Genomic DNA, 72089 nt, shown 5'->3' with positions numbered 1-72089 from the left:
GTAGCAAGATTTTTGCCTGGATCCTCCCCGTCTGCCACACTTTATTTATATGTGCTAAGGTGAATATACTATGGTAAATATGTTAAGGTTCCCTTCCTGAAGCAGGTGTTTTGATCTGAATCTCTTTAAGAAGGTAAGGGGGAGGTAAAAAATAAACCAACAGACAAAAACCAAAACCAAAACCCTCTTCCTAAGTTTGTTGAGTTTTAATTGTTTTTAGACTCGAAATACTCTGCATGCCAGGGTGTCACATTCCAGGGAGACTCACACCCGACACCCATAATTGCTTGTCTATAGTGCTCTGCCACACCCAGCAACAAGTGCTGCGCCTGTGCCCAGGAGGCCTCTGGTTGGACTCCCAGCCTCTGCAGTCACCCATCACCTCCCTTACCAGAACTCATCCTGTCATTTAGAGTGGCACTAACTGAGGCCACACCCCCCACACCCTCTCAGGCACTCCTCCAGGACACACATGCCAGAGACACGCAGGATGGAGGAGGTTTAGCCTCAGGCCCCCTGCGGAGGAAATGCTTACAGGAAAACAGAGGTTCTGTGTCTCAGCTGAGTTTGGGTCAGGCTCATCCTTTCCTTAACATCAAGTGTGCTCCTTGTTTGAGAAAATGGATTAATGCGGGCTCAGGAGGCCTACCTATATTCCTGTGAACTCAAAGGCTTCCTGCTCATGGCATGGGTTGGCTTCAGACAGGTCTCTGCAGGCAATTTGGCTGCGCCCGGGTAGGTTCTTGTATTACCTCACCCAGCTGAACATTTGCTGGCGTCCTCCCCAGGAGCACTGGAGATCTTGGACACTCTGCCAGCTTCCGTCTCCCGGAGAAGAAGGCCTGTAATTCCAGCCTCCCCTCTATACTTTGCCTCCAAACATTTAGAGTAGGGTTAGCCTGAATGTTCTAGGTGTTCGGCAGGTAAGGAATCTCATGATGGTCACAAACCTTTGGGAAAGCTAAGGAGTTTAATTTCCTGTGGGCCTTCTCAAGTTCTAATTTGCTAATAGATATAGTGAATCTCCCGGGGAGGGGGGCGGGGTGGGGAGAATAAGAACAGTCGATTTCCCACACTTGGTTGACTACAGTGCATCCTCATCCTCGCTCTTTGCCACTGTAGAAGTTTTCACCAGGGTGAAGATGCTCAACTGGGGCCCCAGCCTTATCTGGAGCAGATTCTCAGGGCAGCTAAATGTAATCTCCTAGACTTTGGGGGGGTTTATAGGGCCAGCCATTCCCTGTTTGCCTAGGGTAGTCCTGACTTCCATGGTTGTCCTATTAGCATTCTAATAGCCTCGATTTGAGGTATAAATTATGCGTCCACTGCAGAGCAGAGCCTTTGGGCATTTGGGAGCACACAGGGCAGCTCACTGTTAGGCTCGCTTCTGCCCAGAGCAGTCTGATGTCATCCTTTGACTCACCACTTGCTCTCTGACAACCTCTGATATTTGCCAGTGGGTCCCGAATTCTTTTCCCTTTATTCAGCCACTAGAGTCAGCCTGATGAAATGTCTCCCCTTCTCTAAAGTGACGCTGCCAGAGAGTTGACAGAAAATCAGTGTCCCTATGACATGCAGACCTTGTGTGTTAGGTGTCCCTTCACAATGTGTGCCTTCGGTGGTGGCCTTTTTGGACCTCCTCAGCTCCTGGGCTTTGTGGGCTCTGCTGGGCTCTGCTGGACTCCGCTCCGGCGGGGCCGTTGCTGCATTGTTTGTCTGTATCATTCTTTCTCCTCCTCGTTTCCTCTCCTTTTATTTCTGCTACCAAAACAAGTACCTTCCTGAAGTCAGATACCTTGGAAGAATTTGTGTTAAAAAATGTTAAGAACTCGTTCTCATTTAGGGGGCTGAGAGAATTCAAAGGAGAAAAGGCCAAGTGGGCAAGGCAGCAACCAAGTAGCTATGATTAACTAGGGACATCACAGAATTTATTGAAAAAAATAAAAGAATTCAAAATTTTCTCGATTCTTTTGAAGGGGCAATAAATGGCCTAGAGGTTTTGATTTTAACATTTGCTCCCCCCCCCCTTTTTTTTTTGGTTACTTTGGTTGGCAAATCAGTTTTCGAAATGTCAGGTGTTTGGCTTTCCTAAGTTCTTTAGCTGGAGACTCATAATGGAAAGATGAGGATTCATGGAAGAGATGATTTCCTTTTTAATTTGACAACGTAAGCAGAGACAAGCATCTTTAATATTTTCAAAAGCCTTCAAAAATATCAGTAGTTAGAAACACAAAAGGAAACTAGTGATCAAGTGTTTGGGGTCTCTTTTTGATTAGGGGGCGCTTTCAGATTTAAATTCTACATACATGAGTTTCACCTGGTTGTAAGTGCCCTAAATAATAGGGTTCCCTCAGTTTCTTCATGGATATTTTGCCTACTGTTCCTAAAGGTGTGTGGGACAAGAAAAAAAATAACTATTTTGTTTTTAAATTTAATTCTTTAAAAGTTGCTCAAGTTAATAGATCTTAAAAATTAACTGATCTTTTTCTTGCTAGCCATGATGGCATTTTTCTCTCTGCCCTCCCTCAACCGCATTGCTTTGCTTTGCCTTCTTTTGAGCATGTGAAGTCTTTTTCCTCAAATGCTTCAACCCCATTATGTAAATCCTGACTGAAAAATTTAAAAGAAATATCTGTACCTATACAGTAAAAGCAAATCTTGATTCTACAAGCTCCACCATATTTTGTTGACTTTGGTTTTAAGAGAGAAAGCCATTTAATTTTTTACAAATTCACCTTTTCTTTTTTCCTTCCCTGCTCCCCTTTCCCACCCCTGGAGTGTCTCCTAGGACCAGGAAGTTTATATGTAAACAGAACCTGTAAACAGAAGCCATAAACAGAAGCTGTAATCAGACCCCTGACCTCCTCTGGGCTTTCAACTCAGTGTTTCCACAGAGGGATTAACCCCAAATACAAACTTGCTTTCAGAGGCAAAATTGTTCCCATGGCGGGCATCAGCAAAGGGTTTTCTTCTCTTTAGGCTTTCACATTCACCCTGCAAATAAGGTCTTCTCAAAGGGAGGCTTAAAGGCAGCCACTGGAAAGAAAATTGCCAGGCAGGCTGGAGCCAGGAAGGATCCTAAGAATTCTCTGGGCTCTCAAGCGCCTTAGTCTGTCCTCTGCCCTCTGAGTGGTCACAACCCCCCAGATCCACCAGCGCCATGGGAAAGGGCCAGGTTGCTTGGTCTAATAATAATACATTGCTCTGCGTGTGTGTGTTTGCACACGTGCCCCGCCTTTGGATTTACGCACAGGGAAACCTGTGGCCACAGAGTTGGGGCATGTCAGGGACACTGGCAGGGAGGGGGCTGTGGGGGTAGGTGGGCAGTAGGATTTTTTCTTAGGGGACAAGAGCAATAGCACTATCATGTTGTACAGAAGCACAGCTGTGTGCTTACATGGGGAATGTTTGCAAGTTGTTTCATTTTATTCTTCACTGCAGGTCTTAGAACGTCCACTCAGGAGGCAATGCTTTGAACCAGACATCAAGCTCTGGGCCAAATTCCAAGGCAGCTCTAAAAACAGTCAGAGCTACTCCTGTCCCCTTCTTGCTGGGCAGAAGGGATGTAAAAGCGGGTTCTCACTTCTGCGTGGCCTCGCCCCCAAGTCGGTTCCCCATGTGGTCCAAGTAGCCCTGTTCTAGCCAAGACACAGACAAGACAGGCGTGTTTCCTATGTCAGAAAAACTCTCCACCCAGACCCTCAGCAATGCCTCACCAGAGGGACAAAGTATCTTTATTTTAAAGGCTCCATGTAGCATGTCCAGAAATTTCTCATGTTATTAAGAAGGGGGTGGGGGTGGGGAAAGGGCCCAGTGAGGCTACTTACTCAATAGCTCCTAACAGCTGTGGAAAGTTTGATGCAGCAGGAGCACCCAGACAGAAAATTAAAAAACTAATAAAGTCCTCAGTGTGGGGGCGCTGGCATCAGGACAGCTTTACTTCTCCAGACACCTAATAAAGAGACATTCCCGGACACTCACTCATAAGGGGAGCCTGCAGGGGTCATGGAGAACAGTGGAAAACGGGCCATGGAAACATGGCAGTCGCTCACATCACTGCAGGGAAGGTTCGTGTGCTTCTCTTCTTTTTCCCCTTTTTCTTCATTTTAGAAAAAAAAGGCAGGGTGCTCTGAACCAAAGGAAAAGAAGGCAAAAAAAAATAGTGGGCTGATCTTCAGAACCCTCAATGCAAAAACCTCACTTTTGTAGACAGAACCAAGATGAGGCTGATGTTTCACAATTTAGGCATTGGGGGGACAGGCGAGGACAGTCACTACACCGAGAAACATTGAGATTGGGAGATGCTTTGACTTCTGAAGGTTGCAGAGAAAGGGGGTTTTGAGAATTGAGATTTATTCAGGTGGATTTTATGAAGCACCCTGCTCACCACAGGATTTCTGATGTGGGTTTTTCCACTGTCATTGCTTGGTCATTTGGATGTGAGTTCCTTAGAGTCTGATGAGTTATGGGGTTGCTGGTTGAGACTTTCGGTTTTAAGGGATATATATGTTATTCTGTCTTGGTTCTTAAGTTGGGCTGCGTGTATCTGAGGGGAAAAGATGGTGACTTTGGACAACTAAACCACCAGTCAGTTGTGGAGACATCCCATTGAGCTGGTGGGACCAATCATCTCACACAAATAATGCTCAGATGCCAAAGACAGAATGAAGAAGCCTGGGAAAAGAGTGGAAACTAAGGCAGACAGGAATGCCAAATACTGTATGACCCCATTGACATGGGGAATCTGAAAAAACTGCACTCATAGTAACAGAGAACAAATTGGTGGCTGCCAGAAGCAGGTGGGGAGTATGGGTGGGGGTGTCTGAGGGTGTGTGTGGAGGGTAGTTAGTGGGTGAAAGAAAAAAAAGAAAAGAGTAAAAAGAAAGTGGACTTCATTTCCTAATCCGATGTCAAATTCTGCTCAGGTTTTCGAGAATGGCTTGGGTTCGTTCTCACTTTCTGTGTAATCCTGGCTGATCTGTAATCTGGAGACCAGCTACCAAGGTGGTTTCTGGGGATTACCTCTCCACAGCAGCAGTTACCATTTGCTGTAGGAGAATACAGTTGTGCAAATTCACGAAATGGCTTTTGCACACTGGCCTCAAAGTAGTCGTTGTACAAGTTTCTTTGAGAGCTTTTGGTGCAAGGGAAAGAGAACTGGAGACTCAGGACCTGGGCGCAATCTCAGCCACTCATGAGCATGAGTTTCTTGAACAAATCACGTGTCCCCTGTGGGCCTCAGTTTCTTGTTCTATAGGATGAAGGGGTAGGAAGTGACTTACAAGGCCCCTTCTTGCTCCCACACGCGGTGATTCTGTGAGGAGTTGGGCTCTGTGTTGGCGTGCTTGGCCCTCCTGTACCAGAAAGAGTGTTTTTCTTCTGGCTTTTCATTTAGTTGTGGCTTGGCAGAGGTGGAGCTGCAGCCCCTGGGTGTGATGCAGGACAGATCTGCGGTTATGTGAATAAAATATGGGCTTTTGAACTTCTTGAGTCCAGAAACCCTTTCTCGGTCTTTTCTGTTTCTTTCTTTTTGTTTTCTTAATTTTTTGAAAAGGTTTTTGTCTCATGAGAACATTTAAGAGAGGAGAAATGCTGCCACTGGCCAAGCATGGACCAGATTCCAGTAGGTAGATCTCTCTGAGGGAGGCCTGGGAGATGCTGATTTATACTGGAAGGAGCTAGTGCTTCTCAAGTTCCAGTGTGTAAGGACCATGTGAGGGTCTTGTTAAATCCAGATTCTGATTCAGTAGGTTTGGCGGGAGGCCTGGGATTCCAATGAGCTCCCAGGAGATGCTGCTGATGCTGACCCTTGGCTACACTTACAGTGAGAAGGCTAGATGATCCCAACTCAGGCCTCCTCTAGGCTCCTCCGGAGAGTAGCAGGACTCATGGGATGGGGACATGACAGCTAGGACCTCGGTGCTTGGGCTCTGTAGGCCTCTAGGTTCAGCTTAATCCCAGATAGAACCTGCAAGGGCAGCTCTTACCATAGGGAGTTCTATCCCTCTGGAAGGTTGATCTGTCACAACCTGGCTAGGAATCATTCTTTATGTACCTTCCTCCTTCCGCCAGCTGACTCTTGGGTAGTTCCCTCCCCCTCCCCCTCTTTCTCTCTCTTTCCAGCATTGGGAGAGAGAAAAATTGGACAGTGGGGGTAGAAAGAACAATGTATCAATTAGTTAGAAAGCTGCAGTAGAGAATTAAATGAGTGCCTTACTTTGGCCCCTTAACAACATTATATTACTTAGCAAGTCTAGAACTCCTTTTTCAGCTAAATAAAGACATGTAAATCATTTAATACACCTTTCTTAATTGAGCTACACACCAGGGGCACCTTTCTAATGGTATTATGGCACCAATTACCTCATTAGGAGAGAAGAACAGCTTTTATGATGGTTTTTGGAAATTAAAATGACAGAGGGATGCCCTTCAGGAGGACTAAGTTTGGGCTGGGCTGAGTTGAGCAATGAGCAAGGGGCCAGAAGGGCATCTGCCTGGGGACTGAAGGCAGGATGATGACCCCTCTTTGGTCTGACCCCTGACTTGGGTACAAGATCAGGATTCCCTCTTCATCTGTTGTTTGGTCAGATATACAAATCCCATTGGATCTTGTACTTGAGTTTGTGTAAGAGCCATGAGGGATGCTAGTTAGGAATTCAGATTCCATAGCCCTACCCTGAGATTCTGCCCCGGGAAGTTTGGTGGGGGCTCCAACCAAAGCATACTTGTAACACGATCCCTGGGCAGCAACCCTGCAAGAAGCATACAGATGCTATGTCTTCTGTAGGAGTGATAGAGAGGGCCCCAGTGACTTCACTCAAACCCAGCTGAGTGTGTACAGGTTCCTCCATCACCAGGGGTTTTCATCTTTCCAAAGAACAGACCAGATGAAACATGTGGACCTGATCCTTTAGACACCAAACAGCTAATTTTACCTGCTTCTCTCCATCCAGCATGCTTTGGTTGGTTTGGGTAGCTGAGTAGCAGGACAGACAGAGTTTGACCATTAGCTGGGATGCTTACTTGCTGCATGACATTGGGCAGGTCATTGTGCCCCTGGGGCTATGATTTCCTCAACGCAGAATGGGCACAGTCATGTGGGAATGGTAAAGTACATTGGACATGTTATTGGTCAAGACACTTAATCTTTTGGCAACTCAGATTACTTCTCGGTAAAATGAGAATGTAAAATGAGTATGCATTTGGTGAGTCTAGGTAGCAAGTGGGCTTCTCTTTCTGGCAGCTTTTCCTGTTTTCCTTCCCTGTAGTAACAAGAACTTCAACCTCCAGATTTTGTGTAAATATTGAATTTCTAGCAATGGTTTTGTAGAGTGTTCCAGTTTCCCGGGTTGATGATTAATGTGGTTTTCTCAGAGTGCACTGTGCCTTCTCAAAAGACTTTTTCTGCTAGTCCTGCGCACTGCCTGATGGCTAAATGTTGTTTCTGCTTTTCTCTGTATTGTCAAGTGGAAGAGGGAGCAGATGCATTCTGTGTTACCCCAGAGGGCAGAAGAAGCATCAGCTAACAGACGCAGAGGGAGGTGAAATTACACTTAAAAGCTGGAATTTCCTAATCATTAGAAGGTCTTCCCTGATTCAAAACCTTTGCTGGCAGTACATTGCCTACTGGGTTATGAACAGATTTGTCTGGCTTTCATCTCCTCATCACCTGGTTTTTGCAGGCTTTGCTAATCCTATATCCTCTCCCTAAGTAACTTGAATCATGTGGCTTTAACCCACTTTTGTGATGATCACACTTGAATCCACATTTCCAACCCAGATTCTCATGTACATTTCTGACAGCCTGCAAGCCATGTCCAGTGGGCTGTCTTGTCATTATGGACACCCGTGAGCTTTCCCTTAACCTCAAGGCTCTTCTCATCTCTCTCATTTCTATTTGTGAAAGTGTGATTGATAAAGCCTCAGGGGATAAATGCTAGATGGGAAGGTCTCAAACTTTTTCATTCTATCATCTGACTTTTTTGCTGGGACCCAGTGCTTTAAAATATCTTACAGTTGAATAGCTATAAGAAGTCTTTTCCAGTTCTTAGAGCCCATACTATTTCTTCTTCCTTCAAATCAACAATGGAACCTCTCCATATTTTATAGTTCGTGGGTCTGGTTAGATCTGCAGAGGAGAAGCTTTATTAGTAGCACATGTGCAAATGGTGTTGGTAGAAAGCATAAGCCAAGTGTAAAGCTATGGTACATGGATGCCAAAGAAGCTCACCTACAGTATATTTTATTAAGAAGAATACAGCCTCAAGAATGAGCAAAGGTAATGTCTTGCTCACTTTTGCACTGATTGAAACACTCTTGGAGAATTACTTTTCTGAGCTATCAGGGACATTGTCTCATTACTATTATATTTCTATCAATCTCCCCTCAATTCCCCTAGGATCTCTTGCTTCCTTTCTTTTTATTTTATGTTACATGGCATCTAAAGGTTCCTGGCAGTTATGCTTTCTTTATGAGTTATTCACTTTTTCAATATTTATTTATCTAAGTTTCACTTAAGCTTTTTGCTTAAAATTCTACTTGGATAAAAAATATCGTGATCCCCATTTCTTTACAGAGTGTGTGTTTGTGTGTGTGTTATATTTGCTAGTTATCTTTCCTTATTCTTATACTTCTCTTTTCTTTATTTTAGGTGCATATTTTGGGATAGTGTGAATTTAGTTTTTAAAATATCGGAGTTTAACCCATTTACATTTATTATCATAGTTAATATGTTAGTTTTTACTTCTGTCAAGTTGCTTGTGCTTTCTGTGTTTTTTAATACTGTTTTTGCTTTTTACTTAGATTTTTTTGCTCTGTTGTTTGTATTTACTATTTTTCACTAGTGAATTAGAATGTATAGGTTCTATTTTTAAAGTCTATTTAGATTGCCTTGAGAATTTAGAAATATATGAATCTATATTTTCCTAATTATTTATTGAAATAGTACTTATTGACTACTATGTAAGGTTAAGAAATAAAAATACTTTATCCCCCTCTTCTTCCCTTTTTCTCCTAATTTCTCATTTTATTTATTTAATCTTGGATTTTAGACTCAGGTATTACTTTTTTTCTTCCAATATTTTGTTCTATGAACATTTTCAGACCTACAGAAAAGTTGGAAGAGTTTACAGTGAACAGCCATACACTCATTATTTGATTTTCACTATAGCCACTTTACCTGGCTTGCATTATCCATCCTTCTAGTCATCCTTTTTAAAAATGCATTTCAAAGTAAATTGAAGATATCAGTATACTTCCCCCAAATACTTTAGCACAAATATAATTATCATAGCTAGAGTTTAATAATTCCTTGCAGTTATTTTTCCTTTGAGATAAAATTTACAATGAAATGCACAAATCTTAAGTAAGTATTCACTGAATTTTGACAGATGTACAGCAGATGTAATTTTTGACATTATTTTCTCTTTCAATAATTATTGTTTTGTATTAAAAACTATTTTGCAATTACACTTTTAAAATTATTTAGATGATATATCTAATTGATTTTAGTAATTACTATGAGTTTTATTTCATCAAAAAATATCTCATTCTTTATTTTGATTCAACTCTCAGTTGGCTGGGGTATAATTTAAGTACTGTTTTTCCTAAGAATGCAAGTGATATGTTTTAGGCATCTCTAACTAGCTGGAAATTTTCTTCTGTTTCCTTCAGACATGAATAACAACTTGGATGAGCTTAGAATTCTTTTCTGGCAAAACTTGTCACTTAAAACTATAGATGAATCTCTATGTCATCTGATGTTTAATGTTATAGGACTATCTGAATGTGTTTTCTGCCTAGATAATTATAAAATTCTGTATTGTTCTTGAACTTGAATATGTACAATAGTCTTTCATGTAATTTTGCTGGGTATTTTCTGGGATATTTTAAATTTGCTAATACACATTTTTATTCATTTGTGGTAGAAGTTAGTAGTGGTGCCAACAAATCCACACTTTCCCTCTTAGTAACATAATTCTTAATTTTCATGTGGGCCCATAGCTGCTTAGAATAAGAACTATATTTCAAAGACTCTTTTGAAGTCTAATATTACAATTCTGTCTCAGGCAGCTGACTCTAATCCTTATAGATAGATCAGCTCAGAAGAGTTTTCTTCTTTCATATTTTTGGTTATTTTGTTATTTTTAATCTGTTCTCTTTCCCCTTCCACTCTTCCAGTGCTCCCCATTCAACATCTCTTATCTATTCTCTAAATTATCTCTTCTTCAAATCCAACAATTTTTCTCTCATTACTTTGTCTTTTCCTCCTCGTTTTTGACAGTTTTTCAAGTTTCTTGACTGTACTATTGATCTTGAATTTTTGCTAGTACCTATTCTTCTCTTTGTTGCTTTTAATAAAATTTTTAAATTAGCTATTGCTTTTTAAGTTTTTTGACTCACTGGGAAGTTTTTGTCTCCCCTTTTCATTGCTGCCTCTGACCCTAAAAACTTCATTACTGAAAGGGGGCCAATTGTGTTTGGTGGACTCTTACAGTCTTCCTGTCACTTCCTGTAGCCACTGCTGCTTCTCAGGAGGTGCAGTTGTGAGATGGCCTTCAATGTCCTGCTTCAGCTGGTCCCACCTGCACCATATTAGTCAGGGTTACACCAAGCTTTCAAACATGTGTAAGGCACACTTTCTTGTATTTTTCCTCCTTCCCTTCCAAAGATTTTTCTTTTTTCTTCTTCTCTGGGTCATTTCAGAGGGGGAACTGGTGTAGAAGTTAAACACTTAAATTCTTCTAGGAGTCTATAGAAGATATCCTTTGAGGTTTTTCATATTGTGAGAGTGTATATTGTATGTTATAAGTCTACTAAAAGCAATGCAAGTCTTTGTAGGCAGGGAAGTAGAGGTGTAAAAGTACAGTACTCAGAGACCTAAGCTTGAGCCCCAACTCATTCACTTATTAACCATGTGATTCTGGTCATATGCCCTTGAGTTTACTCATCTGTACAATAAAGTATTTGGATTGAATGAGAGTGAGTATTTGAAGGCATTTTTAAGTCCTTCAAAGCTAAAAAATATATACAAAATGGTCGTCATTCTTTGCATTCTCTCTTTTTGCCCTTCATAGGCTGGCCCATGGTGTGGAAGGTATTCAATAAATCTTTGTTGCTTAGTTATTTGGAATGAATGTCCAAAAAATGCTGAAGAATATCTAAGGAGACAATAAGTGTAATTGAAAAGACGATTACTGCTTTCTTTTGATTTTTTTGTTGTTATTTTATTTTTAAAACATTATTGTGAGAGAGAAGTATCATTGGTTGCTTCGCATCTAGGGATCATACATGCTCTGACCAGGGGTCAACCATGCAGCCTAGGCATGTGTTCTAACTGGGATTTGAACCTAGAACCTTTTGGTTAGGGGAAAACTCTCCAACCAACTGTGTCATACTGACCAAGGCTGCCTTCTTTGATACTTATGCTTATAATCTTTCTTTAAACCTGTGGCATTATCTGCTTAGAAAGTTCCAAATTTTGACTTCCGGTCAAGATGGAGGCATAGGTAAACACGCCTTGCTTCCATGTGCAACTATAGCAAAAAATACAGCTAGACTGCAAAACAAATATCATCCAGAATTGTCAGAAAGATCAAACCATGTGGAAGTCCAAAAACCAAGGATTTAAAGAAGCCACACTCACCCAGACAGGCAGGAGAGGTAGAGATGCAGAGAGGCATGGAGACGTGGAGTGGTGTGAAATATGGACATGGGAATGGGTGGTCCCACACCCACATGTGGTGGATAAAAAATGGAAAGGATACCTCAGGGGTGAGGAATCACAGCCTCAGCCCAGACCACCCATCCCAGGGTTCCAGCACCAGGAAGATAAGTCCCTATAACTTCTGGCTGTAAAAACAAGCGGGGGTTGGGGTAGCCAAAAAAAAATTGTGGGATTCTCAAGAGACTCCTCTTAAAGGGCCCACAACAGATTTAGGACTCATGCAGACCATCACCACCCCCCTTGGGATTTAGCACCAGGGCAACAGCTGGAAGGGTACAAGTGGCATATGGGGAGAAAGTGAAGTGTGAGTGCCAGGAGACAGCTTCCTCCCAGGCAAAACTCTAGAGGCCAGGCAGTGGCATTGTCCTCTCTGTGAGCCCTCTGCCACACAGAGCAAAGGAGTGCTGACATGGGTTGCCGCACTCTGGCTATTACCTAAGGTTCTGCCCCATATAACTCAACAGGTGTGCTTTTCTACAACAGTCCACACTACTAAGACAGGGAGTCAAAGCAGTTCTACCTAATATGCAGAAACAAACACAGGGAGGCTGCCAAAATGAGGAGACAAAGAAATATGGCCCAAATGAAAGAATAAAACAAAACTCCAGAAAAAGAAATAAATAATTGAGACAAGCAACCTATCAGATGCACAGTTCAAAACACTGGTTATCAGGATGCCCCAGAAACTCATTGGGTACTTCAATCACATAAAAAAGACATAGGCAGAAATAAAGGCTGATTAAGTGAAATAAATAAAAATCTGGAGGAAACCAACAGTGGAGGGGATAAAGCTGAGAATCAAATCAATGATTTGGAACACAAGGAAGGGAAAAGCATTCATTCAGAACGGTAGGAGAAAAAAGAATTAAAAACAAAACAAAACAAAACAAAAAAAACCCATAAGGATAGGATTAGGAATCTCTGGGATAGCTTTAAACGTACCAACATCCAATCATGGGGTGCCATTAGGAGAAGAGGAAGAGCAAGAACTTCAAAACTTATTTGAAAAAATAATGAAAGGAAACTTCCCTAATTTGGTGAAGGAAATAGACATACAAGTCCAGGAAGCACATAGAGTCCCAAACAAGATGGACCCAAAGAGGACCATACCAAGACACATCATAATTAAAATGTGCAGGGCTAAAGATAAAGAGAGAATCTTAAAAGTAGCAAGAGAAAAGCAGAGTTACCTTCAAAGGAGTTCCCATAGACTGTCAGCTGATTTCTCAAAAGAAACTTGGCAGTCTAGAATGGACTAGCAATAAATATTCAAAGTGATAAAAAGCAAGGACCTACAGCCTAGATTACTCTATTCAGCAAAGCTATCACTTAGAATCGAGGGGCAGATAAAGTATTTCCCAGACAAGGTAAAGGTAAAGGAGTTCATAATCACCAAACCATTATTATTATATGAAATGCTAAAGGGAATTGTATAAGAAAAAGATCAAAACAATAAACATTAAAATGGCAATAAATTAACAATTATCAATAATTGAATCCAAATATCAAACTAAGCAAACAAGCATAACAGGAACAGAATCATAGATATGGAGATCATTTGGAGGGTTATCAGTTGGGAGGGGGAAGGAGAAAATGGGGGGAAAGTTACAGGGATTAAGGAGTACAAAACAGACAGGGGGGTGTTAAGAACGGTATAAGTAATGGAGTAGCAAAAGAACCTAAATGTATGACCCATGGACATGAACTAAGTGGGGGATTGCTGGAGGGAATGGGGGTACTAGGTAGAGGGAGGCAAAGGTGGAAAAATTGGGACAACTGAAATAGTATAATCAATAAAATATATTAAAAAGAAAAAAAGAGAAAGTTCCATATTTTGTTAACCATTTTCACTTTCTCTGTGATTCTTTTTTCTACCCTTCACTATCCATTCCCCCAACACTCTAAATTTATTATAAAAAGGTGTTTTAAAAAGAACTTCAAAAATAAATGCAATTATCTACAGCTCAGTGTCACTTTTAAAGTTGTCTCTTGACACTTCCTGGAGGCTGCAAAATATATTTAATTTCCAAGCATTCTTGGAAGCCACCCAGTAAATTCAGGCAGGGAGGGAGTGGTCAGGGTACAGGGTATGTGAGGGGACTGCACTGTGAGTTGGCAGGTATCATTTATTATAGGCAATCCAGCAGGTGTGTAAATAACTCCTACTGGGAGGTTTTCCGCTCAGCTTCCCAAATGGCTCTATTTCAACATCCAGCAGTGATGCTGTATTCTCAGAATTGGATTAGCTAAGCATTGGGCAAGGTAAAATCCACTAGAATGATCCAAAGGAAAGGTTTGCTCCCACATCAACAGCATTAGTATGAAATAGGCTTTTGTTTATTAAAAGTGGAGGATTCCTCAGCTACTTGAAAAATCCATTTTTTGAAATATAGATGTACATACATTTCATCGTTCAATTTTACATATGTTCTGTAAACACTTAATAAGTGTAAAACCCTATGCTGGGTGCTGTGGAGGGTAAAGATATGAGCAGGACCTGGCTTTGGCTTTGGGAGTTTGTTGAGAGACAGAGCCATGTGCATTGTTTCATCACAGGACAGATTGAGAAATTAGAAGTGGAAGCAAAATGCTGCTGGGTTAGAAAAGAAAAACTTGGAGGTGTCTCTTGGTAGAGGAAGGGTTTAAAGTAGGCATTGTTGCATTCATATATTACACAAAAAAGTTTTAAATGCCGAATTGGTTTCATGCAGGATATCATGAACAGTCAAAGAAGGGTCAATTTCAATTCTTAATTATTTACAGAAGAATAAAATTCAACAGACAGAAAAGAGAAGGGAGGGCATTCAAGGGAATGGGCATTTCGTTGAAGCCTCAAAGCTGCATGGCATGCCAAAGAAATTAGGAGGAGACAGGTGTGGTTCTGACCCAGGATGTTTGTGAGGCTGTAAGGAAGGTAGGGATGGAAGATAGAACAAAACTGAAGAGGGATCTGATTGCCCAGTAGAAGAGTATCACTGAGTCCTCAAGCTTGGTTGCTAAGTCTTTCTCAACTTCATCCCAGTGGTTCTCAAACCTGAGCAGGCATGAGAATACCCTGGAGGGTGTATTTACACAGATTGCTGAGCCCCACCCCCGGAGTTTCTAATTCAGTAGGTCTGGAGAGGGGCTTTTGCCTCTTGCCCCTTCTTCCTAAATGTATGTGTATCACTGGAGCCATTTTGTGACCAAGAGATGACAAACATAAAAAGAACAAACATAGCAAGGATGTTAGGACAGAAATACAGAAACAACCTGGACCCCCAAAGGCATCACTGAGCTGGATGCCCTGGATTGCCTACCTAGACTTGATCTTATGTGAGAAAAATATATTTCCATTTGTTGAAACCACCATAATCCATTTTTTTTGTTACTTGCAGCCAAACACACTCCTGATACAGCCTGTTATATTTCTGTGATGTTGGTAGCATAGGCACTATAGATCCCGTTTCATAGATGAAGATATGGAGGCTCAGAAAAATGAAGGGGCACAGTTTATAGTGATAGAGCTTAGGTTCCAACTCAAGTTTTCTGATTATAAGTCCTTGGCATTTTCCACTGACCTGCCTCAGCCATTCTGATTATTTCTTTACATATATATCACACACACATATATATACATATATATATATATGTGTGTGTGTGTGTGTATATATATATGTATATATATATATATATATATAATTTGATATATATATAGAAATTCTGTTTTCCCTTCTATTAAGACTAAGACCTGGGACTTCTGGCCAAGATGGAGGCGTAGACAGACACTCTGCATCTCCCTCCACAACTAAGAAGGAATACAACTACCTCAAAACTAGAAACAACCAGAAGTTTCAGAAAAGCAAACTGCATGGAAGTCCAGCAAACAAAGATATAGAGAAGAAATATTCATCCAGACAGGTAGTAGGGGCAGAGTTGGGGTGGAGAGGACATGGTGTGGTGGTGGCAGCGGCGGAGGCGGCGGCAGGCTGGCAGAAAGTGCAGTCACACGTTTTAAAAAGTCAGGAGGGACACCTGGGGAGCATTCCCAGCTCCTCACAGGTCCCAGCACCGGGGAAAATCAAGCCTCATTGCTTCTGACTGTGCAGACCAGTGGGGGTTGGGGTGGAGGCAGAAACTGCCGATCTCTCAGCAGAGTCCACTTGTTTAAAGGGCCCCCACAGTCCTAGAACATCCGAAGACCCACCCACTCTGGGAACGACGGCCAGGGCAGCAGCTAGAGGAGTGTCAGTCTGGTGCGGAAGTGGGAGAGGTGCCTGGAAAAGGGGTGAGTGCTGGGAAGGTGGCATTGTTCCCTCTCGGACCCCTCCCCCACATACAGCGCCACAACATGGTGAAACAGGTCACCCTGCACTGGTGAATCCCTAAGGCTCTGCCCCTTACAATGTAACAGGAGCGACAGCTCTACCTGGAACGTGGAGGCAAACGAACAAAGGAGCCTGTCAGAATGAGGAGACAGAGAAGTATGGCCCAAAAGGGGAAACGGATCAAGGTTCCAGTGGGAGAACTAAGCAATGAGGAGATAGCCAACCTAACAGATGAGGAGGTAGACAACATAACAGATGTGGAATTCAAAACACTGGTGATAAAGATGCTCACAGGCTTGACAGATAGGCTTGAGTATGACAGATGCATAAGAGAAGAAGTGAAGGCTATGCTAAGTGAAACGAAGGAAAATCCACACAAAACCAATGGTGAAGGGAAGGAAACTGGGGTTCAAATCAATGATTTGGAACATAAGGAAGAAAAAAAACAGTCAACCAGTGCAGAATGAGGAAGCAAGAATTGAAGAAAATGAGGAAAACTTCCCAAATTTTGTGAGGGAGATGGACATACAGGTCCAGGAAGCATGGAGGGTCCCAGGTGAGCTGGACCCAGAGGGGACCACACCGGGATGCATCATGATCGAGACGCCAAAAGTGAAAGATAAAGAGAGAGTCCTGGGGGCAGCAAGAGAGAGGCGGAGCGTTGCCTACAGGGGGTGCCTATAGAACTATCAGCTGATTTCTCAGAGGACACTTTGCAGGCAGGAAGGGACTGGCAAGCAGTATTCCATCTGATGAAAAGCAATCTGCAACCAGGATTACTCTACCCAACAAAGCTATCATTTGGAATGGAAGGGCAGATGAAGTGCTTTCCAGACAAGGTGAAGCTAAAGCAGTTCATCATCACCAAGCCATTATTATATGAAATGTCAAAGGGACTTACTTAAGAAAAAGAAGATCAAAACTGTGTACACTAAAATGACAACAAACTCACAACTATCAACAACTGAATCTAAAAAATAAAAACAAAATCCAACTAAGCAAACCAGAATAGGAACAGAATCATAGGCATGGGGATCATTTGGAGGGTTATCAGCTGGGAGTGGGGAGGGGGAGAAATGGGGAAATGGTGCAGGGACTAAGAAGCGTAAACTGGTTGGTACAAAATAGACAGGGGGAAGTTAAGAATAATATAGGAAAGGGTGAAGCCAAAGAACTTATATGCATGACCCATGGACACAAACTAAGAGGGGTGGGATTGCTGGAGGGAAGAGGGTTACTGGGCAGAGGGGAGCAAAGGGGAAAAAAATTGGAACTACTGTAACAACATAATCAATAAGATATACTTAAAAAAAAAAAGAATAAGACCTTTCTATTCTGAGCTTTTCTGATAGCTCTGCTGTCAGCCATCTGACTTCTGACTTCTGATTGCCATTCCACTCACATTTACATATATCATTACATAAAACCTTTGGGAACTTTCACATGCATATATATATATATATATCAGACAAACTTCCATTTGTTCAGATTTTGTTCCTTACAAAAAGAATTAGTTCAAATTAGCTTTATATTCTAACTTATAGACATGGGCTTCAGTTTATAGTTCTAAATTTTTGAAGACCTTGAAGTTCTAATTAAACAAAAATTGTGAAGCAATTCTAGAAATATTCCAGAAAGTGCAACTGGATCCAGACTTCTCTATAAATCAATCCCAGTCTCTGACTTTGATATATCTTCTTAGCCCACCCACTCATTCATCATACTTGGGCCCTCTCAGCTCTGCTACCTCAAGCTGTCAGACTTAGTACAAATTTATTGAAGACACCAATCTCCCAATCACACTAACACATCTATCTATTCCTCCATTGCCTGGTTAGGACAATGGGCCCATAGCCCTCTGAACCCCTAGGGAAGACTGAAATCCCATTTATTACTGGCTTTTAGAGCAGGGATGGGCATTTATGATGAAACCTAAATTAATTGCCATCACTAACAATATTCAGTATTTAGCATATGAAGAAGTGTTATTATTTACCTCAGTTAAATTACTTTGATTAGTTCATTCATTTGTTCATCCGTTTGGCAAATTTTTATTAAATGTTTCACGGTAGTACACACATGATGTCACTGTTATCATGTTTGTGATCACTGTGCTAACAGTGATATCGTTGCCATACGTTTATACAGTTACTTTTTCATAGTTTATAAAAGCACTTTCATAGCATTAGGGGCTGTGAACTGGGTTGGGTTATTACGGAGAGCAAAACCAGTGCATGTTGATAAAATACACTTACCTCATTGTTTATAGAGGCTAATATAGTTATATGTACATGTATATATATGATTTTACTCATTTTTATTACTATTATATGTTGACATAATTATGTGCATGTGTATATTTATGCTATTGCTTCTCCCTTATTACTGTTTTCTGGTTGGAGATCTTGACCACCCTATCTTCTCACTTTCTATTAGTAATGGGGTAAGGAATCACTGTGACATGCTGTCTTCCTCATTATTAAGGAAGAAGGGACTGAGAAGTCCCTATTTGTTCTGAGTTTTGCTTGTACCGCTGCTGTGAGCTGCCTGGCTTCTGATTGCCATTATTAATTATTTAAGGCATAATTCCACCCACCTTTACTGAGCAGAGTCCACCTAAGTTTGGAGTTTAGAGTAAGTGGACATTACTAAACTCAGAACTATGTCAGAAAGGGCTCATCATACAGTAAATGAGATAAAACATGCATGAATAACTGAAATGCACAAACACTGCAAATAAATGATAAACATTATAGAAAAAGATCTGACAGGAGACCAAAGGTGAGAGAGAGGACTTCTGGCAGGAGAATCAAAGAAGGCTTCATGGTAGAGGTAGTCTATGCACTGGATCATTAAAGGATCCTGCAGGATTTGGAAATGTCGACTGAATACCAGCCTACAGAATAAAACACAGAGAAAGCTCTCTTCCCTCTGTCTGAGAGGCCAACCAACCCTTTCCTGAGATGGGGATAATCCTTACGTACCATGTCAAGTCCTGTTACAATGTGGAAGGACTGCCCCCAAATATTGGGGTTTGTCTGGACTATCTCGTATACCAAAGAGCTAGTAGCAGAGGCTTGACAACCTTTTGTGCAGAGTTGAGGGCAAAATGGTTTGAGCATTTACTGGACGTGGGTTGCCCCCTGTACTTCTCAGGAATGGAGAAGAGCTGAATTAGCGCGCCCTTGGAGAGCACCATGAGATCCTCCGCTCAGGAAGCGTGCGGCGCTCTTATGAAAAGCTGTTTCTTCTGCAGCAGCACAAAGGCATGACCGGCTAAGGAGGAGGGTGGTCAGATAGCCAAGTGGTGCTCAACACTTTAAACCAGCCCCTCTGAGTTATCCAAGTGCACAGCGAGCGTCTCCGCCCCAAGTTAGGAGCAGCTGAATCGAATTAAAAAACAGGCTCTCCTTTGCTGCGACCTGGCCTGCCAAATTCTCAGCTGGCGTGAGTTTTTATAGCTCCGTTATAAACCCCCGAAAAGTGAGGCATATAATGGAAACACTGACATAACTTGAACTCCTAGGAGCGGCTTGTGCCACTGTAATTATCCTTACATTTCATTGGCCTGCTTCTCTCACTGCGCTGGCAGCACCGGCTGCAGCGGCTCTGCCTCACCATCCGCGGGCTGGAGGGTTGAAGCTGGGGGGTGCCGGGAATAATGAGATAGTGTCTGCTGGTGGGAAGCCCCTTGTTCCATACATACGGGCCCCTCCCTTTCCCCTTCCTTCCCTTGTTCTCCCCCTGCACTACCTCCCCCCACCCCAAAAGGCAGAACAGTTCAGTTGGTTGTAAAAATTAATGAGTTCAGATACAGACTTGCCTTATTCCGGTCCAGCTGCGTAACCAGGGCGATTCCGACCAGCATTCTAGACGCTGACATCAGCTCCACACCCCGGCACAATGCTGCTCTGTTTGATCTCAGAAACAGATCAGGCTCCTGGGCTTTATACATCCTGCTTCCTCCCTACGTAGACTCATTTTATTACCCACCAGGAGAGCTCATCTCGACTGCTTTCCCCCTGGGCAGCCAATATCAGAGGATCAGGCCCTACAGCTGACTTTTTTTTTTTTAACCAGCTGGACACTTTGATCCAGTTTTCTTGGTCTTCTTGGAGGATCCCCCAGACTCCCACCCCCAACACTGACAAGTGGTGGGGAATGAGAGTGATAATGATTTTACCACTTTCCATTTGTACAGCACTTTACGTTTTCATGTGCTTCTTGTCATTGTGGCCACCAGCACCCTGGAAAGTGGAGGTGGGACACCCATTCTACAGATGAAAAAAGTCAGGGAGAGTTGGTGAGTGGCAAAATCCAGAAGGGATCACATGGTCCTTGATTCTGAGTCAAGGGCTCATTCCATGGATTCAGGTGTTTGTCTCTTGGTGAACTGATCTAGAAGGAAACTGTGGACCCACATTATGTCAAGGTCAAGGACATGGGCAGTGGCAAATTCACTGGAGGCCCTTCAAAAGTATATCATAGTATCCTTAATTTGTCACAGCCAATCCCTCATGCAGAATCCTGCTTCCTCTTCAGCTGCTCCAAGAATAGTTATTTCCCAGGAGGACCAGACGGACCTCTTGCCTACGATGCCAGAAGTACCAACCCCCAAAGATGTATTATAAGCAGTTCCCTAAAGAGGTTTCAGGAGAAGCTGCTGAAACAGTGACAAAACTTTAGAAATAAAACATAGAAGCATGAACCTCATTACCGGTAAAGCTTCCTTCTGGAGTTTGGAGAGGTCTTAAGTGTTTTAGTGAGGGTAAGTTGAGCAGGGGAGAGGAGCAGAGAGGTCTGTATTAGTTTCCTGGGCATATCACAAAAGTACTGCAGACTGGGTGACTTCAACAACAAAAATTTATTCTCACAGTTCTAGAGGCTAGAATTCTTTGTTTTAAATCCTCACCCAAAGACATTTTTTTTTTTTCATTGCTTTTGAAGGAGAAGGGAGAGAGGAAAGAAGAGAGAGAAACATCTCTGTGAGAGAGAAACATCGATTGGTTGCCTCCCATATGTGCCCAGACCAGGGGTCGAACCCACAACCTAGGTATGTGCCCTGACCAGAAATTGAACCCACAACCTTTCGGTTATAGGATGATGCTCTAGCCAACTGAGCCATACTGGCCAGGACTTGAAATCAAGGTGTCATTAGGACCATATTCCCTCTGAGACTCTGGGTAGACTCCTTCCTCACCTCTTCCTAGTTTCTGCTGGTGGCTGACATTCCTTGACTTGCCCCTGAATCCCTCCAATCTCTGTCTCTGTCATCACTTGGCATTCTCTCTGTGTCTGTCTTCACATGGAGTTATTTTATAAGGACACCAGTCAAATTGGATTAAGGTCTATCTAGGTTAATATGAGGTTGTACTAGATTGGAGGTGGGGTGTTCTAGTCCAATGACTATAGTCTTTATAAGAAGACATCCTATTATATCTGCAAAGATCCTATTTCCAAATAAGATCATATTCACAGGTATCAGGAGTTAGGACTTTAGCATATCTTTTGAGGGTACACAAACCAACTTATTAAGGTCTTATGTTTCTCTTCATGGTTGTCTGTTTGTCTCTCTACTCAGAAGCTAGATAATTGGATTGGTTACCAAATACCCATTTACAGTGGTATTAAGAATTGCTCATACTTACTTGGAATTTTAGACAAGTGTTTTCATATATATCCTCGTTCAGTCCACAAATGGCAAAGGGTTACAATTCCCACTTTACAGGTGAAGACATGAAAACGAGGAGCAGGGATACTATTCTTTATGGCTGCCAGCATTGTAGGTGTAGCTCTGGGACCACCACCTGGAGCTGCCTGTCTCTTGGCTTTTCACACTTGAAGAATGAGTCTCAGAGAGATTATTTAACCTGCCAAGGAGCCCAGTTAGGAAAATGAGCTGACTTTCAGGCTCCAAAGCTCACACTCACTCTATTCTGTCTTGTCTGTGTGGAATTTGAACATGACTCAGGACTCACCTTGACCCCTTGTGAAGGTGCTGGGAACCAAGGGTAGCACAGCCACTTTTTTGAAGCCTCCTGGAACTCAGCAGCTGAATCAGAAGCACAACCTTGAGGCCTCACTCTGGGTCTGGGGCTCTGACCTCTGGCCGCCAGCCTCAGCGTTGTCAGACAGCCTGGCACCCTTTCGAGTGGCTTCAAGCTGTGCTTATCATCATCTTCCATCATTTTGTGATCCCCTCCCTTTTTTTGTAGAGTATATAAACTCAGCATGTTTAGCTTTTGAAATAGATTTGCTGTGCAGTCTCATGGCTCTTTAGTGCCTTTAAAATGTGTTGTTTTGTGAGTCTCTCTGTGCCAGTCAAATGTTCACTGTGGGAAGCAGCAGGGCACCAGGAAGGCTGATGTTTATGCAGTTTGGGGGGTGGTTTAAGGCATTTCTGGGACTCTACAGATTATAAATGTCCCATTGTCCCTGAAGCTACTAAAATATTCCAGAAATGACCATATATCAGCCTCTAAGCTACATATTTTAGATTGGCTCTTGTGCCTGGAAGTGACTTCCATAAACAGCCATAAGGCACTGTAACGCTTCTGAAATAGAAACAATGTGGTCACTCAATCACTGAAGCCCCATCTGAGGCTGGACACCCATTGCTGTTTCTGCCAGGGCTCTGATTTAGGAGTTGCTATATTAGTTCTGTGTTTAATGCATGTGACTGGCTGCCCTCAATGCACATAACTTGATGGTGTTGTCCTTTTTTTTTTCTTTAAGATGATTAGATAGGTTACATTTATATTATATATTTATTGTTTAAGTTTACAGGCCATCCTTGCTTTGCATAGTACCTGTTAACTAAAATGCGTGCAGATAGGAACTGTGTCCTCACTTTGCACAGTTCCTTGGTGACTCCAAAGTGAGAACACAGGTCTGTTATGTATGAGTTTCTGTGAAGGACTGACAAAGCAAGGACCACCTGTAGCTGCTTAACATTTTTGGGGGGATAGAGAATGTAACTGTAGCAGTTCTCATTCGTTGAACAAACAGTGAGTACCTACTGGATGCAAAGCTTGTCTCTGTACTGAAATTCAACTGACACAGCCACCATGATCCAGGAAATTAACAGAGAAGGTCATGACTGGAAGTAGATAAAGACAGCTAGAAGTTCTAAGCACTTCAGGACCTCAGCGGGATGTGATTCTGTTTTCATGGGGCAGGCCAATCCAAGAAGGGTTATGGAGAAGTTAACACTTGAATTGAGCCTTGAGGGAGGGGTGGATTTGGGAAATACAGAAGAGGAAAATGAGATGTGGACAGGCTAAGCCAATAACATGAACAAAAGGTACAGGGGAGAGAAATCCTGAATCCCAGAGCTGGGAATTTATAAATGATGACTTGTTGTGGACATTAACCGAGGATGGAATATCTGCTTCTGAAGTCCACATACCCAAGGTAGGGGGTAATAACCAGTCATGTTTTAGGGCTCCCATGTTTGATGCCCAGAACAAACCCATGAAAGACAGAACTTGGATGTCTGCACTTTCTAGATGAAGCAGCAGAGAGCTGGAAGGTAAAGACTTGCCCAAGCCTTCACAATAGCAAGTAACTACACAAGGAGAAGAACAAAGTTTTGTTGTGTTTAATCCATTTTTTTTCCCTATTAGACCACACTGAGAATTGGTGCTCTTGAAAATTGTATTTGCTCTATGCTAAGTGGTTCAGCTTCACATAACTTTGTTCACAAAAGTACTAATTATCAGCTAATGTCTCCCTAAGGAAACACCCAGGGAGAGAAATACAAAAACAATCAACCTAGGCACATCTGCTGCTTGGAGTTTTCATGCTCACTTATTTCTTCTAGGCCTAGTTTTACTTTGAAAGTTAACATCAATTAGATTTTAGAAAACTGTTCCCCATAGGATATTTTCAATTGCTAAAAACAATAACATGCCCACTAAAGCAGGTTTTTACCGTGGCGCCAAGCCATCTTCCATTTTGGGTGGATTTTCCTTTTGTGTAGCCAAGATTGCTGCTCTAGGCTCCTCCAGGCAGGGGCTGATGGGTCTCCTAAAGGATATTACCTCCACGTCCAAACTCTTCCACCCTCTCAAGTTTACCATGAGCCTTACAAAGAAGCCTCTCTGTCACTCGCTTTCAGACAAATTAGCATGGACTTAATCCCAATCAGAGTAGCTGAGAACCAGCGAGATGGGGCCATCAGGAGGCTCACCCTGGCGGGTCTAAAGGCTTGGACAGAGTAAACTCAATCTGAAAGCTGGGGAGCTTGAAAGTAAAACTGTAAATGATCCCATCTGTGACTCTTGGCAGATTATTCCTCTGGGGTGGACCAAACAGGGGGAAATCAGAAGAGAGGGTCTCTCTTTGCTTTAAACAAAATACCATTACACTTCTAGCATCTTCCCTAGATGCTTGGGGTCTTTTTCAAGTGAAAGTTCATTAGGGAGACACGAAAGCACGTTTTGCTAATATCCATCAAGGAGAGGGGCTCAGTTTCAAAGCACAGAAGAAATACAATAGTGTTGAAGCAAACTGCATGAAAAAGATCTTATGGTCTGAGAAGCAAGAGAGAAGCAGGGACTAATGATTTGGATTTTTTTTTTTTTTAGGCCAGTTTTTATTTGGGACAAAATAAGTGAGTCCTAGGAAAATGAGTATCTCCCAGGCTCTCTATTATTTACACAGGGCAGCCTGAACTAAACATTCTACACTGTTTGTAAATGTTTGGGTTTCCTTTTCCATATTTTCTCCTGTTGGCACCAAACCTGAAGGGCTCAGAATTCCTCTAACGTGGTTCTCACCACAGTGATGACTATTATTAACATGTATTGATCTAGAGGATATACAGAAACAGGATTAAGTGCAGATCAGGGGCCCTAGGATTAGGTCTGGCTGGTGAATAGAATGTAAACGGGATGTCTGTGTGGTGGGGAGTAGGACGGGCTCATTAGAGGGCTGGGATCAGGAACAGAGTGGCTTTGTGTCTATTCTCAGCCAGGGAGTAGACCAGATGTTTGTGAGCATTAGCCGGGCTCCTGACTTGGTCATTGATCTGAAGAGGGCCAGAATATCCATTCCTGGGACTGTCCAGGGTATTGGGTAAATCCCAGGATGATGTGCCCCTCTGCAGGGAGTAGGCATTTCGGTCAAGTAGAGGGATGCTTTCTCTTATGTTGAGCTTTTGGCTCAGGAAATCCCAGCTGATCTCAGCAAAACTCCTTTGGGGAGAGGTTCTCTTCTATTTCACAAGGACCAGTCTCCCTTAGCTGCCCGTGGGAAGGAATGGAATGGCTGTTTTCAATGCTTCAATCCTCGTGCACTGTGAAACTTCCCAAAATACCTCTTTCAAAATAAGGCCTTGGATGAACATAAAGGAGGAACTCTAACTCCTCAGGAGAAAATCCACCATAAGAATCCAGGCTATATTTCTGACTAACATTGAACCTGGGCTCTCATCAGTGAGCCTGAGAATGTGGCATGAGCCATCCAGATGGACTTGCTCTCACCCAACTGCCCACGAGGCCCATCTGGAGATGGATCTAGTCCACCTGGAGTTCCCAGCTTTATAGGTCCATCTGGGGAAATCCTCTAGCTCAGGGCTTCTCCAACTTGGCACTGTTGATGTTGTCATCTGTGGCAGGGACACAGGGAAGCAGAGCTATATATAGCACAATGGTTATCATCACAGGCTTTGGAATCAAAGGTGTAAGTGCAAATACCAGCTTTAGTCGCTCAGTTTTCTCATCTGTAAAATGGGGATAACATCACCCACTGGAGACAGTAGCTGTGAAGAATAATGTGGTACTCTATGTATGTGGTTACTTAGCACAATGCCTGCCACGTAGTAAGTACTAAGTAAATGGTAGGTTTATTATTTCCCATTGTAGACTTTACAGAGAAGTGCATGGATGGGGACATCAGTATTTAGGAAGCGTCACTCTATGGTACACATCCTACAATTGCTTCTGTGGGTGTAGAAAGAATAGGCTCTTCCCTCCTCGGGGTGGGGGGCTGCTGTTGATTTAAGGTAATGTTGATGCTTGGCACCAGATGCTGAGGGTGGAAGAAGCAAACACTACTTACTCCTTCTTAGATCTAATTCAAAAAGACTGAAATGTGTTATTCTCTAGTGACTTCTTCATTCATTCTTAACTGATTTAAGTCCTGCGACTTGCTTTGGCAGCAGTGATGACAGCTTCAAGCCTAAAGAGAGAAAAGACTTATTTTCTCTCATGGCGAGGCTCTGGATCTAACAGTTGCTTATCTAGGTTTGGTGCTCAGCAGTCAAGCTGCTTCCCATTCCTCTACTCCTAACCACCAACACTTTTTTACAACCCTCATCACTCAGAATTCAAGCTCCCAAAGCCTGGGCAGGAAATCCTGAATTATCCATTAGGCAACTCAGGTCGAGTGGGATTTGGTAGGAAAGGTAAGTGGGTCAAACAGAGAAAGAGACAGGTAGATAACCATTCATTGATTCATTCAACAACCATTTGTTAGGAACATGCTTCATGCCAGCCACTGTGCATGGTGTTGAGGTAGCAAAATGAATAAAACTCAGCCTCTGACCTCGGAAATATGATGTCTGCTTTTTGTTCTGGGTTCTGGTTAAAATTATAAATGTTCAACTGTTTGCGTACTTAAGATCTGGGTAGTTTTTGGTGTATGCTATTCTTCAATGGAACGTTAAAAATAGGATTAGTAGCTGACAAACATGCAAAAACAGATCTTTTTTTTAAAATCTTCACATGATGACATTTTCTTTTTCATTGCTTTTAGAGAAAGAGAGAAAGGGAAAGAGGAAGAGAGAGAGAGGAAAGAAGAGAGAGAAACATTGATGTGAGAGAGAAGCATCAATCAGTTGCCTCCCATATTCATCTGGACTAGGGGTTGCGCATGCCTGCACCCAAACCAGGGATTGAACCCACGAATGTGCCCTGACCAAGAACCCAATCTGCAACTTTTTGGTTATAAGACAATGCTCTAACCAACTGAGCCACACCAACCAGGGAAAGAAACAGATAATTCTAAGTGCTACATGCAGATGTTCTTAGGGCATTGTGGGAGAATGAGAGGAAGATAGGACATCTTCTGCACATTAGGGAAAGCTTTCTGGAGGGGTAGGCTGAGTTCCTGGTGGAGGATGCATTGTGAGTAAATTAATGGAGGAGAAAAACCACATGGTCTGCGCAGAAACCATGAAGAAATCCATGTTGCTAGAGCATAAACCATGAGGCAGAAAATGATGAGCACTGAGATTGGAGATGGAGGCAAGGACTTTGTGTGTATGAGGTGGGCTTTATCTTGTGGGTGATGGGGAGCCCTGGTGAGTTCCTGTCAAAGAGGTGAAGTGGTCAGATCTGCAGTATAGATAGCAGTGTTGAGGTTGGTTCAAGACCAGGGGCAGGGAGGTCATTGCCATTTTCCAGAGGAGAAAAAGGTGATAAAAGTTCAAACTAAGATACAACTGTTTACATACAGTGTGGACACACACACACAATTTTCCATTAGGAGATTTTTATGTATTCTTCTACAGAAAAGTCCATTTGAGCTTGGTAGACACAAAGGTAGAATTGTTCAAGAGGAACTGATAACTGTACATTTTTTTTTTTTTTTTTAAGTCAGGAAGTTTTGAGTGTGAGTTCATGCTAGGCATGCACACATTTCATGTATTTTTTTATTTTTGTTTTGGAGACATTTGTGAGGAAGTAATTCTTCCTTATTCTTCTGGGGTTTATTTGCTGAGTGTCTCTTCTCTGAAATATTTTCTGTTATCTACTTTGCTGGCGAGACTAGTCTGGGGAGTGAGCAGTCCATATTAGCTCATCTTTTCCACCTTGTGCTATTCACGTCTTTCTTCAATGTTCCAGAAGAAAGTCTCAAGCAATGAACTTGAAGGAATTTACCTCTCCAAAACTCCAGACTGACTGATGTGTTTTCTCACATCCTGTTCCTTTAAAGCAGGAGGCTGAAGGTTCTGCTCGTCCATTCCCGAGAAGAGTGGCTCGGTGTCGGCTGGGGCCAGGCTCTGAGAGGCACTAATGGTGTCCTGTACTCCGTGGAGAGGGTCAGCTTATGGGGGTCAACTAGAATATTCCTCAACTCCTGCCTACCAGGTGGGACAAGTACATGTGGTCACCTAGCCAAACTCTCACGTGTCAAAACAACATTGATTTCATTGTCCCCCGAAGGGGAGGAGTAAGTAATGAGGTATTGTCTGAGCCAGGTTCCGCCCCTAGAGGCTAGAATGCTGTGAAGTGTGGAAGACTTGGGTTCTAGGTCTGCACGAGCCACTTGTGAGAAGTGTGGCTTTGGGCAAGTTATTTCACTTCTTGTAGACCCGTTTCCTCTTTATAGAAACAGAAATTCTAGATCCTGCCTTTTGCCCTTACAGGTTCTGTGAAGTTGGCGGTGGAAATATTTTAGACATTGAAAGTTACATTTTGAAATTAATGTTAGTCTAGCATGAGAACTTTCTCCTGAATATTAACCAAAGTACCACTGAAGCAGCTTTGATTATAACAATCTAGATTTAGGTCTCAGCTCTGCCCTTCACTCCCTATGGGTACCCAGGTAGGTCTCTTCCCCTCTGAGCCTCAGCTTGTCTTGAATATATTGATTGGAATATTATTAAGGTCCTCTCCAGCACTTCAAATGGAAGCTGTACTGTCCCAAAGCATGTAGTCAATAATGCCTTACAGGGACGGAACAGCCTCATGTCACTGGATGCCTAGGTCACTGGTGCAGAACCTCCTGCCCACTCCATCAGTAGCTGACAATCAGTAGTTGACATCATTGTGCTAAGTCACTGGCTTTCACTCCCCATAGTGGCATGGGGATTGGACATGTCACAATGGTCGCTTGGTGGTCCAGCTTGCCCAGGATGCAGGAATGTGCAGGGTGCATACAGATGCCGTATTTTTCTTCTCTCTCAGTTCTGAGGAAGCAGCAAGGAAGGAAACTGTGGGTGGGAGGAAGTGGTCATTCTAGGGCACGCAAGGGAGTGGGAAGAGGGTCACTTGTAAGGTAGCTGGCCAACGCTGAGACCTACCAAGAGATGAGCATTACTCAAAGGGTGGGTCCAGTTCCCATTTTAGACCCGAAGTAAACTCCCCAAGCCCTGTTGTAGTTGGCTAATGGCAATCCCCAAACCACAGGCTCCAGAGATATGAGCCAGAGTTCCAGGAGAAGCCACCCACAGGAGAGGAGAGGATGGAGGGAGAAAGCCTGGCTCAGGGTCCTGTGTGTTTGGGACTGATTGCTTCAAATGGAGGGTTATTGCACCCTCTGGCCCAGGGTTCATTGGTGAGACCTCACGCAAAACCCAGTCCACATTCACAGATGCGCTCATGGCTAGGGAGTTGAGCTTGTCCTCCCCAAAGTCAACATCAAGAGACCCAAAGGAGTGGGTCACTTGGAAGATCTTCATTCTGTTTTGTTTTTCTTTCTTTCTTTTTTTTTCAAGCTCAGAGAGACCAGCTTACCACTGAGATGGCTTGGTTTGGATGGCTCTCCAAACCCCTGGTCAGATTGCTATCTTTAAAACACAGGGTTAGTTGAATTTTGTTTCCAAACTTCATTTCAAACTATTATTTTGGCATGTTATCTGTAATATTTCCTTTGGAGGGTTCTCCCATGTTTAAAAAAATTTCACAATATCCCATGAATGTCTAGATTGAGAAATAAAACCTCAAATCAGTCAAAACGTATGAAGATTTGAATGAGTCCTGAGTGTGAGCTACACTGACCAAGCCCTCCTGGGGACGCCTTAGCAAAGAGAGACCACACCCTGGAATAAGACAGAGCCTGGACGGCTTTGGCAATTTGCAAACTCTGAGAGGGTCTACCCCGAATGACACCTGTTCAAGCCCTTGCTGTCACGTCAGGTCATACTTGCCTCTTCAGTCCTTGGATCCTTTAGTCCTTGAACACACACACAGAAAATACACATTTGTGTGCAGTAGTGCACCCCGCCCCCCAATAACTCACAGCAATTAGGAGATGAGTCCCCCCCCCCCCCCAACTTGCAGGGCTGGACTTAGAGACGCGGCAAAGGGACTCTTGAGAGGAAAAAGGAATTCCACACTGGTGAGGTTAGGGCTGCAGCCCTTAAAAGCGAGGTGGTTTCAGAGAGACTGGCTGCTTTAGAAACGGAAGGGTTCTGATGCTCTCGGAGAGGAATCGGGAGGAGTGAAGTGGGCAGCGGAAAGGCTTCAGAAGCCTTGAAGTTTGGAACAGCGCTGGGGCGGGGCTGGGGTTGGTGCAGCACTGGGGGTTTTACCTTCTGAGAATCCCCATCTGCCGTCTGCCTCCGCCAGCCCAGGGCCCTGCCCTCCCGCTCTTCCCCACCCATCTCTGCAAACCTTCCCTCGCGGGATGCTACTTCAAAGCTCCCTGGGAAAGCCAAGTTGCCAATTAAGCCTTTTGAGGCAGGTTCTCATTCCTTCTCCACTAATTGAAATGTTACTCCTTTTACTAAACCCATAAACCACCCAAACACAACGGTCTTCCTCATTTGCATTGTAACAATGTCCCTAATGTGCTTCCAAGAGCTTTACGTAAAGGCAAACCTTTTCTCCTCTCCCTGTCTGAACGGTCAAAAGCAATTCGGAGGCAAAGGCCTTCATTTCCATCGCTATACAGCTGCTCATTAGCTAAGGTGGAATAAATTCCTTTTATTCTGCATTCATTCCAGAGGATGATAATGTCTTTTTTGTCTCTGGCCACTGTTCCCAAACTAGGCCTTAATTGCTGATAGTAATTGAGTTAATACATATTTACAGCCCAGTAAGGTTAAAGAAGGTCTCCTGTAGTTTTATTTGAGACATTTTATTTAACCTGCAATAAAATCATTAACACGTCGTTCAGTGTTAATTCTCTCTGTTCTTTATCTTGTCTCTGCCCCTTGGGAAAGTTGGGGGAAGGCAGATGGCTTAGGCGTGGGACTGGTTCTGAGTCTGGATGAACTGGGGAGCCCTGGGCCTCACCTCCTCACCTCCAGGTTCTCCCCTCTTCAGAGAGGAGGGCCTCTCCTTGGTGAGAGCAGACAGCCTGCAGCGGTTCCAGCACAGGCAGATGAGGAAATCTCATTGAAGCCGCAGGGCTGGGCTGGGCTCCTGAATCAGCTTGGACCAGTAACTGGAGCCCAAAGTGGCCCACAGGCTGGGCACCAAGCCCAGGTGTCAGACCGTGTGACAGCCTGGCCACACTGGAGCCTGCCCAGAAAGAGGGACCGAAAACAGGGCAGGAGGAGGAAGCAAGGCCAAGGGCAATGCCAGGAAAAGCTGGGGGCTTTCCAGACTTGACTGGATGGGAGGCCAATGGCTTGTCTGTGACAAGTCAACCTTGCCACACTGCCTTGCTCTCCTTTTCATAAATGGGGAGAGATGTAGAGGCTGCCTTCACTGGGGGGTCCCTGGCCTCATTATCCCATCAGAGGAAAAAGGAATTGGCTTGAGTCAACCTTCCTGTCTGACTGCCCCCAGAGTGCTGCTCCCGGCTGTCAGAAACGTCCTCTCTTCCTTGTGGCACCTGGGCCTTTGGCTACTTTTCTTTTTGCTCTCTCCTGAAGAAACAAGATTGAAAGAATGGGTCAGCCTGTGGCAGAGGTATCTGGCAATTCCCTGGAATCCGTGCTGTCATGTGTTTTCTGGGCCCACATCTAGACTACTTTTTCCAGCTCCCTTGGCAGTTAGACCTAGGTGGGGGGAGTGACAAGGAGCCACCCCTATGCTTTTTGCTGTGTCTGGCTGCCCAGAGTGGAGATGACCCTCTGGGCAACTTTCGAGGCCAAATGTTAAAAATGGCAGAGCCTCAGTCAGCTCAAAAATTTAAATGATGGGTAGATAGCTGTTCCATCCTGTGTATGAGCATGAAGTCAATGTCTGCCGGGCTTAAACCCCTGTATAATTCAGGAGCTATTTGTTATAGCAGGGAATTTGCTACAGTGCCTGACACGTACATCGCTGTGAATCATGGAGTTGTCTTTGCCTAGAATGCTGGGCCACCAGTGCCTCTCCTGCTCAACCCTTAAGCCTCAAGTCTAATTCTAGGTCCTCTGTGGAGCCTACATGGTCAGAGGAAGCACCCATGTAGCCTTATCCAGCTGTTAACCCGTGTGCTCCTACCAAAGCCACCTTTGCTTACCTCTAGGCAGATGGAGCCAAGCAGGAATCTGGGACATGGCCAATTGAGTGAGAAGGAGAAACTCAGCTTGAAGGTCCAAAGCCTCCAAACCAAAGGCTCTGATTTCATCATTCTTTGTTTCTGAAATCAGGCTCAGGATCCCTGCGTGAGGAGAATAAATACCAAGTGATTTCTGTATCTACTTAGCATGTTGGACATAGTTGGGCCCTTAGGAATCATCTGTTCCTGCCCCTTCACCTTATAGATGAAGACACTGAGGCTCAAAGTAGAAGAATCAGTACCGTCCCTCCTGACTCTCAGCCTGATGCTTCTTCATTGTTTTGTTTAAGCCTGACGATAAAAACATAGCAGATGGCAGGTACTATTATCCAGCCTCCCTTTGCGTCTCGTGGTATAAGGTTAGAACTATTGGTCTTTCCTACTTCACCGAGATGTGCATGTCTTCAGTCCACCATGTTTTAGTGTTCTCAAATACTATTCCATAATGCCTCTCTTCTTCTCTGAACATTTAATGTCAAAGTTCCTGGTACTAACTCTTCCAGTGTGAACCTGTTGGGAAGTGCCAACATTTCCCAAAGTAACTTTTCAATGTCAATCCACATGGATCTGGCCCATGCCAGGAACATAGACCTGTTCCTTCGGTCTATAGAAGGACAGTACCAGGCAGGAAATGCAGCATCATTAAAACATTCCCTCTTTCTTTGTGAGGCTCTTTCTCTCATGGGATGATGAGAAGTGTCCTTGAGGAGGAATTCCATTCCCAATTCACTGGAAGGGAACTGAGGCTCCCAGAGGTTCGGGGATTAGCCCAAGGCTCTGCAAGATATGATGCCTTTCTCCTGATTCCCCTTCTGTGTCCCTCCCACTGTGACATCACCTTCAGAGTGAGAAGTTCTTTTTTTCTATGTCACAAGAGAAAGTGACACAAAAGTATAGTTTGGGGATACATTTCAGAATTTAAAACTCAATCAGCCACAATTTCTGTTATTATTTCCCAAAGCACAGACTTACTTTCCAGTGTTAGTTTTTTAGAGTCTAAGGAGCATGCGGTCAAAACTTGAAATCTGAGCAACCTGGGGTTGATCTATGTTTGCAAAATGCAGCCCCATCTTGTCAGCACTTTTCCTGAGTGTTGGAGCTGATGCAGAACCCACATTTTCTCCTGTCATATCCTTCCTTTTCAGAAGCTGCTGGGGAATCAGAGTCTTAGATGCTCGGCTCAGGAAGGGCTTTTATGGTCATGTAGTCTAATCCTCTCAATTTTGGGTGAGCTAGGGGCAAGGCTGGCCTTGTGTCCCGACTCTTTAGCACAAAGTATTTTGTACTACATACTTGATAGGGCATCCAGACTGGTTAGTGTCCCTCTAAAGCAAAAGAGGTACAAGCATTTTTCTTTAAATCTCATAGCCTGGAGTGGGAAGAGGCAGTTGTCTTTTGTGAAATGTGTTACATGCCACCCTGTGTACACTGCATTTGTGAAATTGTCACTTTTTTGAAATGCTGATGTCTCTTTTCCTCTGGGATGACTCTGCACCTTTCTGATTCCTCTCTTTTGCTTTGTCAGCAGTTCTTTTCTCACTTCGTGAGTGTTTATGGGGAGGGGGTGGTGGTGGTTTGGGTGTGCCCCCCATGCTGTTGGCAGGGTGACAGACATTGGAGATGGGGGAAAGAAAGGAGGGGTTTGACAAGGTTAGAGTTGGGAGCGCCTGCTAACAGCCCTTCTTTAGCATTTATTGAATGTTTAGTATAATGAAGGGACATTGTTTCATGTATATATCTTTGTAATTCACTTGGTGCTTTTTCCATTTTTTAAAGATTTTATTATTTATTTTTAGAAAGAGGAGAAGGGAGGGAGAAAGAGTGGGAGAGAAACATCAATGTGTAGAGAAACATCAATTGCTTGCCTCTTGTATGTGCCCCGATCAGGGATAAAACCCGGAGCCCAGGTACATGCCCTCACCAGGAATTGGACAGGTGACATTTTGCTTTGTGCGATGACACCCAACCAACAGAGTCACCCTAGTCAGGGCTCCCTTTGGTATCTTTTTAAATTTTTTTTATTTTTTTTTGAAAGCAGAGATTTGGAGAGGAAAAGCTAACATGTTGGAGAGTCTACATAACTCTAGGAAATGTGCTTCTCATTTCACATCCATATGAGAAAACTTTCAATCTCCAACAACACCATGAGACATGTCATCTTAAATGTCATAGTTAGGTGGCCTGTGCTCAGAGCTGCGGCTTGCCTAAGCTCTCCCAGCTAGGGAGTGGCAGAAGCAGAATTTGAATTTAGATTTGTGTGAGTCAAAGCCAACTTTTTTCCTCACAACATCACACTGCCTCCCTACATACACGGAACTATTTACTGGCAAAGAGAAGCCTCATCCCTAATTTGTAACTTGAGAAAAATGAGTCTGTAAGGCTCAGGGAGGCATAAAGTACTGTGGTTTCCAATCACAAAAATGTAACTAAAATTTCAACCTGTGTTAAGTGAAATGGCACACTCCAATGTTTGAGCCCTCCCTCAAGAGACTGGCCAACATTCGGGAGCTATGGCTGATACCTGTATCCTGACGGGGAATGGTTCAGGACAAGCCCATGAGTGAGGGCTGGATTGGGTGGTGTAAATGAGGAAGCCTGAACAATCTGAGATGCTAATCAGCACAGACCCAGACTGTTGCCTTGTTTGCCAGTTTATTAAAATTGTCTTTGCTGTAAATTATGGATCTTCTTATACCTTTTTTCAGAACCTCTTGTGATCTGGAAATAAGAAAACCTAAATCAATTATAGACAAATATTTTGCAGTAATTGCCTCTGCTTAACAAGGGTGAGGTTCTCTCCCCCTGGAGAATGAAGCTGGAGCCGGTGTAATCACTGGTCAGATCTTCTCACAGTGGTCTGAGTGGGAGCTTCTCCCCTCAATGCTACCTCCAAAAGGAACAGGGGATAAACACCCTTTAAGATAGTTGGTCTCATTTCGTGGACTTGAATTCAATGGCTCATGGTTCCATTCTACTCATCCTGGCTCCAGCTTAAGTTTTAAAAACTAATTCTCTCTGCATTAATCTGAAAAGATCCTTCAAACAAAAGCTCAACATCTGAGTCTATTTACTGAGTGTGCAGCTGTGTCAATTGGCCAAGACAAAGAGAGGCTTCCTGGTCAGCCCACAATGGCCTGCAGGTAGTCTTGCAAACAGAGAAACACAAGGCAGGGTCTTTTCACAAGCCAGCAAACCTTCTTCCAATAGGGAAGAGTGGGAGCTGAGGGGTCAAGAGAAAAGGAGGCTGCCCCACCCCCACCCTCACCACACGCAATTGGGGACTGAAAGATATGATCTGTAAGCCCATCAATTAGGGCTATTAAAAAAGTAATTAGCCCTTTTCCATGGAAACCAAGCACAGAGATGTGAAAAGGGGGAAATTCATTTCCATGTGGTTACATTTTAATGTGACTAAGTACTTTAGTAATGAAACGAGATGCTATTGTTCAGAATATCACTTGGTCAGACTTAATGGGAAGGTGGTATCAAGTCAATTAAAGAGCTGTCTTGTAATAAAAATAATAACTATTTTTAGTCTTGAAAAAATATATATTTTTCTGCTAGATTCAAATCAAATGGCCAGATTTGAGAGACCAGGGAGGAGTTGGGAGTCATTTCCTTTCTATTTTTCTTTCCCTAAGAGAATTGTGGCAGGAAATGAAATCTGAAAAGGTCAACAATGAACAATTTGTCTTGGATTGTGATAAGTGTGAAATTCAGAATTAGTGTTTCTGTTCTCTTTTCAAACGTGTATGGGTATTTTCATAATAAAACCCAAAGGGGAAAAAAAAAACAAAACAACAAAACGAGTAAAGGAAAGACCTTTCACAAAATGAGATTTGAAAAGGATCTAAAGTATATGGTGCTCTGTGCAAAATTGGCCCAGATCACAATGAATATACTTATTTACATATTTACATTGTCTGTGTGTGGATGCTTGCAAGTGAAGTGTAATTTAATTGTCTTCTTTTCTCTACACTCATTCTTCCCTTCTTCACTTCCCCTTCCTACTTCAGTGAGGTATAATATACATGCAATGGGATTCACAGATCTTAAATGGAAGTATCATATCCTGTTAATTCACACAACAATCAAGATAGACAATATTTCTATTACCTCAGAAGACTTTTGCCCCCATCTGGTCAATAACCACCCCCCAGGCAATTAATGTTTTGATTTTTATTACCATAGATTAATTTTGCCTGCTTCTGAATTCCATATAAAAGATATGATGTGAGACCAATTCATTTTGTTTGACATCTTTCACTCAAAATAGTATTTTTGAGTTTCATCTGTGATGTGGATTGAATATATCAGTTCGATCTCTTTTATTTATAAGATGTATTCCATTGCATGACTATACCACAATGTAATCCATTCTTGTGCTAGTGAACATTTGAGTTGTTTCCAATCATGAATAAAGCTACTATAAACATTTTTGCATAAGACTTTTTGTGGGCATATGTTTTTATTTCTCTTGGGCAATTACCTAGGAATGAATTGCTAAGTCAAAGGTTAAGTGTATCTTAATTTTATTATATAAGAAGCTAAGAAACTACTAAATAGTTTCTAAAGTGGTGGCACCATCTAATACTTTCAAAATTAATGTATGAGAGTTTTAGTAGTTCTACTTCATTTCAAACACTTGGTGTTGTCAGTATTTTTAACATTAGCTATTCTCATGTGTATTAAATAATTAATTAGGTTTTCATTTGAATTTCTCTGGTGACTAATGATGTGAACACATTTTCTTGTGATTATTATCAATTTGCATATCTCCATAAAGTTTCTGTTTAATTCTTTTGCCCATTATTTATTGGTTTGTGTTCTTATTAATTTGTAGGTTTTTAAAATATATTCCAAATAAAAGTCTCTTCTAATATATAGGTATAGCAAATATTTTCTCTTGGTGCATGTCTGTCTTTCATGTTCACTTTCTTTTTCTTTTTTATAGTATTTTTTGTTGTTGTTGTTGTTGTTCTATTACAATTGTCCTTTTTATTCCCCTGGCATCTTTTTGAAGAGCAAAAATTTTTTATTTTGATGAAGTCTAATTTTTAAATTTGTTCTTTTATAATTAGTATATTTTTCTGTCCCATCTAAGAAACGTTTGCATTTTTCTGTGCTTCTGTCTAACTATACAATTTTAGCTTTTGTGATTAACACTGTAAATCATCTCTAATTAATTTTTTGTGTATAGTGTGAGGTAAGGGTTGATGTTCATTTTTTTTTCTTGCATTTATCCAATAGTTACAGCACAATTTAATAAAGACATTCCTTTCCCCATAAAATTGCTCTAATGTTTTTGTCATCAATCAATTGACTGTGTATGTGTGGCTTTATTTCTGAACTCTCTACTGTATTTCTTTTGTTTACCTTTATACCAATAGTCCATTGCCTTGACTGTTGTAGATTTTTAATATGTCTTAAAATCAGACGTTGTGGGTTCTTTAATTTTGATCTTCTCCTTAAAGATTATTTTGACCACTCTAGTCCTTTGTATTTTAGAATTTTGGAATCAACTCATCATTTTCTTTTAAAAAAATTGTTGACATTTTGATTGGGATTGTGTTGAACCTGTAGATCAGCTTGGGGAGAATAAGAATTGACATCTTAACCTTATTGAGCCTTTCAATTAATGAACATGATATATATGTATTTTTATTTGTTTATATCTTAGAAATATCTTTATTTGTTTTTTCAATGATATTTTATATTTTTTTGAATATTTTATTTATGTATTTTTAGAGAGATCAGTAGGTTGGGAGAAAGAGAGAGAGAGAAACATTGATGTGAGAGAGAAACATTGATCAGTTGCCTCTGGTACATGCCCTGACTGGGACTGAACCTGCAGCCCAGGCATGTGCCCTGATCTGGAATTGAACTGACAACCTCTCGCTTTGCAGTATGATGCTCAACCAACTGAACCACACTGGTCAGGGCTCTACTTTATAGTTTTTAATATAAGAAGTCTTGCAAATCTTTAGAAAAAACTTATTCCTAAATATTTTACATATCCAATGGTGTTTTGAAAATTGTATATTCTAATTGTTGGTTGTTAATATATTAAAATAAAATTGATATTTGTATATTACACATTGTAGTTTGCTATGTTGCTAAATTCCCTAATTAGTTCTAGCAGCTTTATAGATCTCTTAGGATTTTCCATATACATATTCATGTCATCTACAAATAAAGAAACTTTTACTTCTCTTTTTTTAAATCTTTGTACTTTCTATTCCATCTTATTGCACTGGCCAGGATCTCCAGTACAATCAATGCCAAACAGAAGTGGTAAGAGCTAACATCATTGCCTTGTTCCTAATATTAGATAGGAAGTGCTCAGTGATCCATTATTGAGTATGATGTTCACTGTAGATTTCTCATAGCTGTCTCTTATCAGGCATTTTATTCCTAGTTCGTTGAGAGATTTAAGACTTCATAAATGGATATTAAATTTTGTCAAATGTCTTTTCTTCATTTTGAAAATGAGCATATGGTATTTTCTATGATTCTCTTAATTTGGTAAATTAAATTGATTGCTGTTTGTTTAATCAATCTTGCATTCCTGGGATAAATCTCACTTAGTCATAATGTATTTATCCTTTTTATATAATGCTGGATTTGATTTGATATTTACTTGATGAATTCAGAAAAAAACACTGGGTTATTCTTACAACACTTGTCTTCCAACTTCTTAAACAGACCAATGAGCAAACAAACAAATATATCATAATTTCAAAAAATTCAAGTTAGTTCATAGTAGTTCTTTCTAGGCCAGAATGTCCCATACTGTGTCCTAAGGAATACTGGCTAGCTCTATTAGAAGTTCAGTGATAATCTGTGCATAAAGTGTTCTCCGATCAAATAGTTCCAGGAAATGTGCCTGATTTTTCCTCCTGGAGCAATGCAATACATTAACATACTAAAGATTCTAAAAAGTCCTGTTGAAATTTTTTATTAACTCAATGTTTTCCAAACGTAATTAATTAATTAGTGCAAATGCTTCACCAAACATCCATATTGGAAACATGTGCTCTTTAGGTTCATGGATTATCTGAACTTTAACCTATTTTCCCCTAAGTTAAAAAACACACACACACATACACACAAAACTATTTATAAGGGTAAAAAGAGAACTTTTAGGTTTAACAAAGCAGTAAAATCAAGGCTGCTGATATTGTATTCAAGCTGATCATTTTTGGTAGAACCAATAATTAAAAAGATAAGTTAAACCTCTCCAGCAAACTATGAGTCTAGGTTACATATTTTAAATGTGCAAACAAGAAGATGTTATAATAAGAGGGACTTTTTCCTTTAAGTCTGATGGACCCAGATCTGCATATTTATTTTTCAATCAGTAGAAATCTGGAAGCATAATGCTAGACCGAAAAGTCTTACCTTCAAAAGTATTTCATCTATTACTGTATTTTTAAGATAATAACCCACATATATATATTTTATTAGTCATTTATGAAACCCTCTAAAATACGTTGGAAACATTTTCCCAACTCAAACACCTTTTTAAAATGCAATGACATCATGTCTGTCTGTGTATATTGTTCTATAAGGGAAATTGGAAATGCTTCCCCACCCCTCCATACAGCAATGGCTGAATAGTTAATCATCATTCTCCCTAAAAGTAAGCACCTGGAAAGTGTGGGCAATGAAATCCCCAAAATGAGCACTGAGGAAGTTAGCTAGATTTAAAATCCTCTTTCTGGGGGAATTACATTGGATGTGACAAGAAGCACATCCCACAATCCTGGGGAACTTCTAGGTCCCATGAAGGGTGAGCACAGGGAGAGGATTTCCCAGTTGCTGAGCAGGCTAACTGCCTTCACCTTCTGCCTGCTTTTTGTTAGTTCAGTATCCTGACTCTCAGGCAGAGGCCAAGTTGACACATACTTATTCATTCATTCAACCCATTCAGTTACAATTCAGACTGATTTACTGAGTGCCAATTTCATACCAGGCACTATTCCAGAGGTGTTAGGATGTAGTAGTGGACAAAACCCAATCCCTGCCTTCCTGGAGTTGAATCCAGTGGTTCCCAAACACTAGCTGGATGCATTAGACTCACCTAGAAAGCTTAAGAAACAAATCATATTCCTGGGTTGCACAGTTTCAGAGCCTGACTCAGTAAACCGAAAGTGGTGCCTGGGAACCTAGATGTTTAAGGGAGCTTCTCAAAAGCTTAGCCCAGTTTAGGAAACTCTGATCTAATCGAATGACCTCATTTTACAGTTGAAGAAATTGAGGTCCAGAGAGAGGGAGTGTTTTTGACCCTGGTCACAGAGTTAAATGGTGACAGAGCCATGCTTAGAAACCATGCTCCTGTACTCCCAGCTAGTGCTCTTTCTTTTCTACCTCACTTTCCTCTCCCCTCCTCCTCTTTTCTTCCCCAACAGAAGAGGCCAAGAGAAATGTTTTTTTTTTTTTTTCCCCTCTAATAATAGTTTGTTATTATCACTATAAATACTAGCTATTATTTACTGAATATTTACTTTATTCCAGGCATTGGTCTAAGCACTTTATACTTGTATGTGTTAATTCATTTAATCCTCACAATAACCTTAGGAGGCTGGTGTGCAGATGAGGAGGCTGGGGTTGGAGAGGTTAAGTAACTTGCCCAATGTCACACTGCCAGCAAGTGATAGAGCCAGATTATCTTCTTGCAGCGCTTATGATTCTGAATTCAGGCATTGTTTCCTTATGCTGACCTGGGCAAGAACTCTGGGCTGATCATTATGCTGTTATTGATTTGCATCAACAGGAGACCTCAGTTTCTCATCCTGTGCACATCTCAGTGACAACCACCATATCAACCAACATTCATGTCAGAACTACACTCATTTGTCAACAGCTACCATAGATTGACTCCCTATTCAAGATGTTAGCAGCAATCAATGAAAGCACTTTGTGAGACTCAATTGGCCATATGAAATTTATGATAGTGTTGTATATGTTCTTATTTTTTGTGCTACATACTCTATATCAATAAAATTTGTAATAAACTTATGTCTATCTTTGTATCTATCATCCATCTATTTATATTTTATCCAGAGATCCAGCTGTTAAACGTTTATCAGCACACCACTTCTGAGACATTTTTCCCTGAAAATTGGCAGGAGAAAAAGTAATTATCTTACATAACAAAAATCAAAGGGTCTTCATAGAATAGGACTGACTTGATTTGGGTATAGAAGGTTTTCTGGGAGCTGATGAAGAACAGGTCATTGAACACACAGTTGAATGAATGGTGGTTGGCTTCTTTATAAAACAAAATGCACTCAAAGATTATAGCAACAGTAGCTCATCTAAACAGCCTCACGGGATTCTTTGCTCCCATTTCTTTCTGAAGCAGAAGATTTGAGGTTGGCATCCCCTAAATTCTGCCTCATTCATTGCAATTAGCAACAGCAGCCTCCTTGCTGATCCTCAAACATGCCAACCACATACTCGTACCTCAGAGCGTTGTACCTACTATTTCCTTCACCTGGAACAGTCTATCCCTGATACATGCATGTCTGACATCTTTACTTCATTTAAATATCACCTCCCTGACCACCCAATCCTAAACATCACCTCCTCTTCCACTCTTCCCTCTCTATCTTTTACATTGTTTTATTTCCCTTTATGCTATCTATCACTACCTGTAGTATATATTTATTTATTTGTTAACCCATCTACTAATATATAAATTCCATAAAGGCAGATTTCTACCTGTTTTTTTTCACCCAGAACTTCAAACAGCACTTGGCACAGAGTAGGTGCTCAATAAATTTTGTCACAAGACTAAATGTATGAGCTTGGCTCAGAGTTTTCTTTTGTCTTGAGGATCTGAATCACCTGTGGCTTTCGCTCCACAACCATGGGCCAAAACCACATGGAGGTGTGTGAGGTTGAACCCTTATCTCAGTAAGTAGTGCCCTACCTGTTGAAGCTGTCTCCCAAGTAAATGGGGTCCTGCTTTGCTTAGAATTTACCCCCAGGTGAAACCCACTGAGTGTGAGGCTTTCATGTTGGTGCATCATCCAAGTGTGTCCCTATTCCACTGATTGTTAACAAGTACTATCTGTCATCTATAACATGCTGCCTTTGTTTAACTTTCTAGAAGACAATGCCTCATGGCTTTGCTTTTGAATTTCATTTCTTTGACTTAGGATGAAGGAGCAGAGAGAATAAAGGCTGCTTAGTATTTAGTCTTTCTACTTGTTTGACCAAGTAAATAGATAAATAAAAAGGGGGAGTGGGAGCTACTGAACTTCCAGTCAAGATGGAGGCATAGATAGACATGTTTCACCTCCTCCTGCAACCAAAGAGAGAATTACAACTATATCACCAAACAAATAACAAGAACCATCAAAAAATCGAGCTGTATGGAAGTCTGACAACCAAGGATTTAATGAAGCCACATTCATCCAGACAGGTAGGAGGGGCAGAGTCACAGAGATGGGTAGAGAGGCACGGAGACATGGTGTGGTACTGAGAGACAGTGGTGGCAGAACGGGTGGTTCCACACTCATGTGTGGTGGATAAAAATCAGGAAAGATACCTTGGGAGTGAGCAATCCCGGCCCCAGGCCAAACCTCACAGCCCAGGGTTCCAATTCTGGGAAGATAGGTCCCCATATCTTCTGGCTGTAAAAACCAGTGGGGGGTGGGGTGGCAGAAGAAACTGCCAGTTTCTCAGGAGAGTCAATTTAAAGAGCCTGCACAAACTTATAAAGTACACAAACCCACCGACTCTGGGATTCACCACCAGGGCAACAACTGGAAGGGCGCCAGTTGCATACGGGAAATGGGTGAAGTGATTAGAAATGGGGTGAGTGCTGGGTAAGCCTCCAGAAGACAGGTAGCATCATTGTCCCCTCTTCAAGCCTTCACCCCACACAGAGCCACAAAGTGGTTAAACAGGTTGCCCTGCCTTGGGGGTCACCTGAGGATCCACCCCACACAATTTACAGGTGCTGTTATTAGACAGGGAGTCAAAGAAGTGCTACCTAATACACAGTAACAGACACATGGAGGCTGCCAAATTGAGGAGAAAAAGAAATAAGGCCCAAATGAAAGAACAGAACAAAACCTCAGAAAAAGAACTAAACAAAATGGAGATAACCAACCTATCATATGTAGAGTTCAAAACACTGGTGATCAGGATGCTCCAGGGATTCTCTGAGTATGACAAAAACATAAGGGAATAAATGAAGGTTACACAAGTGAAATAAAGAAAAATCTAAAGGGAACCAACAGTGGAGAGGATGAAGCCGAGAATCAAATGAACGATTTGGAACACAAGGAAAGAGAAAGCATTTAATCAGAACAGTAGGAAGAAAAAAGAATTTCAAAAAATGTGGGTAGGCTTAGGAACCTCTAGGACATCTTTAAACATAGTAACATCTGACTCATAGGGGTACTGGAAGGAGAAGAGGAAGAGCAAGAAATTGAAAACTTAATTTAAAAATAAAGAAAACGTCCTGAATTTGGTGAAGGAAATAGATATACAAGTCCAGGAAGCAAGAGAGTCCCTAATAAGTTGGTCCCAAAGAGGACCTCACCAAGACACATCATAAAGTTTAAATATAAAGAGAGAATCTTAAAAGCAGCAAGAGAAAAGCAAAGAGTTACCTACAAAGGAGTCCCCACAAGACAGTCAGATGATTTCTCAAAAGAAACTTTGCAGGCTAGAAGGGAATGGCAAGAAGTATTCAAAGTGATGAAAAGCAAAGACCTACAACCAATATTACTCTATCCAGCAAAGTTATCATTTAGAATGGAAGGGCAGATAAAGTGCTTCCCAGGCAATATAAAAGTAAAGGAGTTCATCATCACCAAGCCATTATTACATGATATGTTAGAGGGACTTATTTAAGAAAAAGAAGATTAAAACTATGAACATTAAAATGGCAATAAACTTACAACTATCAACAACCTAATCTAAGAAAACAGAATAAGCAAACAACCAGAACGGGAACAGAATCATAGATATGCAGATCATTTGGAGGGTTATCAGGCTGGGAGGGGGAATGGGGATACTGGGGGGAAGGTACAGGGACTAAGAAGCGTAATTGGTTGGTACAAAAATAGAGAGGGAGATGTTAAGAATAGTTTAAGAAATGGAGAAGTCAAAGACTTTATATGCATGACCCATGGATATGAACTATGGAGGGGATTGATAGAGGGAAGGGGGTTACTGGGCAGAGTGGGAGTAAAGGGGGAAAATTGGGACAACTGTTAATAGCATAATCAATAAAATATATTTAAAAAGGGGGAAGAAACAAAGGAGGACCCTGGCTGAGCCCTCCAGCTGTGGGTCCCGATTGGCTTGCTCACAGGAGCCCAATTCCTGCGGGGCCAGTGCACCTGTGAGGAGTTAATGAGCAGCAATGAGAGTGGTCGCTCTCATAAGGACTCTCATTAGTACCCCACAGAGGCAGCTTCACACAACCCCCCCCCCCCGTTCCTGGCACATTCTAATGACAGATTAATCTCAGCAGTCCATATTTAGGGACACTCCACCACTTTCTTAGGAGTAAGAGGAAATATAGGTGGGCTACTCACTTGGTTTCCTTAAGATTTTTAGATATTGAAACTGTTGCTGAATGGAACACTAAAAAGACATAAATAAAAATGAAGGCAGAGGCTGGTATCTTCATTGGGTCACATTCCAAAGGAAGTCGGCATGAATATATTGGAAAATCCAAGCCTGTTATTGAGCACAGAGTTTATCCTCTTCCTTTGCCAGTAGGGAGAATGAGACCCACAGAGGGCCTCTCAAGGGATACTGGAAAGAAAGTCATTTCTTGGGGCAGGAAGAAGCCACTTGTCTGAGGGTCAGTGTGGTGTAGTTACGTGATTGCATGACGACTATGAAAGGGTCGTGGAACTTGATTCTGGTTCTGCTGCTTCCTGATCATGTGGCCTTGGGCAAACTACTGATGCTTCCTGCCCTCTCTGTTCCTTATCTACAAGATGGGAACAAGGATAGTGTCTGCTGTCAGAGTTGCTATAAAGTCTAAATGCCTTAATATATGCAATTTACTTAAAGAAAAGCCTTGGCCAAGGCAGCCTTAAGCAAGTATTAGGTTTTTTGTCTGCTTTTCTAGGCCCCCTCCCACAGTCCTGCTCTTAGGGACTGTCCTTTGAGGTTAGGATCAGACTTCGACTGCATCCATGGGTCGATGGCTGGCCTAATGCCATTCATTTTAGTCCCACAAAGTCTTCCTGAGCCTCTACTGCACCCCAGGTACTCTGCTAGGCAACAGCTGTGTCAGTGAGAGAAACACACCTGATTTCTAAAGACCCACTGGAAAGAGCCCCCTGTTGGGAGTCAGAAGACATGGCTTTTGGAGGCAGATGTCTCTTGGGCCAGCCATGCCATCTCAGCAAGCTGCTCTGTCTCCCCGCATCTCTGTGATCTTCTCTGTCAAAAGGAGAGGATGATCCCTACCCTGCCTTCCTCAGGATTCTAACAAGAATCCAATGACAAGTACATGCAGAGGGCCTTTGACTACAATAAAATGCTTCTGCTAAGGTGAGATGATAGTGAGACTGGAGGACCACCCAGTGCACTTACCCCTATGTGGACTGCATGTTAATAGTGCTTTGAGTGGGCAACAAAGGAGAAGAGACTCAGATGTCAGGAGAACCTGGGCTTAAATCCCAGCTCTACCACTTACTAGCAATGTGACCTCAGGCAGGTTACTTAACTAACATCAACCATAACTGAGAATCATGACACCTACCTTATAGGCTGGCTGTAAGGAGAAGATGAGATAATATATGTGAGGTGCTCACAACAGTGCCTGGTACATAGTGACTCCTATCAGGGTTGGCTCTGCTTAGATGAAGTCACCCTATCCCAGGGTTCAGTGCTTGTCAAGCCCCTGAGAAGATCCTGTTCACAGAGACTGACATGCAGGCAACTGATGTGTGGATGAGAATTCCAATTCATCCATCTACCAGGAGGAACTGACCTCCCCTGAGAATGGGAAACTTACGTCCAGCCCATCCTTTCCTTGTAGGGAAACTTCCCAAGAAAACCAACTGGAACCGGTGTGTTGCCCGGTAAACAGAGCTTCATGACAAGGGAGGCAGTGAAGCAACTGCTTATGTTTGCGGGTACCATGTCAGGTGGCCTGATGTGTTCATCTCCATGACACCAGCTCCAGGGCCTGGGCAGAGATGTCTGTAACCAGAGCTATCTGTAGCCAGAGCCCTTCTCCTGCTGTGCAAACAAGGCCATATTCCAATGGCCTGTCCTTCCTTTTCTATGCTGCTCCCTGCTGAGTGACCTCTCATTTCTTTATACAAGTTCAGGCCCTTCATTTTACTTGCTCTTAGTCTGGTTCTTCCTGCTTCTAGCTATGACATATCCTCTGGCTTTTGGGGTACCACTATCTACCTGATGTTGCCCCTTGTGTACTGACTCTACTGGTTTAGCTGTCTTTAGCCTGCACATTGTTTGCTTCTGCACAGGGTACCCACTTTCATGGAGACATGTCATGACCTTAGTACTACTTAATTGAGGCAATAGCTTAGCAGCTATAGGTCCTAGAGGACAGGGCTGTACTTGTGGATGTGCTTATTCAGAAACTGGTCCTTCATCTCCACTGTTTTTGAGGGGAACTCTGAGGACTGAGGGAGAGTTAATTATTTCCTTCATGAGGCAGGAGTCTATGTCTGTTTTATTCACTGATGTTTTATGTCTGTTTCATTCACCAAAGGCCAGGACTCAATCCTATCTCTCAAATGAATAAAAGCCACTTCTCAGGAAAGCACCTTAATGATCTCAGAATCCACGTTTTTATTGGCTACAGAAGCCAGCATGACTTGGTTTTCCATTTGATAAGTTATTTTTTTACCCATACTGGCTCATGCTCTCCGCACTCTGGGTTTATTCTTTGAGGCTGGGATTGTATTCTCATTTAAGCCCTCACTGCCTCTTCCCACACAGCCCGCTGCTTCCCCGGCCTCCCCTGTTCTGATTTCACCAATTCTCAGCCCAGATTCGTAGATGCCTCCCCCTTGCTTTTGCAATCAAGTACAGATTCTCACCTTGGTAGACAAGGATTCAGATCTGTACCTGACCTAGCCCTGCAGATTCAAGCTTCATTCGCTCCCCATAAGTGTTCTTGGTTGCATTTCAGTTACATTGCTCATCATTTTCCAGACTTGCCACTCCATTCCTTGCTTCATGTTGTTCTCTCTTTTGGGGACAACCTCCTCAACAAAATGATGCTGGAGAGGAATCTTCAAAGCATCTGCTGGAATCACTTAGAGATTTTAAGGCCTAGTTTGAGCTTCCAAGACCCACCTTGAACATCATTTTGTTTATAAAATCTCTAACTTGATGAGGTCGCTGCCTCATCTTATCCTGTAGCATGTGCATCAGTACCCTTCCTTTGTTTTGCTCAACTTTTATAATTGTTTCTTAACCCTTTCATTCATTCCCACCCCTGTGTGTATGAAAGTTCTTTAGGGATAAGGACATGGTCCTAATTTTATTTCCTTACCAGTTCTGTGTGCATGGTGCTCTCTCAGGAAATAACTGAATTGAACAACTGCTGAATCAAGTAGTGATTCTGTAAACACAGGCGCAACTCAACAGTTGTTTCTAATTTCTTTCTGGGTTGCATGGACCTTACAAAAGGAATGATTTTTGTTGTCCTCCACAAAAAATGACTTCAAGCATCATTTGCTTAAGCTGCTGGCCTGAAAAGCCAGTGCATCCAAGATGGCTTTAAACATGCTACAATTCTTGCTCTGTCTGAATACCTGGAAACTCAAACTGCTGTTGCTTGCAAGTTAATGTCCCCACGGCTGTGCCTTACATATTGATCATTCAAATGGAAGTCACATGTGGTTTCCATTCAGCTCTAGAGAGGCCAACCATGAATTTCTCAAATCTGTCCAACCAATCCCTATTTAGGGAGAGGTTGGGCCATTTGTGCAAACCAGTTGATTAGCTAACACACATTTTAGAGTACCTACACAGTTGTTAAAAGGAGTTCCCGTCATATCACTTGAGGTTGCATTCTTGAACTTGTAAAATAAACAAGTTAATTAGTGTGTCTTTATATCCTCCCATGCCTTTAGGTATACCTATTTCCAGACATGTTTTCAGGATGCTTTTAGGAAGGCTGTGTTTAAAGGATATTTTTTGGTATAGCGTGGAGCCTGAGTCTCTTGACAATAATTTGAAAAATAAAAAAAATCCATTTTGCATCAGCTGAATGTCTCTAATTGGGTCTTGAAGACCAAACAATTCCCTTCAAGACAGCTGGGGCTTTGGGGAGCCCCAAACCAATTAACTCAAATTATATAATTTTCCTCCCACTCCTACTCCCAAAGCTTGACTTGCTTAGTTAGTAAAGAGGAGGATTAGTACAAGCACTAAGGACTCCATTCTTTTGCTGCCTGGTACAATATGCTAAACTCTGTTCTGGGCCAGTCTGGAGCACCCTGGCTGGGAAAAAAGGGGGTGGGGACTTAAAGTCAAGCGACCTCCTCAGTATGTCTCCTCTTTCTTGGGATACAATGCAGTTCTGCATACATTACTGGATGACCAGGCAGCAGAAAGCATTCTGGCTTTGGAAACATGCAATTACTAACCCTCCTAAACCTCTGAAAATGTACAGGAGCTCATTGAGGCAACCCTCTTATAAGGTGATCAGAGAAATTTGAATAATTATGGAGGAATCAGTATAAGAGTGTGTGCGTGTACATGTGTGTTTAAAGGGGCACATAGCTGTACTATAAATAGGTTTCATGTTTCTTCTCTTTCCAAATGGTTTGCTAAGGCTGGATAAGCATTCAACAAATGATAAAATTATATAATAATTCCAAATACATATTTCCATATAAAAAACTTTAAAAAGTGAAATAATACTCTACATTACAACTATATCACAAATATGCTCAGTGAACTTCATTACAGAACTTCTTGAATTTTTTTCTATTTTATATAAAGTACTACACTTTGGACGTTACAAATTTATCATCCTTGTAACAAGATGCTAAATTTCTGATTTGACTATTATGAAATACAAATGAATTTAAAATCATTTTGTTTTAATAAGAAAGGGTAATTAATACCATCTCGAGGCTGTTAGGATTCTTCAGGGAACCCTTTCAGGTATTTTTTGGCATTTGGAATCCTCATTTGTAAATGCTGACCTTTTTTTTTATGCACCAAAAAGTAAAGGCCAACAGTAGACCCCCTGAATGTGTCTTCTTTTCTAAGCATGTAAAATATGACACTGAACTTACCCAAAGGGTATTTTCTCACTCCTTCCTTTCTCAGAGGACCGTCAGATCCTTCAACTACCAGAATCAAACACATTCATGTCACAGACCTCCCTGATATTACGAGTTCTAGGAGTTATCTTCCACATATGACTTTTTGTTTATATATCTGTCAAAAAGGAAAATCTAGTGAAATTAAAGTTCTCCGGGAAGCCACAAGTTCGTTTCCTGATCTCTGCTGGTTGAAACAGCATTTTGCCTTCTGTTGATGCTACCATCTCTTTAGAATTTTCTGAGATATATGAAAGAGACTCCAGAGATATGCTTATTGGTTTTCTCTAGAAGCTACTGACCATCTGAGTGAGACTCAGCTGGAGAATCACACCCCTTGGAACTTCAGTCCACAGTACCTTTGATCTGGGCCTAGGCCTCCTCTGTATATGGCCTCTGTCTTTGGGGAGATGGATTCTCAAATTGAGGAGCCACAGCCCAGGAAGGATATTCAGGTAAGACCCAGAGTATGGATACTAATTAAAATTTAAAAAACAAACAAAAAATTTAAAACAAACAAACAAACAACAACAACAACAAAAACACACCAGACTTTGAAGTTCAAATTCTGAGAACACTGGAAATTTTTTAGTTCACCCCATTATTTTAAAGATGACTCTATGGCAGCCTGGAAAGGGAGGTGATCTGTTCAAAGTCACATGGTAACTTAATGGTGTAGCTTGACCAGAACTCAGTTCTCCAGACTCAGTAGAGAGTGGCCCCTGGGGATCAGTCCTGATCACATCTTAATCATAGAAACATTTCATTAATTCTTTTGATTTTATACATTGCTGATGGCAGGGGGACCCTACAGTTTGATTTACTGGTTGTGGTTTCAGCCTGCTGCCGCTGGCTGCACAGACTTGGCATCTGTGCTCTGGTCTCTAAGGTGGGAAGCAAACGGGCCCTCTCCATTGGATGTAAAACCAGGAGGTGGACTTCCTCATTAACATAACACTGCTGCCTCCGTCTCTAAGCCTTAGCTGGCATTTTGCTTTGATACTTCACCAAAATCAAAGCACCACTCTGGTTTATTTTGAAAGTATCTCGAAAAGGAAAATGTTTGACCACTCCTATCCTGGCCCTACCTCGGTGTGCTGTGTGTAATGATCCAGAGAGAATCAATTGGACACTGCATTTTAAAGATAAGGATTGGGATTTTACTTCTGGGTAACCTGGTGACCCCAATCAATCTCTGTCTTACAAACCCTCTGAAGATTTGATGCTCCAGTCTGCAATTAAGTCTCAGAGCCCAAGAATGGCAACAGATGTTGCAATCCAAACACCTTTATTAACTATTTGTCTTCAGATGTGTATCAACAATCTCTGGGCCAGCAGACACAGTGGGCTGCTCCTTAAATGGAAAATCACACTCTTTCATCTTTAAACTATTTTACTCTGTAATCTCTTTGAGAAGATAAAACAAGGTATATCAAGAAGGAAGCTAAAGCTCTTTAATTGCTTTAAAAATTTGCCATCCAGTGAAAATATTGGTATTAAGCCATCTACCCCAATTATACAAAGCATTAGATAGGAGAAAACATACCCAAAGCAAAGATTTCAAAATTTGGTTTATTTCCCCCCCTATAACTTGCTGATTATACAAAGTGGGGCAAAAATAGGTTTACAGTTGTTCTTATGAAAAGTATTACAATCATTAATAAATAATAATACAAGAATAAACTGTTCTGTGTACTCACATCTGTAAACCTACTTTTGCCATACTTGTATTTCATTTGCCAGACTTTGGCCCCATTTCAACCAAGGCTTCAACATCGTGAAGAATTATCCTTGCCACCCACCTGCCCCACAGAAGCATCATGAGGATTAGAAAAGACTGTAGAGTACTTCCAACACTAAGAATAAAATACAAGGCCAAAATATTTTAAGCAGTACTCTATGTAATCCTTTGTATTTGAATTCGCCAAGACCTTGCTCTGTAATCGATTTCTTGCCTGGAGTTTATTGAGGTTATTCCATAGAGAGGAAAATACACTCTTGGGAAATCAAGAAGGCTTCCTCTCCCTGGATTTAACTCCCTGGCTAAATGGGCTAGACTCCTCTCCCACAGGTAGGCAGAGTGGGCAGTCATTTTCTTCAAAGGAAAGTGAATTCACAGGGAGGTCAATAGAGTTGAAGCTTCTCTTCAGTATAGACCCTTTCAAGGTATTCTCATTGCCATCTGTCTTTGTAAGATTTGCAAAAATCAGGTATTTTAACCATAATTGGTTAAAAATGTAATTTTTACTTTGATTCCTCACCATCATACCCTCAGGACTGTCAAGTGACATTAAAGTTGGTCCCAGAGCAATTGCACGTTCCAGCCAAGAGGACCTTGAGTTGGGGGTTACTTAATTTGGGCTTCATGGGATGTATTTATGTGATTTGCTGTCTCTCCCAGGTAATGAAGTTATTTCTAGCATTTTTGATGTAAGGATGACTTTTAGGAATGTATCTCCATCATGCTAACTCATCTGCTGTCATGACAGAGCTGCAGACTAAAGGTCCCATCAACAGTTAAATTAAGCACTGGAGGTCTCTGGGGAATGGAGGAGAAGTGAGCAAGGTTTGCTAGGTAAGGAGCTAAAGGGGGAAATGCTTCTACTCACCGTGTGTATGCAATTGAAAAGGAGGATTTCATTTCAATGGTGCCTGGTAAGAGTGAAGTCAGGACTATACTTAATAAGACATTATTTATAATTATAAATTTACATATGTGTTTTCCTTTTTTAAGTGACACTTGTGTGAAATAGAATTCATCACAATTCTGTGTCTGTAGGTGTAGACCTGTAGGGGTGCTACAAAAATCAAGTATATCTAGTGAGAAATCTTGAATTTTTTACATTGCAACTTTCATCATCATCATCATCATAAATAAATAAATAAAAAATTTAGTCAATCATGCCAGAGGAAAGAGTGAATTATCTTTCTATAGCTCTACTGAATATCATATAACAAAATCATTGTCATATTAAGAGTCAATCAAAAAGTAGTTAGTAAAAAATATTATAGATACAAATTACATATTGTAAGCAGTTAATTACTAAAGATATAAAGTTATCCTTAGGATTTTTAGTGTTATAGTATTTACCAGCTTTCTAAATAAATATCCATATTTGTACCTAAATTTGATTTGTAATTTTTATATTCTTTTTCTCATAAAAGGCCCTCAAAATGCTATTTGCTTTAGCCCCTACATAACTTGGATCTGCCTAGGGAGTGGGTGTCAGACAGCAAAGCTTAATCTTTCATCAAAGATTACTAAGTTCAGAGGGACCTCGGAGGCTAACTGCATCCATGCTCCCTTGCTGCCCTCCACCCCTTTCTCCTTGTGTTTGATACAGTTAAGGCTTTGACATGGAGCTCTCTGCTTGTGATCATACAGCCCACGGATGGCAGAAATTGAACACATCTATGCATTAGGGAGTATGATGCTCGGACCTCTTGGTCATAGAGGCAGCGGCAAAGGGACTGATGAGAAGCTGAGACATCCAGGTGCCAGTACTGGTGGACACTGGCTCACGTGGGACCTGGGATAATGAACTTCTGTCTTTGGGCTTTGGCCTCCCCATTTGTGGAAGCCCAAAGGAGTATCTTCCTGCAGTGGATAGTTAAGGAAGGCCCCCGGGATAAAGTGACATCTGAGCAGAGACCTGAAGGATATCTGGGGCTTTCTGCGAAGTAAGAACACCCGCTCCCAAGACAGGCGTGTGCATGGTGTCTTGGAGGAACAACAGACCAGTGGGCTTGGGTGGAGTGGGCAAGGAGGGGAGAAGCAGGGGTGAAGTCAGAGAGCGAGTTCAGGCTGTGGGGAGGGAGCTGACTCTCAGGGAGATGAGGAGCCCCTGGAGCTGATGAACACTGATGTGATGTGACCTGACGGAAATTTAGAAATTGTCACTCCTGTTGCTGCATGGAGTGACAGTGGAGACCAGACAGGAATCTCCTGCAGCCATCCAGGTGTGGTCCAGGGCAGGGGCCAGTGGGGAAGGTGCCCACTATCACCTCCAGTAAGAGGCACAAAGTCAGAGGAGCCTGGAAAGAGTCAGAGGGAAGTGAGGTGGGCTGGGAGGAATGGGCCGGACATTATCAGGCAGAGGTGGCGGGCAGAGGAACGTCACTTTTGTGGAGGAAATAGTGTCAGTAATGACAGAGGTGAGGAAAACAAAGGCTGTGCTCCTGGAGACAGTGCTGGGAAGTGATTGGGAGCAGGGGCTTTGGGCTCTGTGCCCTTAGACGAGTTATCACCTTCAGAATCTTCACTGTAAAATGGGGACAGTGCTGTCACCTGCTTCAGAGAGGCACTGCAATGAGACTGCATCCTGTGATACTTTAGAGGCACAACGTAAATGGTAACTCCACTATGATGAATGAAATTTTATTAAACACCAGAAGTTCCATGAGGCTGATTATAGGGATGTGATGGGCAGAGACCCAGAAAATTAGGTGGAAAAGGCTGGTAGAGGCCTGACAATGACAAGCCTTGAATGCTGAGGAGACAAAGTGGCAGCACAGCTGCCCAGATGTGCTTATTGAACATGAGGTTCCTGAGTGCCTTCCCTGAGATGGGGTCTAGGAACTAGAATTCAGCGGCAGTTCCAAGTGATTCTTAACAGGTGCTGCTTAAGAAACTTTTTTCTTTCTTTCTTTTTAAACTGGGACTTGATTGACTCATCTGCAAAAGCAATAGTATTCTTCACACTCCCGGTTCTCCTTTAAGCAAAGTCAGCAATGGCAAAGGAAGAGATGGGGCTGAGAGAGATGATGGGAGGGAGCGTGTGGCCCAGGATTGAAGGAATGCTCTGGGGATCTCTGAGAAGACAGCCTTCCCCAGGGGAGGCTGTGCAGAGTGGCCAGGCTTGCCTTCCCATCCTGGCTCCTCTCCCATCCAGGAGTCACTGTGGCTCCTTGGGAGATTCTTGCCTCCTCTATGAGCTGCAACTTCCTCCTCTGTTTAAAAAAGAAAAATTTAGAGAGCTGAGTTGGGTAAACTCTAAAGTCCCTTCCAGCTCCAAGTTTATCTGTTTATCAAACAGCCTAATCTTTGCAAAGGCACTTGCAATGGCTACAGCCTGGAGACAGTCTTTGCAAACTTTGCTGTCAGACTCAAGGCTTTTGGGGTTACAGAAAGGGCACCAAATACCCCTGCCATCAAGATAACAGAAGAAACATGTCCGAAGAGCCTTTCTCTCTGTCGGTTCACGTGCACCTCCGCAGGCTCAGATCTGAGCGCTCTGGGACTTGTCTGATTTAACCCTTATCTCGCTGCAGCATTTGAGAGGGGGCGGACAGACAGGGAAGCAGTTAGACACTGTCGGTGGACCTCCTGGCAATGGGATAGTAGTGCTCAGACATTTCTTAGACTGAAACAAATGAGTTGGGTTTTAGTGCTCTCTGATTGGATGCCCGGTGATTCTGTGGTGTGAAAAGCAAAGAGATTAAGTGCCTTTGATTTTGAATAAATCTCTTACGCACTCTAAGCATCAGTTTCTTCATCTCAAAGATGTTTAGTTCCCTGGAGGATTTTTTAAAAATCTTAATTGCTATTGAAATCTATCTTTAGATTTGATAATTCGACATTCTGACGGCATAATTGTTACCACATCCCTTCCCCCACCCCCCACCCTATTGTGGAATGGCCTGACTTTTTACAATTAGCCTAAAAATAATAGTTCATTCTAAGTGAAAAGCTGCCTTTCTACTCACCTTATCTATATTAATGGCATCTTTACATTCTGAGGCAAATAGTGGTACTAGTGACCTCGCTAAGGGCCTCACTCCCGTCTGTGCACAAACACCTCAGCACACACCGTCCGGGAGCCGGGTCATGTCCGATCTAAGCCTCATCACCACATTATGTTTAAATGCATGCTGTGTGTTCATCTGAAGTCCAGCTAAAGATTCATGACGATCTACGAGAGGGAGAATGGTAAGTCTGTAATCATTTGCTAATTTACTCTCTCATTTCCACATCCAGGGGGACAATCACTTGTGATGTGAAAAATGTAAAATCTCAGGAAAATATACACCCCCAAGAGTGCAGGGGAAAGGAAGTATGTGGTCCGTAGCTTGTGATATCATGATTGACTAATCAAGAAAAGTTAAGACATAAGATTTTTATGGAAAAAGTTGAGGAGGTCAGTTGGATGGGAATGAGCTCCTGAACTCAGATTGCTCGCATGTGGCTGGCCTTCTGCTGCCTCCTGCAGAGCCAGCTCAGCGCCATCATTGCTGACACTGCCACGTTTCCCCTACTGGCCTCCTTGTGGAGGAAAGCATTGGCTTCCCCACAGCAGCATTTACTTCCTTCTCCATAGCTACTTGATCTCTGCACCTCTGAGCCTGAAGTCTGGGCTGGGGACTTTCAGGAGACACCCCACCGGGACCCCCGGACCCCCATTACTATGAAGCAGGGCCTCCGAGGACAGGGGAATCTGCTATAGGAGTCAGGTCTTAAACACACCTTCCATTTCTTCCTCTTAGGACACACTGTGTCCTCAACAGACTCACCCTCCGCATGCCAGTCCAAGGGGGAGGGGACTCCCTGAAATCCCCCCTCAACTGCTGAGGTCCACAGAGGTGGGGGTGGAAGGCTGGCTGCCAGAAGTCGCTGAGAAGCTGCAGTGGCTGAGGAGTAGCTTGAAGTAGTCTCATCCAAGTGTCAACGTGCAGTTTCTGTTTGACTGTGGCAAAGTTCTTGTGACAAATATTTGTTGAGGCCTCCTCAAGTATGCTCCACAGCATAAAGAGAAGAAAAAATGTGGTTTTGTCCTAGGGCAGTCGAGGGCTACTGTGGTAGACACAAATACTCACCCAGCACTCCAAGAGCCCAGGGCCGGCAGCCTCCAGTTCCTTCTCTGCTAGGAGACTGGAGGCTGGCTTGCCATTGGCCCAAGAGTTCCACACAAGGCGGTGGGGAGGGGGAGAGAAAAGCAGAGCCAGCCTGAGGATATTGTAAAGCAAGTAAACTCCTGCCCTGTCTACAGACCAGCTCTTCCAGGGCACAGGATTCTTAGTGGAGACTGTCCTCTGGGCCCAGGCCTTTCCTTCCAGCTAACCCACCATGGACCTTCATGTGGCATCCAGTGAGCACCAGCTCTGCCCTTCTTGCTGGCCCCATTTCTCTTAAACCAAGGCCAAAGTCTGGGTCCTCTTGACTGCCTATTTCTTCTGCTTTGTATGCCCCCTGATGATCTGATTTGGGGATCCATATCTCCTATTCTCTCTTCACAAACCCCTGTCCCCACTGCTTCCACAGAGCCAACCTTTAGGCCCCTAGCCCTCCCTCTCAGATACCCTGTGACCTTCTTCTTCAGGTCCCATTGGGATTTAAGCAGCCCAGCAAACTGCCTTCTCCAGAAGCCCACCTTTACACTGAGCAAGTTGGCTTGGTGCTTCTTCAAATTTGACCAGCTCCTGCCTAGGGCATGTTTTGGCCATGGCCCCAGGGGTTTCAGAATATTTGATCATTGCAACATCCTCCTAATAGGCCTGGCCCTTAAGTTTGCCATCCTCCATTTCAACAACAATGAAGAGGGTTGATGACTAGGATTGCTTAGCCTGGAGAAGGATATCTTTTGTGGATAAAAGAAGGTGACCAAATGGCTGAAGTGCTTCTGTGTAGTTGAGGAGTTGAACTTGTTCTCTAGGGCCCCAGTAAGCATCAGGGAACTAGGGTTGAGGGATGGAAACATCAGGAGGCCAGGTCTGCCTCCACAGTAGGAAAATATCCACATAGAACTCTCCAAAAATGGGAGGTGCTGCCTTTTACCTCAGCAAGTAGTGAGTGTACCTAACAGGTTCAGCAGACAACCACTTGAGAGACTGGAAGAGTTTTAAAGGCCCTTTCTGACTCTGTTACCTATTGCTACATAATAAACCATCCCAAACTTAGTGGTTTAAGACAATAGTGATTTATTATTTCTCATAATTCTACAGGTTGGCTGGGATCAGCTGGGTGGTTCTTCTGCTGATTTTGCCCTGAGTCACTCAAGTGATGTGGTCATTTGACTGACTGACTGGAAATGGAGGATCTAAGGTGGCTCACTCACACATCCAAGGCCTTGGTGCTGGCTGTCAACTTGGCCCCCTCTCCATGTGATCCCTTACCATCAGTTACCTAATTCAGGTTTTCTTACATAGTATGGGGAGTGTTGCAAGAGAATAGGAGAAGAAGCTGCAAGCCTGAGAAATAGAGCCCATACAATACCATTTCTGCTGCATTCCATTAGTTAAAACAAGGTCATCCCAGGTTCAAGGGATGAGAAAATAGACATCAAAATAGACATTTGATGGGAGGAGCTGCAATGTATTTGTGATTATATTTAATTTAACATGCTTCCCAAACTGCTACTGATTTTGGATATTCTGGATTATCCCCCAAGGTTCCATTAGCCACTGCTAAGGGCCATGTGGTACATCTTTATACCTGTGAAGAAGGACTCTGGACACTGGTGCTTCCTAATATTCATCCCACCACTTTTGGGGGGTTGCCTACTCCATCTCCACAGTTTCATGTTTTAGGGGAATATGGCCTTACACCAGCTCTGTTAGTGGGGCTGAGAAGTCTGATGGAGAATCCAAACTTACACTAATAATCTCATGGCTTTACCTTGCCCACAGAATTGGTCAGGAAAGGCATGGAATCTAATGCAGGTCAATGAGACATGTTGGGAAGTTTTCTAGCAACTTCTGGGAAAGAAACTTCAACATTCTTAAGAAAGAACTACTGGGAAGGATAGTTGCTCCTCTTCCAGTGTGGGTAGAAGTGAGGCCTAGCTACAGACAGGAAGGTACAATATTAACACTTCATCTGCTTGAGAAAGGGTATGAGAACCAAGAACTGTTAGGCTGCTAGATTGAGTTTGTAGCGTTGTGTCCTGGAATCCAGAATTTGGGAGAATGGCCGTCTGTGCTACAGGCTGGGGTCAATTAGCTTCCTGAGTGCTCTGCCAGAGCCTCACTGTCAGGCTTGGCCCAACCACAGCTGCTGTAATAGCAGGTTGGGAGAGCCATTTCTTCTGGGCCCTGCAACCACATCACAGGGGCCAGCCATGCCCTCTGGCCTGCCTCATGGAACCCAACAAAGAACCTTCCCTTTCTTCACCCTCAGATACCCTTCCAGAACCTTCCTGAGCCCAGGCTGCACTTGACATCCCTTGAGATCCATTAAATAATAAGCTCCGGTTTTCTGATATTTCAGGACTGCTCCACTGGACCATTGCAGCAATTCTTAACCTTTATTTATTTATTTTTTTATTTTTGGAAAGTGCCATTTTAATTTTCTTTATATTTTCCGGTAAATTGTCAAATCAGCGTCTCTCCAGATGCCAACATCTGGTACTAAATTGCAAGTCTGGATAATCTTCCAAAACAATGTTTTCTAAGAGCCAGAGAACTTTTTTGTGCACATTATTTATCTGTTGAAATCGTGCCATGTTCTCTCATTGATTTCTCTACTGAAATATATCTTTCAACATGTCAAGCTCTACTCTATTTAAGATAGGCCTACCACTGGCATCAGGCCCTACATTGCCTGGAGAATATGGAATCTGTTGTTTTGTTCTCTCTTACTTTTCTTTAAGAAAAATCAATAAATTACAAGTAAATCCTTCATACAAAACCATTGACTGGATAAATGAGCTCATCTTTTTCCTTATTATGATGCTTATATTTTCAATGTAAAACGAAATCTCTAAGACCAGACATATGGCGACCAGACAAAGTGTGGCTGTCTGAATCTGGGGCTAGAGGTGGTTTTAGATATTTCACACATGCCGTGTATGTCCCCCATCTGGGAGCATGTGCCCAGGATGGGGAGGACCCATAACCCCAAGCTTGATCCCTTTTGCTTCTCCTACAATTGTAGAAACCTCCATTCCTTTTCTATAGAATCAGGAAATGAGGATGCCCAGTATACACCTAGCCTGGGGCGTAAGGGAATGCACCTGGCTGAGAGATAGGAGAACTGTGTCTGGTCCCAGTGTTATCACTAACTCCTAGATTGGTCAATTTCCTCCTCTCAGACCTGTGGCCAACTTGGGCCTTAGAACAGATCGGTTTGTTTCAACCTCAATGTCTTTTGTGGGCCAATTGAGGAGAGATAGAGTGTTGGTGAGGGAAGAGGGAAGAAATGTCTCAGAAAGTGGATTCCTGACCACCTCTTACTTCTGCTTCAACCAGAGCCAGTTCTCTTTGAATTGTTTTCTATCCTGTGTTTCCATGATCTTATCGTTGCTGGGCAGCACAGCAACAATAGCAACTACCACCACCTCCTTTGGGCCGTATCTAGTGTTTGCTCCTTCTAGGCTGACATGCAAGGATTCAGCATCCCTTCTTGGAGCTGAGCTAAGGGAGATAACCCACCCCATGGTCAGTGGCCCTCAGAGGGGACTCCAACATCAACACTTGGAAGGCCAGTCATGGAAAGAATTGTGTGTTCTGTGCTAACTTGACATGTACTCTCTCTAGGTCTCTTCCTTCCTTCCTTCCTTCCTTCCTTCCTTCCCTCCTTCCTTCCTTCCTTCCTTCCTTTCTTCCTTCCTTCCTTCCCTCCTTCCTTCCTTCTTTCCTTCCTTCCTTCTCTCCCTCCTTTCTCTCCCTCCCTTCCTTCCCTTTCCTTCTTTCTTCCTGAGCACTTTCTGATTTTTTGCCTGCATGCCATAGGCCTTCCAGTGGCAATAAACGTGTTTCACAGTGAAATTGGAAAGTGAATGTGCCTATCCTTCTGTCTAGACACAATTTCAGTGTGCAGATGGGGTTGGGCCTGCCTGGCATTCTCACACAAGCCCACCAGGGCCCATCTGTGGCTTCATAAATCTACAGGGAGCCAGATTCAACTGCCCACTGGAGGGTTTTCAAGCCCCCATGGCTGCCAGCTGTTCGAAACTGCCTTTTGCCAGGCATGTGAAGTCCTGAATCAGCAAAACTTGGGTGCCTTTAGAAGAGACTGGAAGAAATGTGAATTTAAAAACACAGCACAACCTCACCACAAAACAAATGTTGAACAAAAGGTGAATTCCACCGATAAACAGCTCTGATGGTGTTGACCGAACGTCTGGTTCCCATTTCGTTATGCCATTGTGCCAGAAACACCCCTTTATTGATACATTCTGCTGAAGCTGAGATGAAACGCAAAACTGGGAAGCTGCAAGGGTCGCTGGCAACACAATGTGGCAACTCACAGAAGCAGAGAAATCTCTGAACATGACCCATGTGGGGCCGAACATTCCCAGAAAGAGCCACCAGGACAGGGGCCCCAGTGAAAGCTGTTCACACCTCCTGAGATCTTGCCTGGTCTGAGATTAGCTATTTATTTTTGACATAAATGGGAGAAAAGGGAGGGTCACCTGATTTTGCATCTCTTACGTGTATTGGTGGAATTGAAGAGGTGGAGGGGAAGATCATTCCCTGAGTTTCCTCAGCCTGGAAATTCCACTGTCCTTCTGTGTGTCTTCCTTCGTACAAAGTGCCCTCGCGGTTCACTCAAGCACTCATCCTGTGAGATGCACCTAGAACCTCCCATGCGTTAGGCACTGATTGCATCCTCTTTTAGTTAGTGACATTGTCCCGCGTGTTGCTTTAGAGCAAGGACCATGCTTATTCATATTCATATTTGTATATGCCATAAGCTATTAAATATATACTTATGACATGAGTCCTAGAGAGAGCTCTCTATGTCAGGTTTTTTCCCCTCTGTCCCAGAGATAGCAGCTCTTGTCTGGTCCCATCCGAACACTGAAAAGTGAAGACGTCGGCCTGGGCGCTTTCCCCTCCGCAGGCAGAAAGAACAAAGGCTGCTTGCTCCCGAGGTGTTCTCCATCATGTTGAAAACTGTGTCCAATCTCATTGTAGGGAGCAGCAGGTAGCTGTGAAAGGCAGCTCAGGCCCCCATTGTGATGGCCTTGGCTGCAGGGGAAAGGTCACTTTGCAGGCAAGACTCTGACCCTTAACTTTTTTGTTGAGAGTGTCACAAGGTAAATTAATCAGATTTATGGCATTAAGCTCTGCCAATATCTTTATCCTTTCAGCTCTTTTTCTCCAGCAAAACTCTCCTCCTAGGGGGAATTTTTTTTTCCTTTTTGATGAAGGAGAAAACTGCTTTTTGTTTCTCTCTCACAGTTTTCACTAAAAAGTGAAAATAGCCGGACATGCATAGATAAAACCCAGAAGCCAGTGCAGCCCTTCCTTCCTAGAAGAGCTGAGTGAGGGTTCTGGTAAGTTAAAGTGGACTTTCCTGGCACTTAATCAAATGCCCTTTAGCAAGGGGACAATGAAGAGGGCAGGTTTTGCTGGTGGTGATAGGTTTCTTGGTTTCTGGGCAGAGCCTTTTCCTTTGGCCAGAGCAACTCAGCAAAGCCAGTGAGGGGTATGTCACCAGCCTGGCCAGGGGCCTATGTCTCATCTGGACCCGGCCCAGGGCAGTACTTGTACCAGCACAGTATTTCAGAGTGGCAGGTTTGGAAGTGAATGAGCAAAGAACCCCGCTACCCTCCTCCCAACTCGGTCCCAAAGTAAGAGGCTTGAAGCTGCCTCCCAGCAGGAGTGGGAGGGAGGCTGCTGATGTTGCAGGTGCTTTTCAGGCAGCCTTGCAGGAGAGCACCGATTTCCTGCTGCTAGAAATTTGTCTGCAAATTTTTTCTCATTCAGAAGTGACGGGATCCAGGAGACACTGGCTAGATATGATAACTTGATTAAAGCTTGCACAGGCAACCCAGATGCCTGGGAATTGACTGGAAGAGAACATGTTCCTCCTCTAACCTTTCACCAGGAAAGAACTGACAGGGTTGCAGCTGGTAGATTTCTTCACCCTAAGTTTGAAGGGGTCAATGTTTTAGACTCAGAGCCCTTTGAATACTGCTGTTGTGTTTTGAATACAGCTCCCTTGCAGGTAAGGTAAAGCCAATGAACAAAGAAAGCATCATCTTACCACATTTATTTGCAGCATAAAATAAGAATTGGATTATATTGACTCAATCAGTATTTACTGAGCACCTACTATGTGCTAATTAACCCTGTTTTAGACAATGGAGATAGAGTAGTGAATGCTTTGTTAGTTGGCCCATCCAAAATTATATACCTAAAATACATTTGACAAACAATGGCATCAAACACCATGAAAATGTAAAACTTCTCTGAGAAAAATGTTGAGCTTTTTTAATACCAAATAAGGTGGGACCAATGACTTATTGTTTATTACACATGGACCCCAATGAAAAAAGTGAGCACAGGGTCTATGTATGAGAGTGAACCAACTCTATAACTGCACCAGGCTGATTTAGGTAATGAGACCAGGTCCTGGAGTTCACCTACTGTGACGATTTATTCTCTGTGACCACCATACCTTGTCACAAAGGCAATGGGAACCAACACTTGAGGTTCTAAAGTCATTCCAGTGAGTGGGGGAGGGTGGAAGAGGGAGCGACAAATGATGGAAGGCTTTAGAAAGTCTTTTTGGGGTGGGGTAGGGAATATCAATAATATTTTTTCCTCTAGCGGGGCCTTCATTTATCAGAGAAATTGAAATAGTCTCTTCTAGAACATTTTGATCCATACCCCAAAGACCCACAGCCTAAATTCTAGGCAAAAATTATTCTTCAGAGTGTGATCTCCCCTCCTGGCCCAGCAGCGAAGGATTCCCAGACAATGGTCACACCCCTTGGACAGCATTTTAAAAGCATCACCTTCCACATGAAAGTGCTGACATTGCAGTTTGATTATTTGGAAGCTGACAAGTTTCAGCCTCAGCCCATGCCCAAGGGATCCTCTTTCTCTGAGTGTGCTGCCTACTCCATGTACCCGCAGGTATTCATTTCCTAGTGGTCCTTCTGTGTGACCCTCTACAACCCCCAAGTCATTTAGAAAGCAGTCTGTGCTTGAGCCATCTCCCTGCTTATGCCAGGGTTTAGCCTTGGACTTTATATTTGGCTGGTGTTGAATAAATACCTAGGAAAATGCTAAATAAAATAAATTCTAAAAATAGCTTTATAGGAGGATTCTGAGTACCTAATTTAGGAACTCTTGCTTATGCATTGAAGTGCAGATAAACATCTATTTTTAATATCCACCACAGATTAGAAGTGTATAAGCAAAGTGCCTGGCACTTAGTAGGCTCAATAAATATTGGTTGAATGAATGAATACATTAACTGAATAATGCATGCCAGGAAAGGAAGGTTAGAATAAGCATTTCAGCAGTCCTCAAATCAAGAGAAAAAGTCAAAAGTGAGACTATAAACAGACTCCATTACACAGCGAAATTCATTAAAAATCCACAAATCCACAAGTTGCATGAACAGCTAAAAACCTTCTGTATATCACACCAATATCATTATATTATATTATCAGCATATCAGGAGCAGGTACTTTCTAAAATGTCTCAAGTTATCTTAACTTTTAAAATGATTTATTTTTTTTAAAGAAGAGGCCCCGTTCGTGGGAAATTTTGAAATAAGATTTAACTATAAACAAATGAACTTTAATTCCCTCCTTCTAGATTCCCAAGGTCAGACTACTTTGCAAGGTCTGGATTTTCTTTAGGGAGGAAGATGGGAAAATTAGGAATTAAACGATAAAGTCAGACCTCCTTGTTGGAAAGCACAACCCCTCTGCCTGTTAACAGGCCTCTTTTCCGTTTGGTTTGAGATAAAGTGGCCCCAATTATTTTAGAATCCCTTAAAAGATATCCATAAATTAAGCTGCAGTCCTCTCCTTATTTCCCAGAGAAATTAAATTCTTACCTTAAATGACTTAAATCCCATGGCACGGAACCAGACAAAACTCTCCTCTGTGGTGTTACAAAAGATGGACACAGCAGCACAGAATTTTGGAGCTAAAAAGATAAATAGAAATAGATACAAACACACACCCCACTAGCAAAATTCAATAGTAAGATCAAAGCAAAACTTTCTCCTTGACAGAGCTCCTGTTAAGATTTTTTTCCCTCTTCTACACCATAATCTGAGTCTCAGATACTTTCGTTCCTATTCAGTCTCAAGATCAAACAGCTCACACACATCTGCTGGGTTAAGTTTTTTTTTTTTTAAGGCATTCAATAATTGATGGGGGTGAGGGGAGGAGAGCAGTTTGAATATCAACATAAAGGCAACAGCAAAATACACCATCACACTCATCTGCCCATGGAAATGAGGGGCCCAGTAGGAGATGTGTGTATGTGAGGGTGCATGTTTGTAAGAAGTAATATTAACATGTTACAAAGAGAATTTTCTCAGAACACTTGCCTGACCATTTAAAATCATCTTTTTTATTCTTTTAAATCCTCACCAAGGATATGTTGAGGGAGAGAGAGAGACATTGATGTGAGAGAGAAACATTGATCAGTCGCTGCCCATACATGCCCCTGACCACGAATCGAACCCACAACCTTTGGTACACAGGACAACGCTTTGACCAACTGAGCCACCTGGCCAAGACAATCATCTTTTTCAAAAATAGAAAATAGCTCTTTATTGCATCTCTCTTTAAGTGGAATCCTGCTCTTGACCTGTTTTGAGAGCTCTGGGGTCAGTGGCCTGGCCTTGGGAAACAAAGCAGTCTCATGCAAGAGCTAAGTGCGTACATACAAGTATATGCATTCAGTACTATGAAAACTTTATTTCTAATAGTACTTTATAGAAATTTTCACTAGTAAATCAAATAGTAATAAAGACTTTGCTAATTTAGTATTTAGTGTAGGCTTTGCAGTTAAACATGCTTGGCTCAAATACTGGCTTTGCCACATATTATCTGTGAGGCCATGAGCAAGTCACCTAAACTCCACTTCTAAAAAAGATATCAAGGCCGTTTTGTGGATTAAATGAGATAAATGTTTAATAGTATGCCTGTTGCATAGTAGGTGCTCATTAAATGCTAGTGATTTTTTTTTTCAATTTTTGCTTATTTTTCTAGTCCCTTTAATTGGGTTTCTCTTTTTTATTGGTTTTTATTGATTTTAGACAGACAGAGAAACAGAGAGAGAGAGACACAGAAAGAGATTTGTCCCACTTATTTATGCATTCATTGGTTGATTCTTATATGTGTCCTGATGGGGGAAATGGAACCCACAACCTTGATCTGTTGGGATAATGCTCTAACCAACTGAGCTATCCAGCCAGGGCTTAACTGTATTCAATAGCTGTGATCAGCTTTTGTGTTATGATTGAAGTTTCTATCAACATTTCTCTTTAAAAATATCAAGGTCTGTAAGTACTTACACATTGGCAATGTCAGAGATTGTCTCTAGAACAAACTGGTAAGGCTGTCTTTTTCAGATTCTTGCTGTACAGTGCACACATCCATAGACCAGAGGTAACTGAGAGGCTCCCTTTCATGCCCCCTGGTCACCCACCTCAGCACCAGCACACATCGTCCTGAGGGAGTGACGTCCTTTCTTAGGGGGTGCTCCAGTGATAGGCGTGGTTAAAGAGGCCCGAATCCCAGCAGAGTTCTCATTCTCTGCGGCAGTCCCTCGCAGACACCTCTTTGACCCTCTGTCTCCCTCTCTCTTCCTCGGGAGCATGCGGGACCTCTGCCCTTGACAGCTTCTAGGAGCTGGGCTTCTTGAAGTCATTACCTAAGGTCATTCTCCTGGGCCTTCACAACTATGCCTAATCATACTGTTGTCCCCACTCTGTTTTTCCTAGCTTTTGAACTCACCCCAGCCTCTTTAAGAAAACTTCCACATTTCCTTTCATCTTTATTAAGGTTTACACATCTGGATTGCTCCTGCTGGCGTCCAGTCCAACCCAGCCAGCCTGGGGAGGTGGGGCGCATCCGCTGTCTTGCCTGTTGGCTCCATTCGTTCATGTCTGAAAGCCACACCTGATTTTGCTTTGAGGAACCATTCAGCACCCACTGTGTGCAGTCTTGGAGGGGCTCTGGGACCACTGGTCAAGTAATCCTGCTTTCCACTGGCCAAGGCTGGGCATGTGCTTATGCCTTGACCAATTAGATTTTTCTTGGGAATGTGTATTTTGGATGAGCGGATGCAGCTCCAGAAGGCCAGTGGGGTCACTTAATCGCTGCAGCAGCTCGCTCTCCAGACTGTCCTGCTCCCTGGGGCCTACCTCAGTTCCCAGCCATTCTGACACTGATTCTGTAAGACGTCCTTATCTTCTACTAAATTCCTTGTAGTGAGATTCCATTTCTCTTGCTTGCAGTCAAAGAACTCTAACTGGTATACTAGGTCAGCCCAAATATCTAAAGCTCAGTTTATATTATGATTATTCTTAGATGATCCACAGTGGAATTCCCTAAAAATCTTCTATATTTTTTTTTCTAAAAATTGTTTTTATTGTTTTTCTATTACCATTGTCCCATTTTCACCCCCACTGCTTCTCCCCACCCCGTCCCTTCTATGTTTCGAAACAAAGGATTTGGCAACTGTATTTTAGAGTGAACTTCCTGTTCCCTTGAATAGAAAGACTTTTTTTTAATCACATGACTAAAGGTAACCATAGGTAATACAAGTACGCTCAAGAGAGGCTGATGTATCTAAACTTAGCCTTCAGTGCTTCTCAAACTCAGTGTGTGTAAGAATCACCTGGAGAGCTTGTTGTTAAAAACATCAATTCTTGGGAACTCGTCCCAGAAATTCTCATTTAGTGGGTCTGGCGTGGGACCCTGGAATCAGACCTGCCAACAAGCTCCCGGGGGGCACTGATCCTGCTGTTCTAAGGCCCACATTTGAAAGAGCACATCCTTAAAGACAATCTTTTCCCCAAGTAAGACAGACTTTGCAACACACAGAGGTTTCCTCTGATTTGTTAACATGGAAAGACAGGAGACAAGATGGACGTTACCTCTGCATGTGAACTTCAGAGGTGTCTGCTCCTCCCCGGCCTCAGTACCAGGCTGTGTCCCCTTGAGCCCTGAGCGGGACTAGACAACGGCTGGGTTGGAGGGTGTGTTCAAGGGGAGGGTATCTTCCCTGGTCAGCCTGGCACTCCCTAGAGCCTCACAGACGGGTGGGCAGAATGTCCAAGGCTACTTCAGGGGAAAATTAAAAGAAGAAAACAGTGAGTGATTGCGTAAGATCTGGAGGAAACGCACAGCTGTCCTCTGGGACTGCTCAGCAGTGACCACAGGGAGAGCTAGGACCTGGAGCTGAGCCCGCTCCTTCCGGTGTCCTCCCAGGCCCTCGTTCCCACCTCAAACACCATCCTGTCTTCACTCTTCTGAACGATTTTCTTACCCTTCCCCAAAACCTAGCTCTGAGCTCCCCTCTCCCCAGGCCCCCTTCCCTGCCATCTTTATTCTGCATTATCCCAACAGCTACATACTCAGCTTTAAAATGTAAGAAGCCCAGTTCTGATACTAATAATTAACCCTTACTGCTTTCCTGGACCTTTGTTTGTTTATCTCATTTAATTCTTGCAACATTATAAGGTAAGTATTATCACCCCTATTTAAAGATGAGAAAACAAAGTCAGAGGAGTAATTTTCCTAAGATAAACTACTTAGGAGAAATTTGAGGCAGAATTTAAAGCCTATTCTGTCTGACTCCAAAGCCTATGGCCCAAACCACCCTGCCATTCTAAATCAATTCTGTATATTGTATGTGTGCATGTGTGTGTGTGTGTGTGTTCTTGTACACATCTTAATAGTTTGTTTCCCTGTCTAATGGAAAGGTCACCTCTTCAAGGTGTGGGTGCTCTGGGAGAATATTCTAGTGGTTCTCTTGATCTAGCTCCTATCCTGCAGACTGCTTAGAGTCATGTTTTTTTCCAGAGTAGTCATTCAAGAGATATTGTTTACCGCTGATGTATTCTTTGATGGCTGACATTTCTGAACATTGGCAGGGGGAGGCATATTACTAGAAGCGGGAAGCATTTTTTCCTATTTACCAATTAGCTGTGTTTTGCATTCATATCTGTGAGACAGATGAAAATCCTACTTCCAAGAGGAATAAAGAGCTCATTATTTGACATCATGTATTGAGAGTCTGTTTTGTGCAAACCACGCGGCTGGTTTCTAGAAGAAACCACAGAGGATCCTGATTTGGGAGACCTTAGACATGGGGGGTGCTGGGATGCACAGTTGGGGGAGGGGCAGGACCAAGAAGGAAGAGCACGCTGAACCTGGGCTGGAGGAAATGTCATGATGCTGGTACTGGTCCTATTCTGGACTTTATAATGAACTTAAAAGTGTGTGGTAAACACAGGTGCCCACCTCGAAGGGGTATGCTGCAGTAAGAGGATTAAAGTCAGATGAGTATCGGCATTGCTAATACAGGTGCTTGGTGATTTGAACACAAGAGCCCAGGTAGTGGTGAGAAGGCGCAGGAAACATTCACTTATTTATTCAAATATTTATTCACACATTCAACAAATATTTATTGAGTATAGAACTTAGCACTGATGATACAGTTATACACAAGACAGCCCTGACCAGCATGGCTCAGTGGGCTGGGCATTGTCCTGCAAAGCGAAAGGTCACTGGTTCTATTCCTGGTCAGGGCACATGCCTGAGTTGTGGGCTAGGTCTCTGGTTGGCGGTATGCGTAAGGCAATCGATGGGTGTCTCTCTCTCTCTCTTTCTCCCTACCTCCCCTTCCTCTCTGAAAATAAATAAATAAAACCTTAAAAAAAAAAAAAAAAAAGACAGGTCCCCTGCTGGAACTTGTGGTGGTAAATACTAATGGCATTATTATAGCTGTGATCAGTGCTATTATAAGGATGAACACAGCATTATGAGAGGGCTCATGCTCTGTGGCTAGGAAGAGTGTAAGTGCCCCAAGCAAAGGGACAGGAGTTCAAGACCAGGATTCAAGTACAATGGCCTCTGTGCCTGCCGTTCATTTGGATCAGGTGAGACAAGTATTTTCTGTAGGTGCAAACCCTGCCTTGCCCTTGATGAACGATCTGTCTAATTGTAGAAACAGGCCCTGTGCCTGGGCTAAGAAAGAGTGTTGAACTTAGAACCAGAAGAGCTGATGTCTAGTCCCAGCCATTCCTTGTACCTACAGCATGGGCTCAGCAAATTGCCTAAATTTTAAGACATTTAAACCCTTCAAGCCTCATTTTTCTCATTTGTAAATGGAAGAAACATTTACTGTTCTGCTTGCTTTATGGGAGTCATGAGTGAGAATGTAAAAGGGTTTTGTAAACTATGAAAAGCAGGAGCTCTCTATGAATGCGCATGCACACACACACACACACACACACACACACACACACACACACCCTGAGCTTACTGAGCCCAGGATGTTTAGGGCCAAGTGTAGGCGTTAGTGCCAATGAAGCATTGAAAGGGCTGGGTCTGGAGAGATTCCCATGAACAGTCTTAAGAGAGATGAGTGTGGTGCAGGAAGAAGGAAGTGGCCTAGCAGGGACATTCCACAGGGGTGGCATGTGTGAAGGCAGGTCATCAGGAGGGAGGGACCCTGAGGAACGGGTCAGGGGTGTGTTTGACAAGAGCTGAGAGTCTCAGTACGGGGTCCTAAGAGATGAGAGGAATTGTATGTGATGCAAGGAACTATCTGGTGGGGAAGCTTGAAGCATGCGATCATACCCCTTTCTGTTTTATGGTCTCAGTTTAGTCAAACCTCACTAAAACATTAGCTAAATCATGAGCTTGGGTTGTTTACCACAGAGGTTTAATTCTATCACAAAGAGGAGGGCCTAATATTCCCATTTATAAAATGAAAAGAGATCAGATGGGGCTGGGAATATAGTCCACTCTTTGAAGAAAAATAAAGTTAGAACTCCTACCTTATACTAAGTAAAAGATGAATCTTAGATGGATTAAAGCCCTACATAAAAAGGATAAAATTCTGAAATTCTAAAAGGAGCTGTAGAAGAAAAGATAAGAGAATGTGTTTGAGACCTTGGGGTGGAGAAGGACTCTTGAAGACGAATCTAAAAGCACAAAACGATTTGACCATGGGTGGTGGGCACACAATCTGATACACTGATTATACATCATAGAAATGTACACCTGAAACCTATGTAATTGTATTAACCTATGTCACCCCAATAAAATTAATTTTAAAAAAACCCACAAATCTTAGGGCAAAATATCGATGGATCTGGCAACAACAATATTAATTTTTTTGCGTTCAACAAATTATACATTAGATAAAGGTTAAAAATGGCATCAAATAAAGAGAAGATATTTGCAATGCCCTATGCTGATGGGCATTAAAAGAATATACAAGGAACTTCTGAAGACCAACAAGAAAAAGACAGGAAATCCAATGAAAAATGACACCCAACCTCACTAATAATCAAAGAAATGCAAAATGAGGTTACAAAATTGTATTTGTACTCACTAAATCTGCCAACATTAGCCTGTCAGATCCTAAGTACTGGTGAAGAAAGGAGGAAATAGGCGCCTACCAGCACAAAAAGTGTAGCCATTCTGGAGAGCCACCTTGTTGCGCAGAATGTGCTTCACTGAAGAAAGCATGTGATGTCTGGCGGGCTTCACTACAGGGGGAAATGAAATGAAACACTCATAGAAGTCAGAGTTGTGTGGTTTGCAGCAGCAGGAAGTTGGTGATGATCTCAGGCAGTCTCTAGGGGAATGGATACATGAAATGAATGGATACATATTGGAATATTATGCAAAAATCAGAAACAGTGAACTAGAACTAAAACACTGGATAGATCTAAGCACAATGTTCTTGGGTGAAAGAAAACAGAATGAGATGCATAGCACAGTAGCATTTATATAAAGCCACACAGAAAACAAAGCATATTTAACAAGGATTTATTCATAATCAAAGATATATGCCAAACACACTGGATGAGGTACCTATGTAGCAGTAAGAAATGGGGATAATGTATCAATTAGTGTCCAATCAGGGAAACAGAAACCTTTCTAAGTACTTTAAACAGAGAGAGTTTAACACAGGGAATTGATGACAAGAGGACTGAAGACTGAGAGATCAGAAAACAGACACTGAGAACACTGAAGTATTGTAACTGGAGACAAAATGTATCACCTTGAACGCTGGTGAACAGACGGGAAGAGATGGTGTTATGAGACCTACGAGTTCAAAGGAAGGAACTGCATGGCCGGTGTGCGGGCATGTTGCTCGGAGCTCAGGAGTAGGGGAACCGCAGGTGCTGATGGCTGGTGCTGGGAGAGCTGAAGGAAGTGGGGACCAGAGCTGGGGCTCTCCCAGGCTGCTGGGGGATGCTGACAGGAAGCAAGAAACGGAGAGAGCTCCTCATTTATCCTGTCTTCCTACCTCCAACCTGTAAGTCCCATCAAAAGAACCTGCCAGGAAGCCAACTGGCAAAGTAGTCCGGGGAATTATTTAGAGGCCAAGCTTGGTATTACAGAGCAAAATGTAAAATTATAGGCTTGGGTTCAGAGATCATTAGAAAAAACTAATGCTGTAAAAATAATAAAACAAAAACAACAGCCTTGTCTTGGACTGCTGGTCATGGTGCACCTATGAAGTAAGGAATATGATAAAATCAGATTTATAACTAAGTCCAAAATAGTGAATAAAAGGTAAGGGCTCAGGACAAAAGAGTCATGTGACATTGGACCAGTTTAAGGTCTGGCTCAGTATGTCACCTTGGCCAAGTCACTCAAACACAGGAGCCTCAATGTACTTGCCTGTGCTAAGTCATAGATCTACACA

General features: G+C 42.6%; 2 long non-coding RNA genes across 2 annotated transcripts; both read right to left on the bottom strand.

Moving 5' to 3' along the window:
- Positions 1-30829: 30829 nt before the first annotated feature.
- Positions 30830-67475, bottom strand: LOC150021104 (uncharacterized). The gene is made up of 4 exons (XR_016512095.1): positions 67294-67475; positions 64234-64325; positions 32158-32298; positions 30830-31576 (listed from the first exon to the last, which is right to left on the bottom strand). It is a non-coding gene; the product is annotated as an uncharacterized LOC150021104 (long non-coding RNA).
- On the bottom strand, positions 53998-55395 carry LOC150021105 (uncharacterized). The gene is made up of 2 exons (XR_016512026.1): positions 55203-55395; positions 53998-54911 (listed from the first exon to the last, which is right to left on the bottom strand). It is a non-coding gene; the product is annotated as an uncharacterized LOC150021105 (long non-coding RNA).
- Positions 67476-72089: the final 4614 nt, after the last annotated feature.

Source organism: Furipterus horrens, unplaced genomic scaffold (assembly GCF_987537825.1).
Source record: "Furipterus horrens unplaced genomic scaffold, mFurHor1.1.pri manual_scaffold_1, whole genome shotgun sequence".
NCBI lineage: Eukaryota > Metazoa > Chordata > Mammalia > Chiroptera > Furipteridae > Furipterus > Furipterus horrens.
This window is presented reverse-complemented; position numbering and strand designations above follow the sequence as displayed.